This window comes from Erythrolamprus reginae, chromosome 13 (genome assembly GCF_031021105.1).
Source record: "Erythrolamprus reginae isolate rEryReg1 chromosome 13, rEryReg1.hap1, whole genome shotgun sequence".
NCBI classification, from domain to species: domain Eukaryota; kingdom Metazoa; phylum Chordata; class Lepidosauria; order Squamata; family Dipsadidae; genus Erythrolamprus; species Erythrolamprus reginae.
In genome coordinates, this window is record NC_091962.1 from 15241358 (window position 1) to 15310292 (window position 68935).

At 45.3% G+C, this 68935-nt stretch overlaps 6 protein-coding genes and 1 pseudogene across 10 annotated transcripts in view; all 7 read left to right on the forward strand.

Annotated features, from left to right (window-relative positions):
* LOC139175557 (methanethiol oxidase-like) overlaps positions 1-52 on the forward strand; it is a 5027-nt gene extending 4975 nt beyond the window's left edge. For all 3 annotated transcript variants that reach the window (XM_070766712.1, XM_070766713.1, XM_070766714.1), the window contains one exon: positions 1-52. This exon is cut by the window's left edge and continues 108 nt beyond it. In XM_070766712.1, coding sequence (XP_070622813.1) covers positions 1-52 — 52 coding nt within the window.
* An 11637-nt stretch (positions 53-11689) lies between these two features.
* Positions 11690-17629, forward strand: LOC139175578 (methanethiol oxidase-like; annotated as a pseudogene).
* A 3339-nt stretch (positions 17630-20968) lies between these two features.
* On the forward strand, positions 20969-26552 carry LOC139175559 (methanethiol oxidase-like). 2 transcript variants are annotated; one of them, XM_070766715.1, is made up of 12 exons: positions 20969-21056; positions 21202-21261; positions 21567-21679; positions 22639-22824; positions 23394-23514; positions 23748-23930; positions 24275-24450; positions 24708-24786; positions 25128-25249; positions 25490-25582; positions 26045-26163; positions 26420-26552. In XM_070766715.1, the coding sequence occupies exons 1-12, from the start codon at positions 20969-20971 to the stop codon at positions 26550-26552; spliced, it is 1473 nt and encodes a 490-aa protein (XP_070622816.1). The 2 variants fall into 2 exon arrangements, with proteins under 2 accessions (XP_070622816.1, XP_070622817.1); XM_070766716.1 differs by lacking the exons at positions 20969-21056; positions 21202-21261; positions 22639-22824 and having other exon boundaries at positions 21584-21679.
* Positions 26553-30327: 3775 nt separating this feature from the next.
* Positions 30328-36414, forward strand: LOC139175567 (methanethiol oxidase-like). The gene is made up of 12 exons (XM_070766727.1): positions 30328-30400; positions 30544-30588; positions 30894-31006; positions 31399-31581; positions 31914-32034; positions 32280-32462; positions 33984-34162; positions 34477-34555; positions 34949-35070; positions 35339-35431; positions 35894-36012; positions 36252-36414. The coding sequence occupies exons 1-12, from the start codon at positions 30343-30345 to the stop codon at positions 36412-36414; spliced, it is 1458 nt and encodes a 485-aa protein (XP_070622828.1). The 5' UTR covers positions 30328-30342.
* Positions 36415-39288: 2874 nt separating this feature from the next.
* Positions 39289-44429, forward strand: LOC139175556 (methanethiol oxidase-like). Of its 2 annotated transcripts, XM_070766710.1 has the most exons (11): positions 39289-39310; positions 39588-39700; positions 40609-40794; positions 41352-41472; positions 41707-41889; positions 42224-42402; positions 42648-42726; positions 43097-43218; positions 43459-43551; positions 43984-44102; positions 44270-44429. In XM_070766710.1, the coding sequence occupies exons 1-11, from the start codon at positions 39304-39306 to the stop codon at positions 44427-44429; spliced, it is 1362 nt and encodes a 453-aa protein (XP_070622811.1). In that variant the 5' UTR covers positions 39289-39303. The 2 variants fall into 2 exon arrangements, with proteins under 2 accessions (XP_070622811.1, XP_070622812.1); XM_070766711.1 differs by lacking the exon at positions 40609-40794 and having other exon boundaries at positions 39295-39310.
* A 6962-nt stretch (positions 44430-51391) lies between these two features.
* LOC139175554 (methanethiol oxidase-like) lies at positions 51392-60115 on the forward strand. The gene is made up of 12 exons (XM_070766708.1): positions 51392-51456; positions 51588-51647; positions 52722-52834; positions 55129-55314; positions 56101-56221; positions 56337-56519; positions 57889-58067; positions 58421-58499; positions 58744-58865; positions 59357-59449; positions 59674-59792; positions 59953-60115. Exons 1-12 carry the CDS (start codon positions 51399-51401, stop codon positions 60113-60115), a joined length of 1476 nt encoding a protein of 491 aa, XP_070622809.1. The 5' UTR covers positions 51392-51398.
* Positions 60116-63759: 3644 nt separating this feature from the next.
* The window catches only part of LOC139175225 (DNA-binding protein RFX7-like), a 10752-nt gene continuing 5576 nt past the window's right edge, over positions 63760-68935 (forward strand). The window contains exons 1-3 of the mRNA XM_070766204.1: positions 63760-64018; positions 67586-67725; positions 68864-68897. Of these exons, the coding sequence (XP_070622305.1) occupies positions 67598-67725; positions 68864-68897 (162 nt within the window). The 5' untranslated portion in view covers positions 63760-64018; positions 67586-67597. The remainder of the gene's footprint in view (positions 64019-67585; positions 67726-68863; positions 68898-68935) is intronic.

Genomic DNA, 68935 nt, shown 5'->3' on the forward strand with positions numbered 1-68935 from the left:
TGCTCAGGACATGTGTTACCCAGGAGACTGTACTGCGGACATCTGGGTCTGAGACATTCCTCTAAGCCTACCCCATTGCTACGCTGGAATTTAGTGGGCAAGCGGAGAACAAGTGTTAGTTTATGGCTGTTAGATCCGTGCAACTGTCTTTCTTCAGGGGAAGGCGGAACCCTTGTCTGCATTATTTACTCTATTGCTTTCTTCCTCAGGTACCCTATATCCTGCGTGCCCCTGATTTATAATTTTGTCCGTGGCATCGCGGCGTCCTGTGATTTTCTGGCCTTTTGCGGAGGGGGAGGGAGGGTCATGTGGGTTGCATTATTTGAAAGCTGGCAGAAGATGACCCTGAGAAACCTCCCTTATCCCATTCTCAGAGTAGCGACACAATGACATCTTCATGCCTGCGGAATGGCTCAATTCACATCTGACTGTTGGAAACAGTTCCAATTAATTTTATTCTACATACATTGCCAGAGATCATCAGAGTCTGCTTTTATTTCATCCTGCTTTCACCCCTGTTCAATAAAAGGTTCCTTTTGAAATGTTTCAAGAGTCTTTACTTTCTTGAATAAGGGGGAGAGGCCAGATTTTACAGTAGTTTAATCCTGCTGGACAGATTTCCATCTTTGAGGAGGATGTGAACAGGGAAATTGTCATTGCAATAAAAAAATTTCTCGATAATACAAACCCTCAAGGATAAATTTTATTTAAAGACGAGATTGGTAACCGTTGACCAACTCTATGTATTTTTCTCAAAATTCATTTTAAAAGCCCCTTAATGACCAACACCTTTTTCCTGAGGTTTAGAGAGGAGTAGCTCAAAATCACCCAGCTTGGCTTCCGTGCCTAAAACAGGAATAAAATTTATGGTCTCCAGCATCTAATCCAACACATTTAACCATTACACCACAGTGGCACTTCATCAAAATTGGAAGGACACAACTTTGGCATGGGGCTGAGTTTGAAAGACACGGTAGGCACTGACGTTCCGATGATGTGAGCTGTCAGAATACAGTGATCCCCCGCTCGTTGCGAGGGTTCCGTTCCAGGAGCCCCCGCAACGAGCGGGTTTTCGCGAAGTAGCGATGCGGAAGTAAAAACACCTTCTGCGCATGTGCAGATTGTGTTTTTATTCCCACAGCGCTAGCGAGGAGCCGAAGATTGGGGGCGGCGCGGCTGTTTGCCGCCGGCATGGAGGGCTTCCTAGCAGCCCCCCAAACCCGGGTTGGGGGTCCGGGGGGCGCTGGCTCTCGCCGCTTTCGAGCTGAATCCGGGAGCGAGTTCGCTCCCGGATTCAGCTCGAAAGCGGCGAGAACGAACGGCAAGGAACGCCTTTTCCACGCCGTTCATTCTCGCCGCTTTCGAGCTGAATCCGGGAGCGAATTCGCTCCTGGATTCAGCTCGAAAGCGGCGAGAATGAACGGCGTGGAAAAGGCGTTCCTTGCCGTTCGTTCTCGCCGCTTTCGAGCTGAATCCGGGAGCGAATTTGCTCCCGGATTCAGCTCGAAAGCGGCGAGAATGAACGGCGTGGGCGGGCGAAGGGCGGGCGGCAGCGAGGAGTTTGCGTGGGCGGTGGGGAAACTCCTCGCTGACGCCAGCAAGAGGGGGAAGACCCAGGGAAGCCGCTGCCATCTACGCATGCGTGCCCGGCACGCATGCGTAGATGGTATTTTTGACTTCCGGGTTGAAAAATAGCGAAGTACCCTGTTCGCAATGGTTGGGGACGCAATAAACGGGGGATCACTGTAATACATTCAACTCCACTGGATGCAAGTTTCACAGCAGTCAGGTGAAGCTATGATAGGATACACATCTCAACTACAGAAGCTTAAGCAGAACATGAAAGGCCTTTGCTCCAACAGAAGCCAGTAAGGGAAGGAACCAATTTGTCACAGCAAAGTCCCAAGCAAGGACTTTCTGCCAAATCCACCAGGGCCCAGCCCAGAAGCTGAGGTTCCTCAGATGCAGCTTTGTGGTGAGGTCTCTCCACTCCTGTCAGACTTGTGAAGTGGGCGTGGAACACACAAGAAATGTGACACCAGAGTTACAAACTGGAGACTGATAAGATACCATGAACCCGACAGGTCTCACTTGTGTTTTTTTCCTTTCCACAGAGAGGGAAATTTTGAGTGTGGGGTTTTTTGACTCTTCCCAGGTAGAGAAGAGATAATCTCAGAGAATTGTGAAGAGGTCTGTAAAGCCGAACATAACAGCAATAGGACAGACGGTGCCTGACTTGTCTTAATGTAGGGATGAAAGATGCGAAATTCTATTAAACTTATGGCTCTATGAAGTTGTACTTTGTCTGGGGTTTTTCTTCTTCCATGAGATAATCTGACTGAGCAAAAGAGCAACACTTAATGTGGTAGGGCCTTTCCTGTCTTTGTATTCACTTGGCATTGATTAAATGATCTATTAGATAATTATAATGTACAGTGGTACCTCGAGATACGAGTTTAATTTGTTCCGGACCTGGGCTCTTAAGTCGAGCAGCTCTTATCTCGAACGACTTTTCCCCATAGGAATTAATGTAAATAATTTTAATTGGTTCCAGCCCTAAAAAAACTCACAAAGTTAGTCTAAATTATGCAGAAAGACATGTTTTTAATGAAGAAATGTACATGTACATATAAATGAATAATGAAGTTTCTTTCACAACTTGAAAACTTTCTTAAACTTTTAAATTTACATATGTTCAACTTCTCTGCCACCCAATCCTGTAGGACAGAGGTCCCCAACCCTTTTTGCACCAGGGACCGGCTTTAAGCGATCAAGAGAGGAATGGGTGAATGAATGGACGGAGGGTGGGAAGGAAGGAAGGAAAGAGGGAAGGGACAGGAACAGAGGAAGGAAGGAAGGAAACTTATGAAAGGGGAGAGTAAGAGAGGAATGAGTGAAGGGAGGGAGGGAAGAAGGTGGGAAGGAGAAAGAAAAGAAGAAATAGAGGAATGGAAGGTAAAAGTGAGAAAGAAAAAGAGCAAGAAAGAAAGAAAGAAAGAAAGAAAGAAAGAAAGAAAGAAAGAAAGAAAGGGGGAAGGGACAGGAACAGAGGAAGGAAGCAAGGAAACTTATGAAAGGGGAGAGTAAGAGAGGAATGAGTGAAGGGAGGGAGGGAAGAAGGTGGGAAGGAGAAAGAAAAGAAGAAATAGAGGAAGGGAAGGTAAAAGAGAGAAAGAAAAAGAGCAAGAAAGAAAGAAAGAAAGCAAGCAAGAAAGAAAGAAAGAAAGAAAGAAAGGGGGAAGGGACAGGAACAGAGGAAGGAAGCAAGGAAACTTATGAAAGGGGAGAGTAAGAGAGGAATGAGTGAAGGGAGGGAGGGAGGGAAGAAGGTGGGAAGGAGAAAGAAAAGAAGAAATAGAGGAAGGGAAGGTAAAAGAGAGAAAGAAAAAGAGCAAGAAAGAAAGCTGCAAGCACCCCCCCGAGCCCCCCAGGCCGGCTGCAACCTTTTAAAACATGCGCGCCGCTTCGCAGCTGTCTCCTGAAGCCGAACGCGGAAGTTAGCGTTTGGCTTCAGGAGACAGCTCCTTGGCGCTTGTATCTCGAATTTGGGCTTGTAAGTAGAACAAAAATATCTCTCCCCTCCCAGCTCTTATCTCGAGTTGCTCTTAAGTAGAGCAGCTCTTATGTCGGGGTTCCACTGTAGTGAGATAGGATGATACCTTTGAAATACACAGTCATGAGAAAGATTATGCCATTGAAAATTGAAATGGATCAATGTGAACACCAAAAAAGGCATCTTAAAAGAATGAAAGTTTGAAAACTCTTCTCCCGGCAGTGACACTATCTCTGATATCTGCATCTAACAAATTCCCCAGCATTGACTGCATCAGGTCACTGCAAATATTAATTTTAATTCCAACCATTTAACCTGATGTTAGGGAAGCCCTGAATCACACTGAACCTTTGACTCCTTCTACATCTTGTCACCTGATATTATACTCCCACCGAAGGCTTACTTACTAAGGAATAGTGAGAATCATGTTTTATTTTAAAAAAAATCAATGTCTACAGATAGAAGTCTTTCAGGGAAACAAAAAGAATGTGTAGAAGGACCGTTGAACTTACCTGAACGGTCTTCTCGATGCACTGCAAGGAGAGTCCAAGATGGGTTATTCTTCAGTCTGATTGGTAGGTACTGAGTTTAATTTAAATATTAGGCAGGCACCGCCCCCCTTAGCCCTCCAGTCTAAATTAAAATGAAGGCGCAGTAAAGCCAAAGAAACCATTTATTGAACTATGTAAAACAATCACCCTAATAGGTTTATGAAAACTGCAAGCCAACAGTGGCCCTGGTCCCATAGCCGGGAGGGTTTGGACTCTCCTTGCAGTGCATCGAGAAGACCCTTCAGGTAAGTTCAACGGTCCTTCTCCAATGCACTTGCAAGGAGAGTCCAAGATGGGATATACCCAAGTTATAGTCAAGGGGAGGGAGAAGGCTGGACCAGGGGCTCTGAGAAGGAACAAACCCCTTGCAAACCCCTCCTCCCAAACGCTGCTTCTGCTGAAGCAAAGGAGTCAATGCGATAATACTTTATAAAGGTTGAGGGAGCAGCCCAAGTGGCTGCCCTACAAATATCCTCCAAAGATGCCTGTGTCCTCCAGGCCGTCGAGGTGGCCGCACTGCGAGTAGAGTGTCCCGTTATCCCCTGTGGAATAGGGGAACCCTTGGTTCTGTATGCCTCCGAAATACACTCGCGCAACCAACGGCTGATAGTTTGAGAAGAGACCTTAGAACCCCTAGCCATGGTTGAAAAGGAGACAAACAAGGCCTCTGAAGCTCTAAAGGACTGAGTCCTGCGGATATAGATCTTAAGGGCTCATCTCATGTCAAGTTTATGCCACCTGAATTCAGAGGGGTGAGTTCCATGAACACAGAAGTCCGGCAGCACAATGTCCTGTGCCCTGTGAAAGGTGGTGTTTACCTTGGGAATAAACGCCAGATCAAGCCTAAGGACTACTCTATCTGGATGAAAACGGCACAGGTCCGGTCTCATTGACAAGGCTGATATCTCGGAAACCCTTCTGGCTGAGGTGATAGCCACCAGAACGGCAGTCTTGAGAGTCAATATTCGTAAAGGAATCTGATGTATAGGTTCAAAAGGAGGACCTGTTAGTGCGTGTAACACCAAAGATAGGTCCCATGAGGGAAATCGATGTAGAGTTGGTGGTTTGATGTTGGCAGCCCCTTTTAGAAAGTCTCGTATCCATGGATGTTTGTTTAGGGGGCGATAGCTGTCCATTGTAATGATGGTGGACAAAGCGGCAACATGATGACGAAGCGTATTGGGGGCAAGGCCCTTCTCCAGGCCTGCCTGTAAGAACGTTAGGACAATAGGTGGTGATGCCCTCTGAGGATCTACCTTCCGCTGTTCACAGAATCTGCAGAAGACCGCCCAAGTGGCCTGGTAAATCCTCCTGGTAGAAGGCCTACGGGTTGCTTGTATAGTGTCAATGACCGTGTCTGGCAGAGTGTGTCCTTTTAGATGTTCCCGCTCAAGTGCCACATGGTCAGCTGCCACCACTGTGGCTCCGGGTGTGACATTGTCCCTTGGTTGAGGGAGATCCTGTGGTCCGGAATTCTCCAGTAGGGCGAAATCGAGAGCTGCATCAGATCTGCAAACCAGATGCGACGAGGCCAGTAGGGAGCCAGCAACAGCACCTCTGCTTTTTCCTCCAAGATCTTCCGAATCACCCTGGGGGTGATGGAGATTGGTGGAAATGCATATAGAAGACCTTGAGGCCACCTGAGACGTAACGCATTCACTCCTTCCGCTCCTGGGGAAGGAAAGCGGGAGATGAAACGAGGGAGCTGAGAGTTGAGACAAGTTGCGAACAAGTCCATAACTGGCTCTCCGAACCTCCGTATGATTTCCTGGAAGATCCTGGGTTCCAGTTGCCATTCCCCAGGATCTAGGGTCTCTCGGCTGAGCCAATCTGCCCAGACATTCTCCACTCCCGAGATGTGTTCCGCTGACAGGGAGGCTAGATTGGCCTCCGCCCACCTGAGTAAAGACTCCGCCTCTGCCATCAGTCTCCGTGACCTTGTTCCCCCTTGCCTGTTGATATGGGAACGCGTAGAGACGTTGTCGATCAGAATCAGAACGTGTTGACCCCTCACCAGGTGAGCAAAGCTGCGGAGGGCCAGTGAGACCGCTTTCAGTTCCAGGAAATTTATATTGACCTCCCGTAAGTCTTGAGGTGTCCACAGACCTTGGGCCATCTGCGAGGAGAGATGTGCTCCCCACCCTGTCAGGCTGGCATCGGTTGTCACCGTGAGAGAGTCCTTTTCCAGGAATAGGGAACCCTTGCTCAACACGGGGGACACCCACCATTGTAGAGATCTGCGTATCCTGGCGCTGATGAGAACTCTCCTGTGAGAATGGCTGGACTTCCTCCTCTGAAAGGGCAACAGGAACCACTGTAAAGGACGCAGGTGATATCTTGCCCATGGAAGGATGTTGATGCAGGAGACTAGAGTTCCCAAAACTTTCGATAGAAAGGAGAGACTGGGGTATTGCTGAAGACCTAGCTCTCCCACCAGCTTCCTGATTGTAGACTGCCTCTCCTGGGATAGAAAGACCATGCCCAAGTTGGAATCTATGGTCGTTCCCAGGTGGGCAAGTCGGGTTGTGGGTGTTAGGTGGCTTTTGTCCCAATTGACGGTAAAGCCATGGTCCTGAAGTGTCTGAATTGTCAGATGCAAGTCTCTGTAAGCCTGTTCTTTTGTCCTTGATAATATGACGATGTCGTCTAGGTACGCCATCAGGCGTACCGACTGATGCCTAAGACTGGCCGTAAGGACATCCAGTAGCTTTGTGAACGTGCTTGGGGCGGAGGAGAGTCCAAAGGGCATCGCTTTGTACTGGAAATGGGCCCCATCGAGACTGAATCTCAGGAATTGTCTGTGCGGTGGAAAGATGGGGACATGGAGATAGGCCTCCCTCAGATCTATAGAGGTTAGGAAATCTTTGTCTTATGGCTGCGAGTATGGATTTGAGCGAGTGCATTTTGAACCTCCTGTACTTGACATAGAGGTTCAATTGCCTTAAATTTAGGATCAGTCGAACTCCTCCCAAAGACTTTCTGGATGAGAAAGATCACCGAGTAGAAGCCCCTGCCTTGTTGATCTAGGGACACCTCCTCTATGGCCCCTATCTCCAGTAGGTGAGACACCTCCTTGTATAGGAGCCTTCTCTTTTGCCGGTCTGAGGGAATGCGACATGGTAGAAATCGTTGAGGTGGAGGGCGAAAGAATTTGATCCTCAGGCCCTGAGCAACCGTGGATGCCGCCCAAGTGTCCAAGGACGTTGCCTCCCAGATGTCCTGGAAGTGCATTAGTCTGCCACCCAATGGGGCATTGTCCGGGGAGTCACTTGGTCTTCCTAAAACCCCTGTTGGTTCCTCTGAAGGGGCGGCGGCCTTGGTAAGATCTATTCTGGTCGGCCTGTGAGGATCTGTCTGACCTGAAGGATCCCTGGTTAAAGGAGCCCTGGAAGTACGGCCTCGACATCTGGGTGTTGGTCGAGGAGGGCTCCACTCGAAAGGGCTGTCGTCGCTGATAGGGGGCAAACCGCATATCCTGCTTTTTGTTCGCTCTGGGCATAACTTTTTTCTTGTCCTTGTCTTCTATCAGGACATCATCTAGGACCTCCCCAAATAGCTTCTTGCCTTTGAAAGGTGAAGAGGCTAAACTCCATTTGGATTTGACATCCGCTTGCCAATTTTGGAGCCAAATGAGTCTACGGGAGGCCACCGAAGAGGCCATTGCTTGGGACGCAAACTTGGCGGCATTGACGGTGGCGTCTGCTGAGAACTCCGTGGCTGCCAGAAGTTTATTGAGATCCTGGCGGAGTCGTCCATCCTCTGGGTTGACTCTGGACTGGAGCTCCTGAATCCAGAGAATCGTGGCTCTATTGAAAAACGAGGCCGCTGAAGCGGCTCGTAGGGCCCAGGCTGCCATCTGGTGGGTCCTGCGAACCACATTCTCTGCCCTCTTGTCCTCAGCTCTTAATCCTTCCTGGGATTCGGATGGAACTAGGGCATTTGAAACCAAACTTGTCACGGGCTTATCCACAGATGGGAATTCTAGCAGATCCTCCATCTGCTGATCGAAGGTATAAAACCTACGGTCAAGATTGGATGGGCCCTGGGCTGCTGCAGGGTTCTCCCATGGGCATTGAATCGTCTCCAGGAATAGCTGTGACGATGGGATGTTCACCGTTTCCTGTTTGGGAAAGACAAACAGGCCTCCCACAGGCGGAGTTGCCTCAGAAGTCGCCGCCTGACCTCCTTCTCCTGCCTGATCAATGGTCAGCTTCGCTTTATTCAGAAGGACCCTAAAGAGGGAAGTCTTAAAAAGACCTGTGAAGCTAGGCTGTTCTGGTGGTCGGTCATCGCCAGACAAATCATCCTCTGCTCCGCTGAAGTTGTCCCTGGAAGAGCCCTCCTCATCCATAGAGCCTGCCAGGGAGTAAGTGGCTGGAGCCATCCAGGGATCTCTAAACCTCGTTTGAGGGAGTCCCGCTGGAACCTGCTGCTGTTGTTGAGCCCCAGTGGCCAGACCTTGAGTATATGCGTTAGCAATTAAGTCCTGCAAGGCCTGGGGCATGCTGTGCCAGGTGTCCTGTGAGCTGCGTAGGACCGCAACAGTTGGGGTGAAGGTGGCTGACTGTGCCTGTCCATACTGCGATGTCTGAGAAGGTGGATAATTGGAAGACCACCCAGCAGATTGCCTCCCTAGGTTGTAGGCCTCAGCCCTGGGTGTGGGCGTTGGGTGCACCACCCTCTATGGAGACCAATCCCTCTCTGTGGCCGAGCCTGCTATCCCTGAAGTGAACATGGGGGAGGCTATTGGAGGGTTGGCTACCAAGGGCTGATTGGGAGGAAGAACAGGCCCCATTGCTTTTTGAGAAACCTCTAGTTGCTTTTCCAGCGCTCTGATGCGTTTCTCCGCTTCTCTAAGTGAGGCCCCTTGAGAACTCTTCGCCTTCTGGGCCTTTTCCTTGGGGGTGCTAGGCCTAATGGTGGCCTCTTCCACCGCCTGAGCTGCCTGTTCTGCCATGACGAGGGTTATAAAAACTCACGATCAGGCTATAAGGTCAGTACAACTGCTGCAGTCCAGTCCAATTGTTCCGTTTGTGACGCTTGAAGAAAAACGGCTGAGAGGACTTAACTGACTGCTCCGTTGAGCCCTTTCTGCGCCTGCGTGTCTCCAGGGCAGATTAGGGCTTCGTTGGTGGTATGTGTATTAGGGGCTGTACTTAAAAATGCCTTCCGGCTGGGTGACCTCACCGAGATGGCCGCCGGCCGGTTTCCATAGTAACGCCCAAAGTTTGGGCGCGAAAACAGTATGCCGGCCGATTTGGGGCCTCCCAAAATGGCCACCAAACGTTGCCCAGGCGCCGGGCGGGAAAGTCTCTCCACTTCCCGCCCTCCGAAGTAGGCACTTTAATTGTTAAATTTTAAAACCGGCCACTCCCTTGCCGTTCCGATCTGAGGTAAAGGTAGATTTGTTTGAAGCGGCTCCTCATCAGGGGGTCGGGATGGCACCAGACGGCGCCCCCCCCACTTTGGGCCAGTCGACGTCTCCTGGCTTCTCGGCCCCCTGGTATAACCGCCACGGGGGAGCGGACCCCCCCGAGGCGTCAACCGCTTCCTCTCCCACCGGGTTCTACCTCGGAGGTAGGTTACCCGGGTGCTCTCTCCAGAACCCACCAGACAGCCCTGTGTGTGGGTTCTCAAAAGGGAGGAGCTGCAGCCTACTGGGTTAAACCCACTGGAGGTTTGAACCCAGAGCTGTCTGAGGAACCTAACCCCCAGCTGCACCTAGGAAAGAAAGAGAGAGAAAGTAGATTAATAAAAACCCTAGAAATTACACAATAAACTAAAGTTTATATAAGAGTACAGACTCAAAGTCCCTTTACTGCGACTGAGTTTTTTAGACTGGAGGGCTAAGGGGGGCGGTGCCTGCCTAATATTTAAATTAAACTCAGTCCCTACCAATCAGACTGAAGAATAACCCATCTTCGACTCTCCTTGCAAGTGCATTGGAGAATCACTTTTTCCTTGAGATACAACTTCTTTCTTGCTTGTTTGTGGTTCCCTCTAGCTGGGGCATGTCTTGTTTGACCACAAAAAAATCACATGAAGATTGCGTCTAAGCAATCACCATCTTGCTGTATGGCAGCCCTATCCGAGGATTTTAAGAATCCCTGCAAAGAGGAGAAAGGACCCTTTCTCATACAATGTGCATGTCTGACAGGTCTGAAACCTGAATGTTGCTAGCAGTGTTCACACTTTCATTTTAAACTCTGAAATCTCTTAGCACTAATTTGCTGAGACAAAAGAAAGCAACATAAGCAGTAATTTCCCTCTGATCCCTTAATATGAAGCTCGTTTGTTTTCATCTTCAGTAGCTTAACGAGCCTTTATCTGATAAAGCGATGGGACTTTGAAACGTGTGACACTGCCTCTTGTATGTATTGCAGCCAACAACCATTGACCGTTGGGCTTTCCTCCACAGAACCTGAATCAAACTTTGAACAGTCCAAGTCCATAGAATGTGAGTGTTGAAAGGGCCAATGGAGACCAGGGGTGTCAAACTCAATTTCATAGAGGGCCACGTAGGCATTCTGATTGACATTGGGGGGACGGGGTGGATGTGCCAAGATGGGCATGGCCAGTTCAACATCATTCATGTTGGGGGCACCTGTGGCGGTCTAAGCGCTCTGCCAGCAAAACGGGCTCCGAAGCTCCATTTTTATAAGTGACGGCCTCCTGCAACCCTCTGCCAGTGAAAACGTAGCTAGAGAAGATCACACGTGGTCCTCCCAAATTGTATTTTGACAGTCAGTAGCACAACAGGCCGGTACTTCACTGTTTCCAGGGTGACCTTGCGGGACAGATCTAAGCATCCCAAGGTCTGGATGTGGCCTTGATGTAGGCTAACTCCCTTGTCTGGTGTGGGAATGCATATGGATCAGACTGGAAGTCCTTGGTCTCTTATTTGGGAAGGTGCTACCTTGAGGTCCCATGAATGTAGGTGGTCAGAGCTCCATTTTCTATCAAAACCCAATAAAGGTGATGGATGGCCACAGCTGATGTTGGTGATACCGCAGTTGGGAGGCACAGAGTTTGCTTGGAAGTTGGAGAAGGGGCGATGGTTGCAATTCCAATTTCAATTCATGAAGCGCCTTTAAAAACTAAAAGATGTTCACTTTTGCTGGTCTTTTGAATCAGTAACTTTGCTGAAAACCAATTCAAAAACCTTTCACTGAACTTGAGGGGCAGCTGACGTGCAGGCAGGCTCCCATTCCTTTTGCAAAGCCCTCAAATCATGAAACCACCCCAAAATTATGTAGTTTCTGATATTTATGGCCTTCCATCTCCAACAGGTGATTCTCAATGCGCACTGAACTGCATTTTCCTTGTAAATCTTAGTATTCAGATCTGACTCATCAAACCTATACAACTGAAAAATGTGATGGGTGTTCGGATAACCTGTTCTGAAGATAAGATCAAAAGTGCGACAAGAAAAAGCTGAAATAAGATATTAGGGCCTCTATTCTTTAACAGCCCCAAAGGACATGAAGCGAAACTCAGTCAACTCCCATGGGGTATATAAGGCGTCTGTAAGAAAACAGGGGAACCTCAGATATGCAAGCACAGGCACAGCAAAACAGCAAGAGAGACAGAAATGCTCAAACAACGAACAAGGGATACCGAGAAGCAGCCTCCGAAGAAGACGAGCGAAGGTAGGAAATCAATCAATTTCTTGGATGTGAAGGATCTGACTTTTTCGCCAATGCTGCCTATCAGCAACTTTAAAGAAAACACCCGTGTCTCCCTTCTATCTCCTGATGCACAGAAGCTAAATCTCTCTCTTATTTTTTAAAGAGGGGGAAGAATGTTGCTGTCCAACGCCTTGGATGCCATGAAAGGTAAGAAGGTGTCATATCCTCCCATTCTGGAGAGCAGGGCTGGGAAGAGGATGTTGAGTCCAGCTGCAGAGATGAGGGGTGGGCTCACATCTCATATTAATCCACTTCGTTGTGATGTGTGAAGCAAATCAGTTGAGCCATTTGGTTTGGGACCATGGATCTGGTATTGGAATACCTTGACCAATGACTCAGTCCACACCATGGCTTATTCCAATACCTTAACAGAATGGGGTAACACCTGTTGTTGCTTATACAGAATTGATTTAAGGTTCAGGCCTAGGAGCCTAAAACGTGGATCTTTCCCCTAGGACCTCAAGAGAAGTTGATGTACGTGGTTTGCATCTTAACCAAAACGGGAAGCCAAATGCCTGATTATCTCGCCACGGTGGATGTGGATCCAGAATCTCCCACTTATTGCCAAGTACGAGGATATTCATTTCTTTGGGGCAATGTTGCAAACGCTTCCTTGGTTTCCCTTTCCTTAGGCCTCTCTTTAATATCTTCCATTCCCATTGGGGTCGTAAGTCGAGGAGAATTTACACCCACATGTTCAGACATATTCTTACTTTCCACACCCATGCTTTTAGGGTATTCAAAAATTTACTATAATCAAATGAGGTGAATATTTTTCTAAGCCCCACAAAGCTCAATAGCTTCCGGTGTGTTTCTAGTCATTCTGTTCCTCCTTATCTAATGGGAATCCTCACCCAGATTTGCCACCTATGCCAAGACACCTTAACTAGGTGCATCCGAGGAAGGAACCATCATGTGAGAGCAAACTCCTATGCTATAATGCACTGGGCCTTCTATCAATCCAAAAAGTAAGCGGGCGATGCTCAAATTAGTGCTCTTGTATTCACACATGTGAGGACTTCAGCTCCAGGGTTGGAATGGTGGAGCGCTATTGAGCAGAGGGCGCATCAAAGAGTAGGAAGGGAAGAAAAAGCCTGTGAGTTTTAGGCACATTGGTCTTTTCGCTGTCCCGCTTGCTTGTTGGGAGAGAGACCTGTATTCTGTCACTAACAATCCACAGCCAACACAAGCAGAAGTAGTCCTTTCATCATCATCTTTGAATGATAAAAATATTGCGAAGTGGACTCTGGGCAACCGAAAGAGGCTGAGTGCCAGGTGCCCTTCCTGTCGCCTATGTGGAGTTCAGCAGCTAGATTCTCATTGTTCCCAGACAGAGAAATGTCAAGCAGAAGTAGACCTCTCTACTAACAAAATTCTCTTCTGCAAACCGTGTTCTTCATCCAAAGATACGCAAGTCACGAACTCTTGGAAAATAGATGGAGAAATCCAACGAGAGCCGACGACGTAAAGCAATGCACATTTAATCTCTGCCTATCCAATCTTTCACAACCAGGTTATTCACCGGCTGCAAATGCCGTACATTAACGATGAGCTTCACTTCATGGGCTGGAACACTTGCTGCAACGCCTTCGGAGACACCACCAAGAAACGCAACAAGCTGGTCCTTCCAGCTTTTGATTCTTCACGGATTTATGTTGTGGACACCGAGACTGACCCCCAAGCTCCCTCCCTGTTCATGGTAGGCCCGTCCATCTTGGCTTGCATAGGTCTCTGTGAGGAAGTGCAAGGGACTTTAAACCTCTGATTATAACCACTGTTGATCCCATGACCTTACCTTAGTTTTGCTCTCGACCTTTTTATAAGTAATCCAAGCCAAAATCCATTTCCATAGAAAGTGGGTTAAAAAAATGCATACACCCGATTTTTGGGATTCTCAGGTCTCTCTGCAAAACCGTTGAGCAGAATTATATATAGATTGAAAGGAATAAAATCAACAAATTCTGTTGATTTTAAACGAAAAGGAAAATAAGTTAACACAAAGAACCCCACACCAATTTTCAAATCTTTTATTTCACCCTGTCACAGCCTCATGTTTCAATGACTGCAGGTAGGTTCTGGATGTTTTAGATCAAAACTATTGGAAGAGTTTCTAAGAAAAACAAAACAAAGTGCAAGAGTTTTTATTTTCTCTTCCTCTCCACAATCTTGACAGGTGATTGAGCCCAGAGAGGTCTTCTGTAAAACCAAAGCAGCTTCACTACTTGCCCCACGCTGTCTGGGCAATGGAGAAGTCATGATCAGCTCTATAGGGGACCTATTTGGTAATGGAAAAGGTACTGCTGGGCAGATGTTTTCCAAAAGGGGGTTCAGATTGAGGTGCTGTGATGTGGCTCAGAAGATGTTGGGAGAGAAACTTTCTCCACAAACTCCAAAAACCTGAAATTTAGGATTCAACTTCTGGTACAAACCAAGGCATAATGTCCTATTCAGCACTGAAATGGGGATCCCCAAATTTATTGTCGAAAGGTTCAACCCCGAATTTCGGAGGAAAGGTGAGAAGACAGAACATTACCTGAGCTTAAGGTCCATCAGTGAGGGGGGTTGGACTCTTACCTAAAGTGGGACCCAAGACTCCTGGTGAAAGGATGGCATTGGGGGAGTGGGGGTTGGTAGCCTCTTCTATATCTAGAGTTGCCCTTCCCCAAGAGGTGGGACCTCCAACATGAGAAAGCCCACCACCCTTCTCAGGAACTGCTTAGTGAAACCTCCACACCCTACCGAAGACCCTGTGGCAGAAGGCATTCCTACTCACCAGAGGTGGTTGAGATGATTCTTCTCTTTTCTTCTCCAGACATCTATGGCCGTTGGCTGAACGTGTGGGACTGGTCCACCCACTGCCTCGTTGAGTCCATTGACATGGGGGAGGAGTCAGTCCCTTACACTGTCCGCTTCCTGCACAACCCAGATTCGTCACATGGCTTTGTGAGCTGTGTCTTAGATGGCTCCATGCATCATATTTACAAGGCGGAGGTGAAAAGAAGTAGAATTTCTTTCTCCTTTGCCCCCATGACCCCACACCTTTTTCATCAGAAAGAATTGGCATCTGAGGCTTTAGTAAAAAATAAAGGAAATTGATAAAATGCGGTATTAAAGAGGGTGCATAATACCAATAGTCCTCCACCATGGTCATTAAGTGAATTATATGGTTATTAAGCTAAACCAGACTTCCCCGCTAAAACCTCTGCATGTCCGAACCGACCTTGTGTGTTTTGCAGGATGGGACATGGATCACCGAGAAGGTAATACAGATTCCAGACAAGACGGTGACTGGGTGGAACTTACCTGAAATGCCAGGTAACTAAATACAATGATACCTCGTCTTACGAACTTAATTAGTTCCGGGATGAGGTTCGTAAGGTGAAAAGTTCATAAGATGAAACAATGTTTCCCATAGGAATCAATAGAAAAGTGAATAATGCGTGCAAGCCCAAAACTCACCCCTTTTGCCCATTACTGCCGGCATTCGGATCCTTGTTCGGGGGGGCGGGGGCGGTGAGAGGTGGGTGGATGTGAAATTCCCGGCGCTGCTGCTGCTTCTGAAAGGGAAACCGCCGCCACCGCCATTATCCTCTTGTCCTGGCAAGAGGGATGGAATCCGCCAAGACGTGGCAGCCCCACCCTTTGGGAGGGCGGGGCTGGAACAGAGGGGCAGCTGTGAAGGGGTTGGCTCAGCAAAAGCGCTCCCAGCGAAGGGGCTGTGAGAGGGTTTTCTCCAAGCACTTTCGTAACACCTGCCCCACCCCTATCGCAGCTCGTTCACTGGGAGCGCTTTCGTCCAGGGCTGTCAGCCAAGGGGCTGCAGGAGAGGCGGGGCGGGCGTTCTGGAAGCGCTTGGAGAAAGCACTCCCAGTGAAGCAGCTGCGAGAGCGCTTTTTCTGAGAGCCGAATCCCGGCGGGAGATGTAATCAGATGGGAAATCCCGGCGGTGACAGTCACAAGGCAGGGAAATCCCTGTGGCAGTCAGAAAGTGTACGCGCAGTACGAGAGCCTACACACCCGGGCTCAGGTTCGTAAAACAAAAATGTTTCTTAAGACAAGGCAAACAAATCGTAAACCCTGGGTTCATATCACAAAAAGTTCGTATGAAGGGTCGTTCATAAGACGAGGTATCACTGTATAGTACAGGAGGGCTTTTGTATTTATACTTACCTCTCAACCCTCTACCTCCTTCCTCTATATGAAGAGAGGGGTGGCATACAAATCCAATTAATTAAATAAATAAATATGCTGCCCATTTTGCTCTCATGAGACTCTGGAGGGCTTTTGCCGAGAGAAAACAATACTATAAAATATTAAGGTTTTCACCCTCTACCTTCAAGTTAAGGATGTTTAGCAGAGAATGGGCTGCAAACAAGCTGAGTGTCATCATAACTGAAAGTCATCTGCAGCTTTTGGGGTGATGAAAATTATTGCAAATGTTGCATGCCAAAGAATTAAGCCATCGAACTTTCTTCCTGATCTTATTTCTGGGTACTTTCTATTCTCCAGCGTACAACGCTGATTTCATTATTTCACTGGATGACCGTTTCCTGTATATGAGCAACTGGTTTCATGGCGACGTTCGACAGTAGGACATCACTGATCCCCACTGCCCTCGGCTATTGGGCCAGGTGAGCTCTCTCACACTTAAAGGCCCTGGAAGGCTTGGAGTCCCTTCTTTCCACCACTGGAACCAGGATGACGTGTTAAGAAAAGCACTAAAGCTGTTCAGATGGGGTGAACTTCCAAATACTACAATCTGGGCTGAAGAAGATTGCCGTTTGGGGAAGGGAAAACTGTCGTTTGGCTTGAACTGACCCTTCCTTTGGGTCCTGCAGGTGTTCGTAGGAGGCAGCATCTCCAAAGGTGGAGTGGTGACTGTGATTAAGGATGAAGAACTCGACTGCCAACCAGATCTCCTCGTGATCCAGGTAAGCCTCTGTTTTCTGGACATCAGCCCTCCCTGGAAAACCAGGCAGGTTACACAATTAGATGAACCTGTTCTACTTTAATATAAGGCTACATCTTGGAAGTCTGAGAATATAACATTCCCGCTGCCACTTTTAATTGTTTGATCCATTGCATATGTCCCTCCTAAGTATCTTTCTCTGTTTCCTAGGCAGCATCTCTTCTCCTGCTGCCCCAAGGTCATGCGCTACACCGAGAAAATATCCTGCTTTGAGACACTTGCAGGGAACCATTCTCAACAGAGAGCATGGTTTCTTTTCTAGGGGACCTCTTGAAAGTCCACAAATAAATCTCGTGCAGCAGATTAGGCTAAGGAACTACTGTATATATAAGCCTCCTTGGATCCCCTAAATTTCTTGACCACTCCTTGCATTTTTTCACCTTAGGGAAGGAGAGTCTACGGGGGACCCCAAATGCTCAAGCTCAGCTCGGATGGAAAAAGGCTTTATGTTACCAACAGTCTCTACACACAGTGGGATGAGCAATTTTATCCACAACTATTGAGGTATGAAATCTCTCAACAGACGAAGAACATTCAGACCAAATTTGCAAGGTAGTAGGCTCCCCTCCTTTCTTGTATTGCAAGCCAAATGAATCTTGTCTTTACATTCTTGTATTACATGCCAAATGAATCTCATTTTTTCTTTCTACTACTTTCTCTCTGAATACTTCCTTACTCAGATAACTTTCCTTTCTCCTCCCTTTGCAGTGAAGGCTCAGTCATGCTCCAGATTGACGTAGACACGGAGAACGGGGGTCTCTGTGTGAATCCAGATTGTCTGGTGGATTTCGGAAAGGAGCCGTGGGGTCCCACTCGTGCGCATGAAATGAGTTACCCAGGAGACTGTACTTCGGACATTTGCGTCTGAGACATTCCTCTGAGCCTACTCCTTTGCTATGCTGGAATTTAGTGAGCAGGGAATTGAAGCAGAGAGGTGTTGATTTGTATTTGTCAGATCCGTGGAACTGCCATTTTTCAGGGGAAGGGGGAAACCTTGTCTGTATTATTTACTCTACTGCTTTCTTTCTCAGGTACCCTATATCCTGCATGGTACTGATTTATAACCTTTTTGCCTGGTGCCGAGGCACCTTGGGATTTTTCCTGCCTTTTGGGGAATATAAGGGGAGGGAGGGTCATGTGGGTTGCATCATTTGAAAGCTGGCAGAAGATGACCCGGAGAAACGTCCATTATCCCATTCTCAGAACGGCAGGTACAATAACATTTTCACACCTCTCAATTGGTTCAATCCACATCTGACTGTTGGGAGCAGTTCTAATTCCATTTATTTTACTTACGTTGCTTGAGATCCTCAGAGTCTGCTTTTATTTCATCCTACTATCACCCCTGTTCAATAAAAGGTTCCTTTTGAAATGTTTCAAGAGTCTTTACTTTCTTGAATAAGGGGGAGAGCTGGACCTTACAGTAGTTTAATCCTGCTGGACAGATTTCCATCTTTGAGGAGGATGTGAACAGAGAAATTGTCATTGCAATAAAGTTTTCTCAATAATACAAACTCTTGAGGTTAACTTTTATTTGAAGATGAGGGCGGCAACCATTGACCAAGTCTATGAATTTTTCTCACGATACATTTTAAAAGCCCCTTAATGACCAACACCTTCTCCCAAGTGTTTAGAGATGAATGGCTCAAAGTCACCCAGCTTGGCTTCCGTGCCAAAAAGAGGATTAAAATTTATGGTCCCCAGCATCTAATCCACTACCTTTAACCATTATACTACACTGGCATTCTCTTCGACTGTAGCTGAACCACTAAGCATAATTTTAAAAAAATCCTATAGTACCAGCACACTTCCTAAACTATGGTCGAAAGCAATGGTCATCCCCATCTTCAAAAAAGAAGACCTTCCTCTTGTCAATAACTACAGACCAATATCAGTATGCTGTGTCCCATGCAAAGACATGGAATCAATTATAAACCAATCAATTACTAATAAACTGCTCTCTAACAAACAATTTGGATTCCGAAAAAAACTATCCTGCAACCTGCAGCTCCTCCACTGCAAAAACATATGGACTACTCATCTTGACCAAGGAAAATCAAAAGATGCAATTTATATTGACTTCTCCAAAGCCTTTGATTCAGTGGTCCATGACAAACTACTCCTAAAACTCAAATCCTATGGCATCTCAGGAGCGCTCCAAAGCTGGATTACAGCATTTCTGTCAAACAAGCAACAAGTGGTTAAAACAGGAAGCCCCATATCTATCCCTGTCCCTGTTAAAAGCGGTGTCCCCCAAGGTAGCGTACTGGGACCAACGATCTTCATTCTCTACATCCCTGTGTATTATTGCTTTATTGGACAAAATAAATAAAATAAAATAAAATAACATGAAAGGTATTGTTCCAACAGAAGCTCAGCCAACAAGGCAAGGAACCAGTTTCTCACAGCAAAGTCCCAAGCGAGGACTTTCCGCCAAATCCAACAGTATCCAGCCCAGAAGCTGAACTACCTCAGATGCAGCTTTCTGGTGAGGTCTCACCACTCCTCTCAGCCTTGTGAAGGAAGACACAAAAAATGTAACACACTTCAGAGTTACCAACTGGAGACTGATAAGACACCATGTAGTATAAAATAATTAGTAACACCACCACATTGTGAGGCGTGGCTGTCTACCTACTATGCATTTAATACAGAGAGACCGCTTACTTCAACAACCCCAAGTTCTCTCCTGGCTCCACCTCCCTCTGGATAGCTGCCAGAGTGTCTCGCCCCGCACACATGGCATTTTCCTCCACCAAGCACCACGCAGATTTGCTGGTAGGGGAGATCATGCTGGGGGGGGGGGTGTCTTCCTGGTTGACACACCCTGAAGCAGGGAGTTTTCTGTTTTGGAGCGAAAGTGTTGCCTCCTTCTTCAATCATCTTTTGCTTTGTCCTCCGCTTCCTCAATCATCTTTTCATTTTCTTCCTCCTCCATTATCTTCTCTTCTTTTTCCTTCTCCTCCTCCTCCATCACCTTCTCCTTTTCTTTTGCCTCCCCCTCCTCCTTCTCCCAGCGAAGATGGATCATCGCCTTGTCTCCTTGAGGAGGTCTCAGGGCTGTGACAGCCACCACTTCACCAACTGTCATACAGGAAAGATCTTCTGAGTCCAACATGTCTCACTTCCCTTCCCCTTTTTCCCTTCCACAGACGAGGAGATTCAATCTGAACATGGGGTTTGATTCTTCCCAGGTAGAGACAGAAAATCTCAGAGAATTGTGAAGACGTCTGTCAAGGCAAACAAAAAAGAAGCAGGGGAGAAGTTGCCCAACTTGTCTTAATGTTGTGATGAAAGATACGAAATTGCTTAATTGTATTAAACTCATGGCTCTATCAGGTTGTACTTTTTCTGGGCTTCTTCATCTTCCGTGAGATATTTGACTGAGCAAGAGAGCAACATTTGATGTAGTAGGGCCTTTCCTGTCTTTGTATTCGCTTGCCGTTGAGTAAATGATCTAATATAATTATAATGTAGTGAGATAGGATGACATCTATGAAAAACATTGTCACAAGAAAGATTATGCAAATTAAAACTGATTTCCAAACACACTGCCAAGGAATGAACCCAACAAATTCTCAAAACGAAAAATTATTGATTCCATGGATCCATTATTTGGGAAGGTGTTACCTTGAGGTCCCATGAATGTTTGTGGGCAGAGCTCCATTTTCTATCAGAACCCAATAGACGTGATGGGTGGGAGGAAGCACCTTGTGAGGCACACAACTTTCTTGGAATTTGGAGAAGGGGCAATGGTTGCAATTCTAATTTCAATTCGAGATTGCAAAAGAGCAGAGAAGGCCCTCAAAGCCCTCAAATCATGAAACCACTCCCAAATTAGCCAACCCGAGTCTTCGGAGAGGGGCGGCATACAAATCTAAGTAATAAAATAAATAAATAAATAAATTATGTAGTTTCTGATTTTTACAGCATTCCGTCTCCAACAGGTGATTCTCAATGTGCACAGAAGTACTTTTCCCTGAAAGTCTTGTTATTCAGTTCTGAGTCAGCAAACCTATAAAACTAGCAAATGTGATGGGAATTCAGATAACCTGTTCTGAAGATAAAATCAAAAGTGTGATGAGAAAAAGATGAAACAAAGATATTAAGTCTGCTATTTTTTTTCACAGCCCCAAAGGACATGAGTGAAACTCAGTCAGCTCCCATGGGGTATATAAGCCAGCTGTAAGAAAGCAGAACTTCAGGTATGCAAACACAGGCAGAGCAAGAGAGGGAAATGTTCAAACAACGAACAAGGGATGCCGAGAAGCAGCCTCCGAAGAAGACGAGCGAAGGTAGGAAGTCAACACATTTCTTGGGTGGGAGGCACCTGACTTTTTCACCAATGCTACCTATCAGCCACTTTCCTTAAAACACCCGTGTCTCTCTTCTATCTGCTGATGCTCAGAAGCTAAATATCCCTCTTCTTCTTTTTTAAAGAGGGGGAAGAATGTTGCTATTCAGAACGTTGCTATCCAACGCCCTTGGATGCCATAAAAGGTAAGAAAGGGTCATATCTTCCCATTCTGGAGAGCAGGGCTGGGAAGAGGACATTCAGTCCAGCCACAGAAACGAGGGGTGGGCTCACATCTCATATTAATCCACCTCATTGTGTGTGGAGCAAATCAATTGTGCCATTTGGCATGAGACCACTGATCTGGTATCGGAATCCCTTGACCAATGACTCAGTTCACACCATGGCTTAATCCAACACCCTAAGAGCATGGGTGAACATCAGATATTGCTCAGGCAGAATAGATTTAAGGTTCAGGCCCAGGAGCCTAAAATTTGGACCTTTTCCCTAGGACCTCAAGAGACGTTGATGTACGTGCTTTGCATCTTAAGCAGAACGGGAACCCAAATGCCTGATTATCTCGCCACGGTGGATGTGGATCCAGAATCTCCCACTTATTGCCAAGTACGAGGATATTCTGGTATTTGGGGCGATGTTGCAAATGCTTCCTTGGTTTCCCTTTCCTTAGGCCTCTCTTTAATATCTTGCATTCCCATTGTAGTCATAAATCATGGAGAATTTATACCAACATGTTCAGACACATTCTCAGTTTACAAAACACTTGGAAACCTGGGAGCAATTTACTACAATCAAACGACGTGAATCTTTTTCTAAGCCCAACAAAGCTCAGCAGCTTCCAGTGTGTTTCTAGCCATTCTGTTCCTCCGTATCTAATGGGTATCCTCACCCAGGTTTGCCAGTTATGCAAAGACACCTTAACTAGGTGTAGCTGAGGAAGGAACCGTCATGTGAGAACTGAAGGGGGCTTAAAGGATCTTAGCTGGTACTGCAGTCTCCTATCTATAATGCAATGGGCCTACTCACAGTCCATAAAGGTAGCGGGTGATGCTTAGATGAATGCTCTTGCATTCACAAATGTGGGGACTTCAGCTCCAGGGTTGGAATGGCTTCTGCGCTTTTGCGCAGAGGGCGCATGAGACTGGGAAGAAAAAGGCTGTGAGTTTTAGGCACGTCTGTCTTATCGCTGTCCCGCTTGCCCGTTGGGAGAGGAACCTGTATTCTGTCAGTAACAACCCACAGCCAACATGATCTTCCACCAAATAGAAGTATTCCTTCCATTATCTTCTTTTAATGATAATAATAAACCCTTGCGAGGTAGAATCTGGGCAATTGAAAGGAGCTGAGTGTTTACTGGCCAGATGCCCTTCCTGTCACCAATGTGGACTTCAACAGATAGATTCTGTTCCCAGAGAAATACCACTTTCTACTAACAAAGTTCTATTCTGGAAACAGTGTTCTTCATCCAGATATGCAAATCACAAACTCTTAGGAACAGATGGAGGAATCTAACCTGAACTGATGATGTAAACAATGCAGATTTCATCTCTGCCTTTCACAACCAGGTTATTCACCGGCTACAAATGCCGTACATTAATGATGAGCTTCACTTCATGGGCTGGAACACTTCCTGCAACACCTTCGGAGACACCAGCAAGAAAGGCAACAGGCTGGTCCTTCCATGTTACAGCTCTTCGCGGATTTATGTTGTGGACACCGAGACTGACCCCCAAGCTCCCTGCCTGTTCAAGGTAGCCCGTCCATCTTCTTAGGGTGCAAGACAGGGAGGAAGTGCAAGGGATTTTAAACCTCTGATTATAACCACTTGACCTTTTTATAACTGACCCAAGCCAAAATATATATCCACAGACATTGGATTAAAAAAAAATGCATACACCCGGTTTTTGTGGTTCTCAAGTCTATCTACAAAACCGTTGTGTATAGAACAAAAGGAATAAAATCAAAAATTTTTGTTGATTTTAAATGAAAAGGAAATAAAGTTAAGAAAAGGGACCCCACTTTTACAAGATGAATATCTACAGCATAGGATAGTAACCAGTTTACCATTCCCACATCAGCAATTTATTTCAGTAAAGAAAGAAATCCTGACGAACGACCTGATTATACAACAGATGTCACACTAATTTTTAAATCTTTTATTTCACCCTGTCACATTCGTATCAACAACCCCCATGTTTCAATGTCTGGAGGTCGGCTCTGGAGGTTTTAGATCAAAGCTATTTGAAGAGTTACAAAGGAAAAACAAACAAACTACAGTGCAAGAGTTTTTATTTTCTCTTCGTTTCCACAAACTTGACAGGTGATTGAGCCCAGAGAGGTCTTCTGTAAAACCAAAGGAGCTTCACTACTTGCCCCACACTATCTGGGCAATGGAGAAGTCATGATCAGCTCCCTAGGGGACCTATTTGGCAATGGAAAAGGTACCGCTGGGCAGATGTTTTCCAAAAATGGGGTTCAGATTGAGGTGCTGTGATGTGGCTCGGAGGATGTTGGGAGAGAAACTTTCTCCACAAACTCCAAAACCTGAAATTTGGATTATCTTCCAAGCTAGTGCCACCTCCTGGACAATTCTGAATGGGGCCAACTACTTTCAGCCTACTCTTCCTGGCCATTACCTACATCTGTTTAAATTCATTTGAACCCCAAACTACAGGCGCATTTATTCTGGTGGATACGGAAACATGGGAAGTGAAGGGTACCTGGAACCGCCCGGGGGAACAGGCTCCACTAGGATTTGACTTCTCCTACAAACCAAGGCATAACGTCCTATTCAGCACTGAACTGGCGATCCCCAAATTTCTTGAAGACGGGTTCAACCCTGAATTTCGGGGGAAAGGTGAGAAGGTGGAATATTACCCAAGCATAAGGTCCAACGGTCCTTAAGTCCAGGGGGATTGGACTCTTACCTAAAGTGGGACCCAAAACTCCTTGTGCAAGGATGGCACTGTGGGAGTGGGGGTTGGTGGCTATTTAATCCAACCCTTTCGTCTATCTAGAGCTAGCCCTTCCCCAAGAGGTGGGACCTCAGCTGCTGCTTGGGGGTCTCCAACATGAGGAAAGCCCACCACCCTTCTCAGGAACTGCTTAGTGAAACCTCTACAACCTCCCGAAGACCCTCTGGCAGGAGGCATTCCTATTCACCAGAGGTTCTTGAGATGATTCTTCTCCTTTCCTCTGTAGGCATCTTTGGCCGTCGCCTAAACGTGTGGGACTGGTCCACCCACTGCCTCGTTGAGTCCATTGACATGGGGGAGGATTCAGTCCCTGCAACAGTCCGCTTCCTGCACAACCCAGATTCGTCACACGGCTTTGTGAGCTGTGTCTTAGATGGCTCCATACATCATATTTACAAGAAGGTGATAAGAAGTAGAATTTCTTTCTCTTTTGCCCCAGCCCCCCTGTCACCTTGTCCATCAGAAAGAATTGGCATCTGAGGCTTCAGTTCAGAAAAAAAGGAACGGGTAAAATGCTGTATTAAAAAGAGTGAATATTACCAATAGTTTTCCACATCACTATGTTCATTAGGTGAATTATGTAGTTATTAAGCAAAACCGGATTTACCCCCTCACTTTAAAAGCGCTGCATGTCCCAACCAACCCTGCGTGTTTTGCAGGATGGGACATGGATCATGGAGAATGTAATAAAGATTCCAGGCAAGAAGGTCACCGGGTGGTATTTACCTGAGATGCCAGGTACGTAAATATAGTACAGGAGGGCTTTTGTTTTTTATTGATATCTCAACCCTCTACATTCTTCATATGTATGAAAGAATGTATATGCTGCCCATTTTTCATGATATTCTGGAGGGCTTACAACATAAAACAATAATATAAAATATTACTATTTGTAACCTACATCTTCAAATTAAGGATTTTTAACAGAGAATAGGCTGCGAACAAGCTGAGTCTCATCATAACTGAAAGATATCTGCAGCTTTTGGGGAGATGAAAATTATTGCAAATGTTGCATGCCAGAGAATGAAGCCATCCAACTTTCTTCCTGATCTTATTTCTGAGCACTTTCTTTTCTCCAGGATACAACACGGCTTTCATTATCTCATTGGATGACCGTTTCCTGTATATGAGCAACTGGTTACATGGCGACGTTCGACAGTACAACATTACTGATCCCCACTGCCCTCGGCTATTGGGCCAGGTGAGCTCTCTCCCACTTAAAGGCCCTGGAAGGCTTGGAGTCCCTTCTTTCCACCACTGGAACCAGGATGACGTGTTATGCAGAGATCTAATTAAGCCCTCAGTTATTGGCAAAGCATCTCTAAAGGTGTTCAGATGGGGTGAACTTCCAAATACCACAGTCTGAACTGAGGACGATTGCCATTTGGGGAAGGGAAAACTGACCTTCGGCCTGAACTGACCCTTCCTTTGGGTGCTGCAGGTGTTCGTAGGAGGCAGCATCTCCAAAGGTGGGGTGGTGACTGTGATTAAGGATGAAGAGCTTGACTGCCAACCAGATCCCCTCATGATCCAGGTGAGCCTCTGTTTTCTGGGCATCAGCCCTCCCTGGAAATACAGGCAGGTTACACAATTAGATGAACCTATTCTACTTTAATATAAGGCTACATTAAGAGAATGTTGCAGGTCTGACATTCCTGCTGACACTTTTAATAGCTTGATCCATTGTGTATGTCCTTCCTAAGTTTCTTCCTATGACTGTTAAGCCACCAGCGGCTCCTTCCTTTCGTCAGATTGTTTCCTAGGCAGCATCTCTTCAACCGCTTCCCCTAGGTCATGCATTACACCGAAAAAAGATCCCGGTTTGAGATACTTGCAGGGAATCTGACAAGGAATGATTCTCAACACAGAGCATGGCTTCTTTTCTATGGGACCTCTTGAAAGCCCAAATTAATATACTGCAGCAGATCTGCTGTATATATAAGCCTCCTTGGACCCAATATTTTTCTTGACCACTCCTTGCTTTTTTTCACCTTAGGGAAGGAAAGTATACGGGGGACCCCAAATGCTCCAGCTCAGCCCGGATGGAAAAAGGCTTTATGTTACCAGTGGTCTCTATACACCGTGGGATGAGCAATTTTATCCACAACTGTTCAGGTATGAAATCTCTCAACCGACGAAGAACATTCAGACCAAATTTGCAGGGAGGTGGGCTCCTCTCCTACTCTTTCTTCTAATTCATGCCAAATAAATCTTGTTCCAACTTTCTACTACGTTGTTATTGTCTCTATTAATACTGGAATTGCACACAAAGTTTTCCCATCTCTAGAATTCCCTAATTGGTTTTTTCCAGCATTATGATAGGCAAGCAAAGAACCCTCCTTCCTAACCTTGAATTCATCTTATTTTGCAGGGAAGGCTCAGTCATGCTCCAGATTGACGTGGACACGGAGAACGGGGGTCTCTGTGTGAATCCGGACTTCCTGGTGGATTTCGGAAAGGAGCCGTGGGGTCCCGCTCGTGCGAAAGAAATGACTTACCCGTGAAACTGTACTGCGGACATCTGGGTCTGAGACATTCCTCTGAGTCTACCCCATCGCTACGCTGGAATTTAGTGGGCAAGGAACTGAAGCAGAGAGCAGGTGTTGGTTTATGGCTGTCACATCCATGGAACTGCCATTCTTCGAGGGAAGGGGGAACCCTTGTCTGCATTATTGACTTTATTACTTTCTTCCTCAGGTACCCTATATCCTGCGTGCCATTGATTTATAATTTTTTCCCTGGCATCGCGTCGTCCTGTGATGTTCTGTCCTTTTGCGGAGGGGGAGGGAGGGTCATGTGGGTTGCATCATTTGAAAGCTGGCAGAAGATGACCCTGAGAAACCTCCCTTATCCCATTCTCAAAGTGGCAGCACAATGACATCTTCACGCCTGCGGAATGGCTCAATCCACATCTGACTGTTGGAAACAGTTCCAATTAATTTTATTCTACTTTCATTACCTGTGATCATCAGAGTCTGCTTTTATTTCATCCTGCTATCACCCCTGTTCAATAAAAGGTTCCTTTTGAAATGTTTCAAGAGTCTTTACTTTCTTGAATAAGGGAGAGAGCTGGACCTTACAGTAGTTTAATCCTGCTGGACAGATTTCCATCTTTGAGGCGGATGTGTATAGGGAAATTGTCATTGCAATAAAAAACTTTCTCGATAATACAAACCCTGGAGGGTAAATTTTATTTAAAGAAGAGAGTGGCAACCGTTGACCAACTCTATGTATTTTTCTCAAAATTCATTTTAAAAGCCCCTTAATGACCAACACCTTTTTCCTGAGGTTTAGAGAGGAGTAGCTCAAAATCACCCAGCTTGGCTTCCGTGCCTAAAACAGCATTAAAATTTATGGTCTCCAGCATCTAATCCAACACATTTAACCATTACACCACAGTGGCACTTCATCAAAATTGGAAGGACACAACTTTGGCATGGGGCTGAGTTTGAAAGACACGATAGGCACTGACGTTCCGATGATGTCAGCTGTCAGAATAATACATTCAACTTCACTGGATGCAAGTTTCACAGCAGTCAGGTGAAGCTATGATAGGATACACATCCCAACTGTAGAATTTAAGCAGAACATGAAAGGCCTTTGCTCCAACAGAAGCCAGCAAGACAAGGAACCAATTTGTCACAACAAAGTTCCAAGCAAGGACTTTCCGCCAAATCCACCAGGGCCCAGCCCAGAAGCTGAGGTTCCTCAGATGCAGCTTTGTGGTGAGGTCTCTCCAATCCTGTCAGACTTGTGAAGTGGGCATGGAACACACAAGAAATGTGACACACTTCAGAGTTACAAACTGGAGACTGATAAGACACCATGAATCTGACAGGTCTCACTTGTGTTTTTTTCCTTTCCACAGAGAGGGAAATTTTGAATGTTGGGTTTTTTTACTCTTCCCAGGTAGAGAAGAGATAATCTCAGAGAATTGTGAAGAAGTCTGTAAAGGAGAACACAACAGAAAAAGACAGAAGGTGCCTGACTTGTCTTAACGTAGGGATGAAAGATGCGCAATTGCCTAATTGTATTAAACTTATGGCTCTATGAAGTTGTACTTTGGGGGTTTTCTTCTTCCATGAGATAATTTGACTGAGCAAAAGAGCAACACTTAATGTGGTTCGGCCTTTCTTACCGGTGCATTCACTTGGCGTTGACTAAATGGTCTATAATTATAATGTAGTGAGATAGGATGACACCTATGAAAAACACTGTCACGAGAAAAATTATACCAATTAAAACTGAATTCCAAGCATACTTCCAAGAATAAATCTTCCAAATTCCTGGAAAGAAAAATTATTGGAATCCATTGAACTCAAGTTTCATAACAGTCATGAGAAAGATTATGACATTTAAAATTGAAATGAATCAATGTGGACACACAAAAAAAGGCATCTTAAAAGAATGAAAATTTGAAAACTCTTCTCCCGGCAGTGACACTACCTCTGATATCTGCATCTAAGAAACTCCCCAACTTTAGACATTGCAAATATTAATTTTAATTCCAACCATTTAACCTGATGCTAGGGAAGCCCTGAATCGACACTGAACCTTTGATTCCTTTTACATCTTGGCGCCTGATATTATACTCCTACTGAAGGCTTACTTACTAAGGAATAGTGAGAATCATAATGTTTTTCTTTTAAAAAAATCAATGTCTACAGATAGAAGTCTTTCAGGGAAACAAAAAGAATGTGTAGAATCACTTTTTCCTTGAGATACAACTTCTTTCTTGCCTAGGTTTGTGGTTCCCTCTAGCTGGGGCATTTCTTGTTTGACCAGAAAAAATCACATGAAGCAATCACAATCTTGCTGTATGGCAGCCCTATCTGAGGATTTTAAGAATCCCTGCAAAGAGGAGAAAGGACCATTTCTCATACAATGTGCATGTCTGACAGGTCTGAAACCTGAATGTTGCTAGCAGTGTTCACACTTTCATTTTAAACTCTGAAATCTCTTAGCACTAATTTGCTGAGACAAAAGAAAGCAAAATAAGCAGTAATTTCCCTCTGATCCCTTAATATGAAGCTCGTTTGTTTTCGTCTTCAGTAGCTTAACAAGCCTTTATCTGATAAAGCGATGGGACTTTGAAACGTGTGATGCTGCCTCTTGTATTAAAAAGTATTGCACCCAACAACCATTGCCCGGTTTGTTTTCCTCCACAGAACCTGAATCAAACTTTGAACAGTCCAAGTCCATAGATTGTGAGTGTTGGAAGGGCCACTGGAGATCACCTAGACCAGGGGTGTCAAACTCGATCTCATAGTGGGCCACGTCGGCATTGTGACTGGCATCGGGAGGACGGATTAGATGTGCCAAGGTGGGCATCGCAAGTTCAACATTATTCATTTCGGTGGCGCCTGTGGCGGTCCAAGCACTCTGCCAGCAAAACGGGCTCCGAAGCTCCATTTTTATCTGTGACGGCCTTCTGCAACCCTCTGCCAGTGAAAACTTAGCTAGACAAGATCGTACGTGGTCCTCCCAAATTGTATTTTGATTGGCAGTAGCACAACGGGCCAGTACTTCGTTGTTTCCAGGGTGACCCTGCAGGCCAGATCTAAGCATCCCAAGGGATGGATGTGGCCTTGATGTAGGCTAACTCCCTTTTCTAGTATGTGAATGCAGATGGATCAGGCTGGAAGTCCTTGGTCCCTTATTTGGGAAGGTGCTACCTTGAGGTCCCATGAATGTAGGTGGTCAGAGCTCCATTTTCTATTGAAACTTAATAAATGGGATGGATGGCCACAGCTGGAACCGCAGTTGGGAGGCACAGAGCTTGCTTGGAAGTTGGAGAAGGGGCGATGGTTGCAATTCCAATTTCAATTCATGAAGCTCCTTTAAAAACTAAAAGATGTTCACTTTTGCTAGTCTTTTGAAACTGTAACTTTGGTGCAAACCAATTCAAAAACCTTTCACTGAACTTGAGGGGCAGCTGACGTGCAGGCTTCCATTCCTTTTGCAAAGCCCTCAAATCATGATACCACCCCAAAATTATGTTGTTTTTGATTTTTACGGCCTTCCATCTCCAACAGCTGATTCTCAATGCGCACTGAACTGAGTCAGCAAACCTATAAAATTGAAAAATGTGATGAGTGTTTGGATAACCTGTTCTGAAGATAAGATCAAAAGTGCGATGAGAAAAAGCTGAAATAAGATATTAGGGCCTCTGTTCTTTAACAGCCTCAAAGGACATGAAGTGAAACTCAGTCAACTCCCATGGCGTATATAAGGCGTCTGTAGGAAAGCAGGAGAACCTCAGATATGCAAGCACAGGCACAGCAAAAGAAAGAAATGTTGAAACAACGAATAAGAGATGCCAAGAAGCAGCCGCCAAAGAAGATGAGCGAAGGTAGGAAGTCAATCCATTTCTTGGGTGTGAAGGATCTGACTTTTTCGTCAATGCTGCCTGTCAGCAACTTTCCTTAAAACACCCGCGTCTCCCTTCTATCTCCTGATGCACAGAAGCTAAATCTCTCTCTTCTTTTTTTAAAGAGGGGGAAGAAGGTTGCTGTCCAACGCCCTTGGATGCCATGAAAGGTAAGAAGCGGTCATATTCTCCCATTCTGCAGAGCAGGGCTGGGAAGAGGATGTTGAGTCCAGCTGCAGAGATGAGGGGTGGGCTCACTCCTCATATTAATCCGCTTTGTTGTGATGTGTGGAGCAAATCAGTTGAGCCATTTGGCTTGGGACCACTGATCTGGTACTTGAATCCCTTGAGCAATGATTCAGTCTACAGCATGGCTTAATCCAATACCCTGAGCATGGGGGAACACCTGTTGATTCTTAGACAGAATTTATTTAAGACTCACGCCCGGAGCCTTAAATTTGGACCTTTCCCCTAGGACCTCAAGAGAAGTTGATGTACGTGGTTTGCATCTTAACCAAGACTGGGTCCCAAATGCCTGATTATCTTGCCACGGTGGATGTGGATCCAGAATCTCCCACTTATTGCAACGTATGAGGATATTCATTTATTTGGGGCGATGTTGCGAACGTTTGATAGGTTTCCCTTTCCTTAGGCCTTTCTTTAATATCTTGCGTTCCCATTGGGGTCGTAAGTCGAGGAAAATTTACACCCACATGTTCAGACACATTCTCAATTTCCAAAACACTTGGAAACCTGGGAATAATATACTTTAATCCTATTACGGGAATCCTTGTTTTAAGGCCAACAAAGCCCCTCAGCTTCCAGTGTGTTTCTAGGTGTTTTGTTCCTTGGTGTCTAATGGGTATTCTCAGGCAAATCCAAAGTTATGCAAGTCACAAACTCTTAGGAACAGATGGAGGAATCTAACCTGAACTGATGATGTAAACAATGCAGATTTCATCTCTGCCTTTCACAACCAGGTTATTCACCGGCTGCAAATGCCGTACATTAACGATGAGCTTCACTTCATGAGCTGGAACACTTGCTGCAGCACCAGAGACACCACCAAGAAACGCAACAGGCTGGTCCTTCCAGGTTACAACTCTTCGCGGATTTATGTTGTAGACACCGAGACTGACCCCCAAGCTCCCTGCCTGTTCAAGGTAAGCTCGTCTATCTTCTGATGTTGCAAGTCATGGAAATGGCTTGCAAAGGACACTGTGTGGAAGTGCAAGGGACTTTAAAAGGATTATAACCACTATTGATCTCTTGACCTTAGCTTAGTTTTGCCTGTCCTTTTTATAAGTGATCCAAGCCAAAATCCATTTCAACAGACACTGGACTAAAAAAAAATGCAACCACCCCAATATTTCACTGACCGCAGGTAGGCTCTGGGGTTTTTAGATCAAAGCTATTTGAAGAGTTACAAAGAAAAAAAACAGAACTGCAGTGCAAGAGTCTTTATTTATTCTCTTCCTCTTTCCAACCTTGACAGGTGATTGAGCCCAGAGAGGTCTTCTGTAAAACCAAAGTAGCTTCACTACTTGCCCCACACTGTCTGGGCAATGGAGAAGTCATGATCAGCTCCCTAGGGGATCTATTTGGCAATGGAAAAGGTACCGCTGGGCAGATGTTTTCCAAAAGGGGGTTCAGATTGAACTACTGTAAGAGCAGGTGTGACTTGAAAAATGCTGGGAAGGAAACCTTTCACACAAATCCCTTCCGGGTCTCTTCCACGTGTTCGTCACCTCTTGGACATCTGCAGTGCAGCAAATGTCTTTCAACCAACCCTTCCAAAGAGTCACTCACATCTGCTATTTGACTTAATTTACGTTTGCCCTATTCCACCCTGAAACTGCAGGCGCATTTATTCTGGTGGATACGGAAACATGGGAAGTGAAGGGTACCTGGAACCGCCCTGGGGATGAGGCTCCACTAGGATTTGACTTCTCGTACAAACCAAGGCATAACGTCCTTTTCAGCACTGAAGTGGCGATCCCCAAATTTGTTGCAGATGTATACAACCCTGAACTTCTGGGGAAAGGTGAGAAGATGGAACATTACCTGAGCTTAAGGTCCATCGGTCAGGGGGGTTGGACTCTTACCTAAAGTGGGACCCAAGGCTCCTTGTGGAAGGATGGCACTGAAGGGGGGGGGGATTGTTGGTGGGAATTTAGTCCAACCCTCTTGTCTATCACAAGCACACAACAGATTCAAACTTAATATTAACCGCTTCAAACTTGACTGTAAAAAATACGACTTTAGTAATCAAGTTGTTGAAGCGTGGAACTCTTACCAGACTCCCTAGTGTCATCCCCTGACCCCTAAATTTTTACCCTTAGACTATCCACGGTCAACCTCTCCAGATTCCTCAGAGGTCTGTAAGGGGCATGCATAAGTACACCAGCGTGCCTTCCGTCCCGTCCTAATGTCTCTCTTATGTTTATGTTCATGTTTATGAATCCTATTATTCCCGATGATTATTTCTTCCATATCATTCCTAATGTCCTATCTTCCATTCTTCTATTACTGTATTTTACTATGATTTTATCCTCTGAACCTTACATTATGTATTTGACAAAATTACATATATATATATATAATTTTATATATATATATATGTTTTCGTAGATTTTCACGGGTACAGGTATGACGGTCTTGGTATATTCGGGTTTCTTCCCGTGTAGGATTCCTACACGGGAAGAAACCCGAATCCTACACGGGAAGAAACCCGAATATACCAAGACCGTCATATATATATATATATATATATATGTTAAATGTTTTTAGCTGGAATTTTAAAATTAAGGAGACTAGGATGGTCCCATTTCGGCCTTGTTCTGGCCTCATCAGCTAGCCACACCCTTTCCTTTACTGGGATTTAACACATACAGAATATAGTTGTCGGCTATAAAATATATTAACTGCCTTGTAGTGGTCCTGGGTTGGGCCTAGAGGCAAAAAAGGAGCTGTGACGTTCCTTAAAATATACCAGGGTGATCCGACATAAAAAAAACATATATATATATATAAACATTTAACATATATATATATTATATATATTTAAAAACATGTGACATATATATATATATATATATATATATATATATGTCACATGTTTTTGCTGAATTTGAAAATTAAGGGAGACTAGGATAGATCTATTTCGGCCTTATTTTGGCCTCATTGGCTAGCCATACCCTCACTGGGACTTGAACCTGCAACCTTTGCATTGTAAGGCAGAGAATTAACCTCTAGGCTACAGTATCCAATCCTTTCAGCTCTGTACCAGGGAAGGGTTACATTTTGTGTTGAATCACCCTGGTATATTGAAGGAACATCACAGCTCCTTTTTTGCCTCTCGGCAAAATATATATCTAGAACTAGCCCTTCCTCAAGAGGTGGCACCTCAGCTGCTGATTGGGAGTCTCCAACATGAAAAAGCCAACCACTCACCATCCTAAAGAACTGTTTAGTGAAACTTCCACACCTTACTGAAGACCCTCTGGCAGGAGGCATTCCTACTCACCAGAGGTTGTTGAGATGATTCTTCTCTTTTCTTCTCCAGACATCTATGGCCGTCGACTGAATGTGTGGGACTGGTCCACCCACTGCCTCGTTGAGTCCATTGACATGGGCGAGGATTCAGTCCCTTTCAGGGTCTGCTTCCTGCACAACCCAGATTCGTCACATGGCTTTGTGAACTGTTTCTTTGATGGCTCTATACATCATATTTCCAAGGAGGAGGTGAACATAAGTAGAATGTCTTTCTCCTTCCTCCTATCTTTCTATCTGGAACAACTGGCAACCGAGGCTTCGGCTGAGAATAAAAAGAATAAAAGGGGTAAAATGCACTGCCAATAGTCCTCAACATATGCCCAACATTGGGAGCGGAATTTCTGTCGCTAAGCAATGCCGTTATTGATTGAGTCCTGCCTTGATTCATGACCTTTTTGCTATGGTCGTTGTGAGCTAGATGGTCATTAAGCAAATTCAGCTTTCCCCACTGACTTTATTGTCAAAAGAGTTGCATGTCCCAACAAACACCGTGTCTCTTGCAGGATGGGAGATGGACCACGGAGAAGGTGATAGAGATTCCAAACAAGACAGTTACCGGGTGGTACTTCCCTGAAATGCCAGGTGAACAAATAAAGTACAGAGGGCCTTTGTCCTCATGCTTATATCTCAAGCCCTGTCCAGGGGTTCTTATTTGACTTTTATTTGTTTATTAAATCTTCTGGGCAGCTTTACAACATGATAAAATACTGGTGTAAAAACATTTAAAATATCCTTGAAATTGGCAGAAACTTAGCTATATTGGAGTGGAACATAAAAAGGGGGCTCAACCCCCATCCGCACTCTCATGTTGAGGATTTTTAGCGTCTTTGGAGAATAGGCCAAGTCTTTTCATGGCTGAAAGTCTTCTCATCTGCAGCTTTGTGGGAGACGCCAATTCTTGAAAAAGTTGCATGCCAGGGAATCAAGCAATCCTCCCTTCTTCCTGACCTTATTTCTGGGCACTTTCTCCTCCAGCATTCAACGCTTACATAGTTATTTCACTGGACGACCGTTTTCTGTACCTCAGCAACTGGCTTCATGGCGATGTCCGACAGTATGACATCAGTGACCCCCATTGCCCTCGGCTATTGGGCCAGGTGAGCTCCCCCACCACCACCTAAAGGCCCTGGAAATCATAGTTCCTTACTTAGGATCCTTCCAGAAGTTCTTTCCACCATCAGAACCAGGATGTCGGGTTAAGCAGAAAGCTAATTCAGGCCTCAGTTACTGGCATGTGCTGGTAGAACCTCCATATCCAGAGAGGATCCACCTCCAAATACTGTAGTCTGGGCTGAAGAAGATTCCAGCTTGGGGAAGGGGAGACTGTCCTTCAGCCTGAACTGACCCTTCCTTTGGGTCCTGCAGGTGTTCGTAGGAGGCAGCATCTGCAAAGGTGGGGTGGTGACTGTGATTAAGGATGAAGAGCTTGACTGCCAACCAGATACCCTCGTGATCCAGGTGAGCCTCCGTTTTCTAAGCATCAGCCCTCCCTGGAAAACCAGGCAGGTTACACAACTTGATGAATCTACATTAAGAGAATCTTGCAAATCAGAGAATATAACATTCCTGCTGCCACTCTTAACTGCTTGATCCACTACATATGACTCTTCCCAAGTTTCTTCCTCTGATTGTTAAGCTAGAAATCCCTCCTTCCCATCTGATTGCCGTTTCCTATGCAGCATCTTTCCTTCTTCTTTCCCCAAGCTGCACTTTCCATTACACCAAGAACATATCCCAGTTTCGAGACACCTGTAGGAAACCTTTTGAGGAATCAGACTCAACAGGCACTATGGCTTTTGTATAGGACCTCTTGAAATGCCACAAAGGAATCTCCTGCAGCAGATTAGATTACGGAGCTATATATAAGCCTTCTTGGACTGCCTATATTTCTTGACCACTCCTCGCTTTTTTTCACCTTAGGGAAGGAGAGTCTACGGGGGACCCCAAACGCTCAATCTCAGCCCAGATGGGAAAAGGCTTTATGTTACCAGTGCTCTCTATACACCGTGGGATGAGCAATTTTATCCAGAACTGTTCAGGTATGAAGTCTCTCAACTGATGACGAACCTTCAGAACAGATTTGCATCCACATCACCCTCCTTCTTCAAATCAACCATATGCCTGTTTTCTATTACTTTGCCATTGTTTCTGCAACTTACACTGGAATTGCATGTACTTCCTCATCTTTAGAGTTTCCTAATCAGCTTTTCCAGTGTTAGAGGCCAAGCAAGCAAGCAAAAGACCCTCCTTCTAACCTTTAATTCATCTTCTTTTGCAGGGAAGGGTCAGTCATGCTCAAGATCGATGTGGACACAGAGAACGGGGGTCTCTGTGTGAATCCAGACTTCCTGGTGGATTTCGGGAAGGAGTCGTGGGGTCCTGCTCGTGTGTGCGAAATGCGTTACCCAGGAAGAGATTGTACTTCAGACATCTGGACCTGAGATGTCCCTCTGAGCTCACCCTCTTGCTAACTAGCATTTAGGGGGCAGGAAGTGGGCTGTGGAGCAACTCAACACCAGAATGTTGGTTTGCAGTTTAATCTCACTGCACAGATTTCCATGTTCGAAGAGCATGCAAACAGAGAAATTAAAGTTGTCATTGTAATAAAATATTTCCTTATTCATATACGCTCTTGGTAATATGTTTCATTTGAAGATTAGAGCAGCAAACATTGACCAAAGTCAATGTATTTTTCTCACAATGTATTTTAAAATTTCCCCCATTCCTTATCCTACCTTCTGAAACCAACAGAAAGTTCACCTGTCCCCCCCCCCCGCCCCCATTCTTGATTCCGTAAGGGGTACGCATCTCAATTATTGAACAATTACCACATGACCACTATAGTAGGAGAAATATTGTGGGAGCTGAAGTTGTCCAAATACACACGGATGCTTGAAAGACCATCGTCTATAACAGTGTTTTTCAACCAGTGTGCCGTGGCACACTAGTGTGCCGCGAGACATGGTCAGGTGTGCCGCGAAACTCAGAGAGAAAGAAAGCAAGAGAGAGAAAGCAAGAGAGAGAGAAAGCAAGAGAGAGAGAAAGCAAGAGAGAGAGAAAGCAAGAGAGAGAGGAAGAAAGCAAGAGAGAGAGAAAGAGAGAAAGAGAACAAGAGAGAGAGAAAACAAGAGAAAGAGAGAGAGAGAGAGCAAGAGAGAGAAAGCAGGAGAGAGAGAGAAAGAGAGGGAGGGAAGGAGAGAAAAAGACATAGAGGGAGGTAGGGAGGGAGAGAGAAAGAGCAAAAAAGAGAGGAAGGAAGGAAGAGAAAGAAAGAAGGATGGAGAGGGAGAAAGAAAGAGGAAGGAATGGAGAGAAAGAGGGAGGGAGAAAGAAATAGAGTGAAGGGGAGGAAGAGAGAGAGAGAGAATTTTTTTGTGCAAACTTTTTTTAGCCCCCCCCCCCCCCCCGCTCAATGTGCCCCAGGGTTTCGTAAATGTAAAAAATGTGCCGCGGCTCAAAAAAGGTTGAAAATCACTGGTCTATAACACCATGATGTTGGAGGAGTAATACCTCATTAAAAAACCTTGGCCCAGCTGGCAGGACCTCGTAAGAGCCCCTTTCCAGGGTTGCAGGAGAAGACAGTTAACAAGGCAGAACAGGGCTCTACACCCTAATGGCAGATAAAGCGGCAAAACCATCTTCTACAAGGGAAACTCTGATTCCAAACCTCCACCGCCTTGTGGCTATATCCATTATTGGAAAAGGCTTCAGGAGTAAACCTTGAGGCAAAATTCAAAGCCGGAGTCCTGGAAGCAGTTAGTGACTCTGTGCAGCCACATTCTGATAACTCCTGCGACACAATTGGAACCAGTTTGCGGAGAGGGGCGGCATATAAATCCAATAAATCTAATCTAATCAATCGTATCGGCTGTGCTGTTCCATTGGATTATTTCAGCGATGTGGAGAGAGGGGATCTGCTGCTTGGGTAACAGTCTATCCTCTATACTTACCTACCCAGCCCCCATGCTCTGGAGAGGACATTCCAACTTTGTATACAACACTAAAATTACATGGAAAGCAGCAGTCACAGGTTATAAGTCTTTGCTTGATTGGCATAGAGCCTGACGCCAGGGCCGCCTTCGATGGTGGGAGAGGTTAATATACCTCATTGGCATTAGGGCAAACAGACTGACAACTTTCCACTGTGCAATAACCATAAAAAACTTTAGCCCTAAAGTTGGGCACTTTTAATGTTCGGACAATGACCCCTGGCTTCTCTGATGATCTGCAAGAAATAGATGACGTATGCAAGACTGCTGTTGAATCCAGAGAATTATGAAGATGTCTGTCAAAGCAAACCAACAGAAGAAGGACAGAAGCTGCCTGACATGTTAATGTTGTGATGAAAGATGCGGAACTGGCTTAATTATATTAAACTTATGACTCTATGAGTTTGCACTTTGTCTGGGGGTTTTCTTCTTCCATGAGATAATTTGACTGAGCAAAAGAGCAACACGTAATGTGGTTGAGGCTTTCCTGCCTTTGCATTCACTTGGCGTTGACTAAATGATCTATAATTATAATTATAATGTAGTGAGATAGGATGACACCTATGAAAAACACTGTCACGAGAAAAATTATACTAATTAAAACTGAATTCCAAGCACACTTCCAAGGAATAAATCTTCCAAATTCTTGGGGGAAAAGATTATTGGAATCCATTGAACTCAAGTTTCATAACAGTAATTGCCACAGACAAAATGTAAAAACAACTCTTTCATCCTCTCCACTTTTTTGGCCCCAGAGATTGCGCCACAAATCATGAAACAATCCCCAAATTATCTAGTTTCTGCCTCTTACAGCCTTCCGTCCCCAACAGCTGGCTCTCAATGTTCACCAAATGGCTTTTTCCCAGTAAATCTTGTTACTCAATTCTGATTCAGCAAAGCAATAAAACTGTTCTAAAGATAAAATCAAAAGTGTGACAAGAAAAAGATGAAACAAAGATATTAAGGCGTCAGTTTTTTTAATAGCCCTAAAGAACCTGAAGTGAAACCCATTCAGCCGCCACGGGATATATAAGCCGGCTGTAAGAAAGCAGGTAACATCAGGTATACAAGCACGGGAACAGCAAAACAGCAACGGAGACAGAAATGCTCAAACAGCGAACAAGAGATGCTGAAAAGAAGCCTGCGAAGAAGCCAAGCAAAGGTAGGAAGTCAATCCATTTCTTGTGTGGGAAGCACATGACTTTTTGCCAAGGCTGCCTGTCAACAACCTTCCTTAAAACACCCGTGTCTCCCTTCTATCTCCTGATGCACAGAAGCTAAATCTCTCTCTTCTTTTTTAAAGAGGGGGAAGAATGTTGCTGTCCAACGCCCTTGGATGCCATGAAAGGTAAGAACACAGTTGGGAAGAGGTTGTTGAGTCCAACCGCAGAGATGAGGGGTGGGCTCACATCTCATATTAATCTGCCTCATTGTGTGTGAAGCAAATCAGTTGAGCCATTTGGCGTGGGACCACTGATCTGGTATTGGAATCCCTTGACCAATGACTCAGTCCACACCATGGCTTATTCAAATACCTTAACAGCATGGGGGAACACCTGTTGTTGCTTATACAGAATTGATTTAAGGTTCAGGCCTAGGAGCCTAAAACGTGGACCTTTCCCTAGGACCTCAAGAGAAGTTGATGTACGTGGTTTGCATCTTAACCGGGACGGGGACCCAAATGCCTGATTATCTCGCCACGGTGGATGTGGATCCAGAATCTCCCACTTATTGCCAAGTACGAGGATATTCATTTATTCCTTAGTCCTCTTTTTAATATCTTCCATTCCCATTGGGGTCGTAAGTCGAGGAGAATTTATACCAACATGTTCCGACATATTCTTACTTTCCACACCCATGCACTTAGGGTATTGAACAATTTACTATAATCAAATGAGGTGAATCTTTTTCTAAGCCCAACAAAGCTCAGCACCTTCCGGTGTGTTTCTAGTCGTTCTGTTCCTCCTTATCTAATGGGAATCCTCAGCCAGGTTTGCCACCTATGCAAAGACACCTTAACTAGGTGCATCCGAGGAAGGAACCATCATGTGAGAGCAGACTCCTATGCTATAATGCACTGGGCCTGCTATCAATCCAAAAAGTAAGCAGGCGATGCTCAAATGAGTGCTCTTGTATTCACACATGTGAGGACTTCAGCTCCAGGGTTGGAATGGTGGAGCGCTGTTGCACAGAGGGCGCATCAAAGAGTAGGAAGGGAAGAAAAAGCCTGTGAGTTTTAGGCACACGGGTCTTTTCGCTGTCCCGCTTGCTTGTTGGGAGAGAGACCTGTATTCTGTCACTAACAATTCACAGCCAACACAAGCAGAAGTAGTCCTTTCATCATCATCTTTGAATGATAAAAATATTGCGAAGTGGACTCTGGGCAACTGAAAGAGGCTGAGTGTCAGATGCCCTTCCTGTCGCCTATGTGGAGTTCAGCAGCTAGATTCTCATTGTTCCCAGATAGAGAAATGTCAAGCAGAAGTAGACCTCTCTACTAACAAAATTCTCTTCTGCAAACCGTGTTCTTCATCCAAAGATACGCAAGTCACGAACTCTTGGAAAATAGATGGAGAAATCCACCGAGAGCCGACGACGTAAAGCAATGCACATTTAATCTCTGCCTATCCAATCTTTCACAACCAGGTTATTCACCGGCTGCAAATGCCATACATTAACGATGAGCTTCACTTCATGGGCTGGAACACTTGCTGCAACACCTTCGGAGACACCACCAAGAGACGCAACAAGCTGGTCCTTCCAGGTTTTGACTCTTCACGGATTTATGTTGTGGACACCGAGACTGACCCCCAAGCTCCCTGCCTGTTCAAGGTAGGCCCGACCATCTTGGCTTGCATAGGTCTCTGTGAGGAGGTGCAAGGGACTTTAAACCTCTGATTATAACCACTGTTGGTCCCCTGACCTTGCCTTAGTTTTGCTCTTGACCTTTTTATAAGTAATCCAAGCCAAAATCCATTTCCATAGAAAGTGGGTTAAAAAAATGCATACACCTGATTTTTGGGATTCTCACGTCTCTCTGCAAAATGGTTGAGCAGAATTATGTATAGATTGAAAGGAATAAAATCAACAAATCCTGTAGATTTTAAACAAAAAGAACCCCACATTTGCAAGATGAGTATCTATAGCATAGGATAGTAACCATTCCCACATCTTCAATTTATTCCAGTACGCAAAGAAACCCTGACAAAAAACCTGATTATACAACAGATGTCACCCTCACATTCCTATCAACAACCCCCATGCTTCAATGTCTGCAGGTCGGCTGTGAAGGTTTTAGATCAAAGCTATTTGAAGAGTTACAAAGAAAAAGAAAACAAAACTACAGTGCAAGAGTTTTTATTTTCTCTTCCTCTCCCCAACCTTGACAGGTGATTGAGCCCAGAGAGGTCTTCTGTAAAACCAAAGGAGCTTCACTAGTCGCCCCACGCTGTCTGGGCAATGGAGAAGTCATGATCAGCTCCATGGGGGACCTATTTGGCAATGGAAAAGGTACCGCTGGGCAAATGTTTTCCAAAAGGGGGTTCAGATTAAGGTGCTGTGATGTTGCTCAGAAGATGTTGGGAGAGAAACTTTCTCCACAAACTCCAAAACCCTGAAATTTGAGTCCTGGATTCTCTTCCAGGCTAGTGCCACCTCTTGGACAATTCTGAATGGGGCAAACTACTTTCACCCTACCCTTCCTGGGAATCACCTGTTTCAATTCATTTGAACCCCAAACCACAGGCGCATTTATTCTGGTGGATACGGAAAGATGGGAAGTGAAGGGTACCTGGAACCGCCCTGGGGATGAGGCTCCACTAGGATTTGACTTCTGGTACAAACCAAGGCATAACGTCCTATTCAGCACTGAACTGGGGATCCCCAAATTTACTTTCGAAAGATTCAACCCTGAATTTCTGAGGAAAGGTGAGAAGGCGGAACATTACCTAAGCTTAATGTCCATTGGTGAGGGGGATTGGACTCTGACCTAAAGTGGGACCCAAGGCTCCTTGTGAAAGGATGGCATTGGGGGAGTGGGGGTTGGTGGCTATTTAGTCCAACCCTCTTCTATATTTAGAGCTAGCCCTTCCCCAAGAGTTGAAACCTCAGCTGCTGCTTGGGGGTCTCCAACATGAGAAAGCCCACCACCCTTCTCAGGAACTGCTTAGTGAAACCTCCACACCCTCCCGAAGATCCTCTGGCAGGAGGCATTCCTACTCACCAGAGATTGTTGAGATGATTCTTCTCTTTTCTTCTCCAGATATCTATGGCCGTCACCTGAACGTGTGGGATGGGTCCACCCACTGCCTCGTTGAGTCCATTGACATGGGGGAGGATTCAGTCCCTTACAGTGTCCGCTTCCTGCACAACCCAGATTCGTCACACGGCTTTGTGAGCTGTGTCTTAGATGGCTCCATGCATCATATTTACAAGGCGGAGGTGAAAAGAAGTAGAATTTCTTTCTCCTTTGCCCCCGTGACCCCACACCTTTTTCATCAGAAAGAATTGGCATCTGAGGCTTTAGCTCAGAATAAAAGTAATTGATAAAATGCGGTATTAAAGAGGGTGCATAATACCAATAGTCCTCCACCATGGTCATTAAGTGAATTATATGGTTATTAAGCTAAATCAGACTTCCCCACTAAAAGCTCTGCATGTCCCAACCAACCTTGTGTGTTTTGCAGGATGGGACATGGATCACCGAGAAGGTAATACAGATTCCAGACAAGACGGTGACTGGGTGGAACTTACCTGAAATGCCAGGTAAGTAAATATGGTATAGGAGGGCTTTTGTTTTTATACTTACCTGTCTACCTTCTACCTTCTTCCTATATATGAAGAGAGGGGTGGCATACAAATCCAATTAAATAAATAAATATGCTGCCCATTTTGCTCTTGTGAGACTCTGGAGGGCTTTTGCCGAGAGAAAACAATAGTATAAAATATTAAGGTTTTCACCCTCTACATTCAAATTAAGGATTTTTAGCAGAGAATGGGCTGCAAACAAGCTGAGTGTCATCATAACTGAAAGTCATCTGCAGCTTTGGGGTGATGAAAATTATTGCAAATGTTGCATGCCAAAGAATTAAGCCATCCAACTTTTTTCTTGATCTTATTTCTTTCTATTCTCCAGCGTACAACGCTGATTTCATTATTTCACTGGATGATCGTTTCCTGTATATGAGCAACTGGTTTCATGGCGATGTTCGACAGTATGACATCACTGATCCCCACTGCCCTCGGCTATTGGGCCAGGTGAGCTCTTTCCCACTTAAAGGCCCTGGAAGGCTTGGAGTCCCTTCTTTCCACCACTGGAACCAGGATGACATGTTAAGCAGAGATCTAATCCAGCCCTTAGTTACTGGCAAAGCATCTCTAAAGGTGTTCCAATGGGGTGAACTTCCAAGTACCACAGTCCGGGCTGAAGAAGATTGCTGTTTGGGGAAGGGAAAACTGACCTTCAGCCTGAACTGACCCTTCCTTTGGGTGCTGCAGGTGTTCGTAGGAGGCAGCATCTCCAAAGGTGGGGTGGTGACTGTGATTAAGGATGAAGAGCTTGACTGCCAACCAGATCCCCTCATGATCCAGGTGAGCCTCCGTTTTCTGGACATCAGCCCTCCCTGGAAAACCAGGCAGCTTACACAATTAGATGAACCTGTTCTACTTTAATATAAGGCTACATTAAGAGAGTCTTGGAAGTCTGAGAATATAACATTCCCGCTGTCACTTTTAATTGTTTGATCCATTGCATATGTCCCTCCTAAGTTTCTTTCTCTGTTTCCTAGGCAGCATCTCTTCTCCTGCTGCCTTAAGGTCATGCGCTACACCGAGAAAATATCCTGCTTTGAGACACTTGCAGGGAACCATTCTCAACAGAGAGCATGGCTTCTTTTCTATGGGACCTCTTGAAAGTCCACAAATAAATCTCGTGCAGCAGATTAGGCTAAGGAACTAATGTATATATAAGCCTCCTTGGATCCCCTAAATTTCTTGACCACTCCTTGCATTTTTTCACCTTAGGGAAGGAGAGTCTACGGGGGACCCCAAATGCTCAAGCTCAGCTTGGATGGAAAAAGGCTTTATGTTACCAGTGGTCTCTACACACAGTGGGATGAGCAATTTTATCCACAACTATTGAGGTATGAAATCTCTCAACAGACGAAGAACATTCAGACCAAATTTGCAAGGTAGTAGGCTTCCCTCCTTTCTTGTATTGCAAGCCAAATGACTCTTGTTCCAACTTTCTACTACTTTCTCTCTGAATACTTCCTTACTCAGATAACCTTCTTTTCTTCTTCTTTTGCAGCGAAGGCTCAGTCATGCTCCAGATTGACGTAGACACGGAGAACGGGGGTCTCTGTGTGAATCCAGATTTTCTGGTGGATTTCGGAAAGGGGCCATGGGGTCCCGCTCGTGCGCATGAAATGACTTACCCAGGAGACTGTACTTCTGACATTTGTGTCTGAGACATTCCTCTGAGCCTACCCCTTTGCTACGCTAGAATTTAGTGGGCAGGGTACTGAAACAGAGCACAAGTGTTGGTTTATGGCTGTTAGATCCGTGGAACTGTCTTTCTTCAGGGGAAGGGGGAACCCTTGTCTGCATTATTTACTCTACTGCTTTCTTTCTCAGTACCCTATATTCTGCATGCAACTGATTTATATAACCTTTTTGCCTGGTGCCTTGGAAGTTTCCGTGCCTTTTTGGGGAATCCACAGCGAGCAAGGGTCATTTGGTTTGCATCATTTGAAAGCTGGCAGAAGATGATCCTGAGAAACTTCCCTTATCCCATTCTCAGAGTGGTGGCACAATGACATCTTCACACCTGCGGATTGGTTCAATCCACATCTGACTGTTGGAAACAGTTCCAATTAATTTTATTCTACATACATTGCCTGAGATCCTCAAAGTCTGCTTTTATTTCATCCTACTATACTGTTACATTACAGTACAGCCTACTGTTCAATAAAAGGTTCCTTTTGAAATGTTTCAAGCATCTTTACTTTCTTGAATAAGGGGGAGAGCCGGACTTTGCAGTAGTTTAATCCTGTTGGACAGATTTCCATGTTTGAGGAGGATGTGAACAGAGAAATTGTCATTGCAATAAAATATTTTCTGGATAATACAAACTCTTGAGGGTAAATTTTATTTGAAGAGAGCGGCAACCGTTGATCAAGTCTGTATTATGTACTGTACTGTTTTTTATTATTGTTGTGAGCCGCCCCGAGTTTGCGGAGAGGGGCGGCATATAAATCCAATAAACCTAAACCTAAACCTGTATATTTTCCTAACAATGCATTTTAAAAGCCCCTTAATGACCAACACTTTGTTCCTGGGATTTAGATAGGAGTGGCTCAAAGTCACCCAGCTTGGTTTCTGTGCCTAACAGAGGATTAACATTTATGGTCCCCAGCATCTAATCCAGCACCTTTAACCATTACACCACAGTGGCATTCCATCCATAACTTAAGCTATTATTAATGCTAGTCAGCTGCAGGAGGATTTTCGCTTAAATATCCTCAAGCACTACTAGATAAGTACAGCCAACCGATCAGAGATGACACTGGCTCTTTTAATTCATGCATCTTCTGGACAAGGGAAAAGAGGGAATTCAGCAAATGAAGGAAAAATCCATTAAAATTGGGAGGACACAACTTTGGCATGGAGCTTCATTTGAAAGACACGATAGGCCCTGATGTTCCGATGTCAGCTCTCAGAGAAATACATTCAGCTCCACTGGATGTAAGTTACACAGCAGTCAGGGCATGATGGCATGATAGACATCTGAACCACAGAAGTTTAGGCAGAACATGAGAGGTCTTTGATCTGTCCCCTGTCCTACTGTTTTTCTTTTATTGCTCAAAAAAATAAATAAAGGGAACACTCAAAGAACACACCCTAGATCTAAAGGAATGAAATATTCTCCTAGAATGCTTAGTTCTGTGCAAAGTTGAATGTGCACAACAGCAGGTGAAAAGGATTGTCAGTCCATGTTGCTTCCTAAGTGGACAGTTTGATTTCACAGTAGTTTGATTTACTTGGAGTTATATTGTGTTGTTTAAGCATTCCCTTTATTTTTTTTTGAGCAGTATACCGTATATTCTATATTCCTCAAAATAATAAAGGGAACACATCCTAGATCTAAAGGAATGAAATATTCTCCTAGAATGCTTAGTTCTGTGCAAAGTTGAATGTGCACAACAGCAGGTGAAATTGATTGTCAATTAGAGTTGCTTCCTAAGTGGACAGTTTGATTTCACAGAAGTTTGATTTACTTGGAGTTCTATTACGTTGTTTAAGCGTTGCCTTTATTTATTTATTTTTTTGAGCAGTGTATGTAAACTATTATTTATTTATTTATTTATTTATTTATTGGATTTGTATGCCGCCCCTTTCCAGAGACTCGGGGCGGCTAACAGCGACAATAAAACAGTGTACAATAGTAATTTGGTATTGATGATTAAAAATCAATTAATATAAAAACCAAACATACATACCATGCATAGAATTGTAAAGGCCTAGGGGGAAAGAGGATCTCAATTCCCCCATGCCTGGCGGCAAAGGTGGGTTTTAAGTTGTTTACGAAAGGCAAGGAGGGTGGGGGCAGTTCTAATCTCTGGGGGGAGTTGGTTCCAGAGGGCCGGGGCCGCCACAGAGAAGGCTCTTCCCCTGGGTCCCGCCAGGCGACATTGCTTAGTTGACGGGACCCGGAGAAGATCCACTCTGTGGGACCTAACTGGTCGCTGGGATTCGTGCAGCAGAAGGCGGTCCCTGAGGTACCACCAATCGGTACTTAAGATAGAAACCCAGAAGATTGACGGCAGAAAAAGACCTTCTGGTCCATCTAGTCTGCCCTTATACTATTTCGGGTATTTTATCTTAAGATGGATGGCTGTTTATCCCAGGCATGTTTAAAATTCAGTTACTGCGGGTTTACTAACCACGTCTGCTGGAAACGTGTTTGACAAAGCAAACAAACAAATAAAAATAAATATACAGAAGCTCAGCCAACGAGGCAAAGAACCGGTTTCTCACAGTAAAGTCCCAAGCGAGGGCTTTCCGCCAAATCCACCCGCGTCCGGCCCAGAAGCTGCGATACCTCAGAGGCGGCTTTGTGGCGAGGTCTCCCCACTCCTGTCAGACTTGGGTGTGGAAAACACGGGAAATGTGACACGCTTCAGAGTTATCAACTGGAGACCATACTGTGCAAGAAAAATAGTAACACCGCAACATTGTCAGGCGTGGCTGTCTACCCACTACGCAATTACTAGAGAGCATTTACCTCAGGAACTCCGAGCCCGCCCCCCCAGACTGAACAGAGCCGCTCCCTCCTGGTTCCGCCTCCCTCTGGATCGCCCGCCAAAACGTCTCGCCCCGCCCACACGGCATTTTCCTCCGCCGGGCGGCACGCGAGATCACGCTGGCGGAGGGAGGGGCGTGGGGGCGTGGCTTCCTGCTTCCTTCTATATCAGTGTTTCCCTGGCTGGGGAATTCTGGGAATTGAAGTCCAAATATCTTCAAGTTGCAAGGGTTGGGAAACACTGTTCTACATTATGTTCCTACTGAAGGCTTGCTGAGAAGTAGTGAGAATCACAGGCTGTTGTTTGAATAAAAATCACTCTGCAGATAGAAGTCTCTCATGCAAACAGCAAAAAAGTGTAGAATCCCTTTTTCCTTGAGATACAACTTCTTTCTTGCCTGACTGTGTGCTTCCTTCCAGATGGGGCAAGATCACATGGAGACTGAGTCTAAGCATCTTTCTTTCTTTCTTTCTTTCTTTCTTTCTTTATCTCTTCTTTTTTTCTCTTTTTCTTTTTCTTTCTTTATCTCTTTTTCTTTTCTCTTTTTCTTTCTTTTTCTCTTTTTCTTTCTTTCTCTTTCTCTTTCATTCTCTCTCTCTCTCTCTTCCTTCCTTCCTTTCTTTCTTTGATTTTTATGCCACCCTTCTGCTTAGACTCAGGGCGGCTTACAACTTGTTAGCAATAGCATTTGGCAGCCCTCTCCCCGGATTTTAAGAATCCCTGCATCCAAAACAAATATCCCTACCTTATTTTCTTCTCACTTCATGTATATGTACTCTATTATTCCCAATGGATTATTTCTTCCTTACTATTCCTAATATCTTTCCTTCCATTCTTCTATTGATATAAGTTACATACATTGTGTATTGGACAGAATGAATGAATGAATGAATGAATGAATATCAGTCTACAGTGATCACTAATGGAAAAAGAGGAGAGAGGACCCTTTCTCATGCAATGTGTGGGTCTGACAGCTCTGAAACCTGAATGTTGCTAGCAGTGTTCACACTTTCATTTTAAACTCTTAGCACTAATTTGCTCAGACAAAAGAAAGCAAAATAAGCCGTAATTTCCCTCTGATCCCTTAATATGAAGCTCGTTTGTTTTCATCTTCAGTAGCTTAACAAGCCTTTATCTGCTAAAGCGATGGGACTTTGAAACGTGTGATGCTGCCCGGTTGGCTTTCCTCCACAGAACCTGAATCAAACTTTGAACAGTCCAAGTCCATAGAATGTGAGTGTTGGAAAGGCCACTGGAGATCACCTAGACTAGGAGTGTCAAACTTGATCTCATAGTGGGCCATGTCGGCATTGTGATTGACTTCTGGGGGACGGGGTGGATGTGTCCAAGATGGGCATGGCCAGTTCAACATCACTTGTGTTGGGGTCGCCTGGGACGGTCCCAGCCCTCTCCAGCAAAAACAGACGCCAAAGCTCCATTTTTCAGCTGCAACGGCTTCCTATAATCCACTACTAGTGAAAATGGAGCTTGAGAAGATTTTAAGGTTTAATTGGATTTGTATGCCGCCCCTCTCACAGCATATACAGAAAAAAGAAAACAGTAATAATCCAATTAATAATACATTAAAAAACAATCTTTAAAATTCTGATTTAAAAAACCCCCTATCATTTACAATTCATTCAACAATCATACTAAATCTACGAGACCGCCTTCTGCCGCACAAATCCAAGTGACCGGTTAGGTCCCACAGAGTTGGTCTCCTCCGGGTCCCGTCAACTAAACAATGTCGTTTGACGGGACCCAGAGGAAGAGCCTTCTCTGTGGTGGCTCCGACCCTTTGGAATCAGCTCCCTCCAGAGATTAGAACTGTCCCCACCCTCTTTGCCTTTCGTAAACTCCTTAAAACCCACCTCTGTCGTCAGGCGTGGGGGAACTGAAACATCTCCCCCTGCCTATGTAGTTTTCTGTGTATGATATGACTGTATGTATGTTTTTTTATATTGGGGTTTCTTGTTTTTTAGACTTTTTAAATGTATTATTGTTATTTTAGATTCTAACTATTAGATTTGTCATTGTATATTGTTTTTACCATTGCTGTGAGCCGCCCCGAGTCTACGGAGAGGGGCGGCATACAAATCTAATAAATAAAATAAAATAAAATAAATAAAATAAAAAGCATTCATTGGTCAGGGGGAAAGATCTAAAAACCTCAGGCCTGGTGGCAAAGATGAGTTTTGAAACTCTTTCGGAAGGTGAGGAGGGTGGAGGCAGTACGAATGTCCGGGGGAAGCTGATTCTAGAGGGCCGGGGCCCCCACAGAGAAGGCTCTTCCCCTAGGTCCCGCCAGCCGGCATTGTTTGGTTGACAGGACCCTAAGGAGACCAACTCTGTGGGACCTCGCTGGACGCTGGGATTCATGCAGCAGAAGGCGGTCTCGGAGGTAGTCTGGTCCCATGCTATGCAGGGCTTTATAGGTCATAACCAACACTTTGAATTGTGTCCGGAAACATATCGACAGCCAATGAAATCCGCGGAGTGATGACGAGATATGGGCATGTCTTGGAAGGCCCATAACCAGTCGTGCAGATGCATTTTGGACAATCTGAAGTTTTCGAACACTCTTCAAAGGTAGCCCCATGTAGAGAGCATTGCAGTAGTAGAACCTCAAGGTGATAAGGGCATGAGTGACCGTGATCAAAGATTCCCTGTCCAAAATGGGGCCACAACTGGTGCACCAGACGGACCTGGGAAAACGCCCCCCTCGCCACAGTCGAAAGATGGTGCTCTAAAATTAGCTGTGGATTGAGGAGGACGCCCAAGTTGCAAACCCTCTCTGAGGGGGTCAATAATTTCCCCCCCCCAGGGTAATGGACGGACAGATGGACATGTCCTTGGGAGGCAGTATCCACATCCACTCTGTCTTGTCTGGATTGAGTTTGAGTCTGTTGGCACCCATCCAGACCCTGATAGCCTCCAGACACCGGCACATCACTTCCACTGCTTCGCTGAGTGGACATGGGGTGAACGTGGTCCTCCCAAGCTCTATTTTGACTGGCAGAGGCACTGCGGATCAACACTGTTTCCATGGCAACCCTGTGGGCCAGATCTAAGCACCCCACCGGATGGATCTAGCACCTGGGCCTTGACATACACTAACTCCCTTGTCTGGTGTGGGAACGCCGACGGATCAAACTGGAAGTCCTCGATCCCTTATTCGGGAAGGTGCTACCTCGAGGTCCCTTGAATGTTGGTGAGCCGAGCTCCATTTTCTATCAAAGCCCAATAAAGGTGACGGATGAGAGGGTAGCAGGGTAAAACCTCTATAAAGAGAACGAGGAGGCAAGGAAGTTTTAAAAGTTGTAAAACTCTAGCAAAGAAAGACAAGCTGGCAGACACTTTGTGAGGGAGAGGCAAGACCCTAGAGTCATCAAAGAGCCTTAAGTGTCTGGCAGTCGGCATCAGAAAGAGCTTGGATACATAATTCAGACAAACTCTAAATGCAGCAGTAAGATTAATGTTACTACTTATGAAAGTAAAAATCCCCTGGGGGAGGGCACGCCCTCTAATGCTTGCTAGGACCCACTTTATGAGGCACAGAGATTGCTTGGAATTTGGGAGAGACCTTTTCTTGGTATTTGGAGCGTTGATTCTAATTTCTTGAAAACTGCAAACTCACCGAGAAACTTTGCTTTCCCCTACGGAGCCGCTAACACGCAGGCGGGCCGCCATTCCCTTTGCAAAGCCCTCGAACGTGAAACCCTCTCCAAATTTTGTGGCTTCTGTTCCTTACAGTATTGCCTCTCTAATAGCTCACGGCTGGTTATTCCGATCGGAGTCAGCAAAACTACAAACAGCACAAGATGTGATCGGGGTTCAGATAAACCGTCCCGAGGACGCAATGAAAAGTGTGTGAGGAGAGCGAGATGAAACAGACACATTAGGCCCTTTGCTTCTGAAACAGGGCGTGGAATTAGCTGGCTGGGCTTCCTCTGATATGAGATGAAGGGAGAGAACCACTAGACTTCAGGGATCGGCCCTTTTTCTTAATTAATTCCTTCGGCGTGCACCCTCCGGGGATGGAACGGGATTTGGTCAGCTTTCAGGGGTTATATAAGCAAGCTGGAGACTCTCAGGTGTACAAACCGAGCCAGAGCCAACGAGAGAGAGAGAAAAATGTTCAAACCACGTTCAAGAGATGCGGAGAAGAAATGTCCGAAGATACCATGCAAAGGTTGGACATCGATCCATCTCCAAGACACCCGACTATTCCCCCAAATGCCACAACCTTCCTTAAAACACCCGATCCCCACCCCAGATGCCAAGAAGCTAAATCTCTTTCTTTCTTTCTTTCTTTTTTTAAAGAGGGAGAAGAATGTTGCTACCCAGGCCCTGGATATCCAACACCTTTGGATGCCATGAGAGGTAAGAAGCGGCGATCCTCGCAGAGCTGCAGAGAGGAGGTGTGAGCTCACTGTCGTATTAAGCCGCCTCATTTAATATAGCGTTCCGTGTTTCCCCGAAAATAAGACAGCGTCTTATATTCATTTTTGCTCCCAAAGATGTGCTACGTCTTATTTTCAGGGGATGTCTTATTTTCCCCCCCAATGAATTGTACCTTGTGTCCTGCTGCAGCAAAAACGCATCCAAACACGCATGTTGGATACGTGTTGGATGTGTTTTAAATCTGATTGATGCAGCGTTTGGGGATGCAATTTATAGACAGCCGTGTTATCTATGTTCTGTTCGGGAATGCTGTTTGTTGTTGTGAGCCGCCCCGAGTCTACGGAGAGGGGCGGCATACAAATCTAATAAATAATAATAATAATATTAATATTAATAATAATAATAATGCTGCAAAACGAAACGTCTCCTACATCTTACATTCGGGGATGCCTTATATTCCCTCAACACTGTCAGACTTTCTACTAGATCTGCACTTCTATTCTACTAGTTTTTCTCATCATTCCTATCACCCATTTCCTCCCATGTGGACTGTATGACTGTAACTTGTTGCTTATATCCTAAGATTTTTATTAATATTGCTTCTTCATTGCTTATTTGACCCCTATGACAATCATTAAGTGTCGTATTGCATGATTCTTGACAAATGTATATTTTATTTTATGTACACTGAGAGCATATGCACCAAGACAAATTCCTTGGGTGTCCAATCACACTTAGCCAATAAATTCTATTCTATTCTATTCTATATTAGGCAATTCTACAAAACCTCTCCTAATGTCCTACTTTTGGGGGCGACTTATTTTCAGGGAAACAGGGTAGTATGTGGAACAGGTTTAACGAAGTAGTCCCAAACGGCGTAGGACTTCCACCCTGGTAGCAAGATCCTTGAATTGATCCATTGTCAAGTTACGTCACCACAACTTGAACAGGATGGACAAACGTTAACTCTAGCAAGGTGCAGCTCGACAAAGCCATTTGACAGTTCAGGCCCAGGATCCTAAAATTTGGATGTATTTATTTTTTTCTCTCCAGGACCTCGGGGGAAGCTGATGTACGTGGCTTGCATCTTAAATGGCACCGGGACCCAGATGCCAGACTATCTCGCCACTGTGGATGTCGATCCTGAATCTCCCACTTTTTGCCAAGTAAGAGGTTGCTTAGTTCATTGGGAAGATGCAAACGCTTGTTGGGTTTCCTTTTCCTTAGGCCTCTGTTTAAGATCTCGTGTTCCGACTCAGGGCCAGAGGATGGGGTGGAAAGAAGAGAAAAGGTGGCTTTGTAACGCTCCGAATAGATATAAAACCTGAAAGGAATTTCAGAATTTCCATTTTAGCATGATGGGCCTTGGTGGCACAGTGGCTAGGCTGCAGTACTACAAGCTGGTTCTGCTGACTGCCACCCGTAGTTCACCAGTTCAAATCTCACCAAGCTCAATGTTGACTCAGCCTTCCTTCCTTCCTTCCTTCCTTCCTTCCTTCCTTCCTTCCTTCCTTCCTTCCGAGGTGGGTCAAATGAGGACCCAGATTGTTGGGGGCAAATATGCTGACTCAGTAAACAGCTTAGAGAGGGCTGTCAAAGCACTGTGAAGCAATATATAAGTCTAAATGCTATTGTTATTCCTTCCTTCCTTCTCCTTCCTTCCTTCCTTCCTTCCGAGGTGGGTCAAATGAGGACCCAGATTGTTGGGGGCAAATGTGCTGACTCAGTAAACAGCTTAGAGAGGGCTGTCAAAGCATTGTGAAGCAGTATATAAGTCTAAATGCTCTTCCTTCCTTCCTTCCTTCCTTCCTTCCTTCCTTCCTTCCTTCCTTTCCTTCCTTTCTTGATTTTTGGGGGCAAATATGCTGACTCTGTAAACCGCTTAGAGAAGACTGTCAAAGTTTACTTAATGACCGCTTGACTCACCGACTGGGTTTCCAGTCCCAATTGTTGTTGCAGTTGGAGGACAATTTGCATTATTTACAACTTGCTCGGATTTATTTTCAGTTTCTAAGATGACTAGATGTAATGAAACCAAGCTGGGAACAATTTACTTTCATCCCATCAAGGGAACCCTTTGTTCTAAGCCCAAGAAAGCTCAGCGTCTTTCTAGTCACACTATTCCTCGGTGTCTAATGAGTCTCCTCAGGCACATCTGCCTCTTTTCAGGTTTATGTGTCAGCGGAGTCATGGTCAGTTACACCTATACACAGGCACCTTAAGTGGGTGCAGCTGACGCTGGAACGCCGAGAGCTGTGGGAAGCCTAGAGGATCATTAGCGGGTGCCACAGACTCCTATGCTACATTGCACTGGGCTTGCTCCCAATCCACAAAGTAAGCAGGCGATGCTCAGGCGCCACGTCTTGTATTCACACATGCAAGGAAATTGGTCCTTTGCCTCAACGTGTCTGCAGCTCTCGGTGCCAAGGGTTAGCATGGGGGAGCACTGTTGCGCCGAGGGTGCGTAAAAACATAGAAACATAGAAGACTGACGGCAGAAAAAGACCTCCTGGCCCATCTGGTCTGCCCTTATACTATTTCCTGTATTTTATCTTACGATGGATATGTTTATCCCAGGCAGGTTTAGATTCAGTTCCTGGGGATTGACCAACCACGTCTGCTGGGAGTTTGTTCCAAGGATCTATGACTCTTTCAGTGGAATAATATTTTCTCACGTTGCTTTTGATCTTTCCCCCAACTAACTTCAGATTGTGGTCCCTTGTTCTTGTGTTCACTTTCCTATTAAAAACACTTCCCGCCTGAACCTTATTTAACCCTTTAACATATTTAAATGCTTCGATCGTGTCCCCCCTTTTCCTTCTGTCCTCCAGACTCTACAGATGGAGTCCATGAAGTCTTTCCTGATACGTTTTATGCTTCAGACCTTCCACCCTTCTTGTAGCCCGTCTTTGGACCCGTTCAATTTTGTCAATATCTTTTTGTAGGTGAGGTCTCCAGAACTGAACACAGTATTATTCCAAATGTGGTCTCACCAGCACTCTATATAGCGGGATCATAATCTCCCTCTTCCTGCTTGTTATACCTCTAGCTATGCAGCCAAGCATCCTACTTCCTTTTCATACCACCCAACCACTCTGCTCACCCATTTTGAGACTGTCAGAAATCACCACCCCTAAATCCTTCTCTTCTGAAGTTTTTGCTAACACAGAACTGCCAATGCAATACTCCGATTGAGGATTCCTTTTCCCCAAGTGCATTATTTTACATTTGGAAACATTAAACTGCAGTTTCCATTGCTTTGACCACCAGCGACAATCCGTAACCAAAGCCTTCTTCTGCCAACCAGAACAGACTTTTCTAAGAAAGTCCCATTGCACGAGTGGTGTTCCGCATCCAAAGACACATGAGAATCGCAAACTCTTGGGAATCACAGGGAGGAACCTAACGAGAATAATAACGTGCTTGTTTAATCTCTGCCACCGGAATCTTTCCCCACCAGGTTATTCACCGGCTGCAAATGCCGTACATTAACGACGAACTTCACTGCCTGGGCTGGAATACTGGCAGCAGCTGCTTTGGAGACGCCACCAAGAAGCGCAACCGGCTGGTTCTTCCATGTTTCGATTCTTCGCGGATTTATGTCGTGGATACTGGCACTGACCCACACGCTCCCTGCATGTTCAAGGTAGGCCACCCAACCAGAGAGGTTGGGAATTGGAAAGGGTCCCCCACAGGATCCCTGTGCTGTGGGGCTAAGCCCAAGGGACTTCAGAGCGGTTAGCAGAAGACCACCCCGACCTTGGTTTGCCTCAACCTCTTTCTAAGTGACTGAAGGCAGCGGCGCAGTGCAATAACGGGTGTACCCAGCTATGCCCGTGTTACTCCATTTTTACGCGAGCTGCACTGGCTGCCAGTCGGTCTCTGAACCCAATTCAAGGCATTGGTTATTACCTTTAAAGCCCTAAACGGCACAGGGCCAGACTATTTATGGGTGCGCCTCCAACTTCATATCTCATGAAGGGCCCACACAGTTGGCCTTCTCCAGGTCCTGTCCGCCAAACAATGTCGGTTGGTGGGACCTTCTCCGTGGTGGCTCCGACCCCATGGAATCCACTGCCCCCAGAGATTCGCACTATCTCCTCCCTACCGGTTTTCCAGCTGGTTTTTCCGGTAGGCCTGGAATTAGATTGACCGCGGTGTGCGTATGGTTCTTTTATATGTTATTATTTATCGTTATTACCGATTTTATCATGTATTTGTGATTGTATTTTAATATTATTGTATTTATCGCATTTGTTAGCTGCTCTGAATCTGCATTGGAATGACCACCGTATCAATATAATAAATAAAGGCGAAGTCCATTTTCACAGGGGCTTTGGAGTTTTTAGACCAAAAGGCATTTTTGCAGAAGTGCAAAGAAGAAACACAACGTTTTCAATGTTTTTTCCTCTCCTACCCCATCCCTGACCAGGTTATCGAACCCAAGGAGGTCTTCTGCAAAACCAACATGGCTTCTTTACGCACCCCACACTTCCTGCCCACCGGAGATGTTGTGATCAGCTCCTTGGGGGACCTCTATGGCAATGGGAAAGGTATCCACAGGCGGCCTTCTATTCCTTTCAGCCAACACTTCCTGGGGAGTCACCTCCGCCCACCGTTTGAATCAATTTGCATTCTCTCCCCCCCTCCCGCACACCCCAATCGCAGGAGGATTTGTCGTGGTGGATGTGGAATCGTGGGAAGTGAAAGGCACCTGGAACCCCCCTGGGCAGGCGGCTCCACAAGGCTACGATTTCTGGTTCCAACCGAGGCACAACGTCTTAGTCAGCACCGAAGCCGGAGCCCCTAAGTTCTTTATGAACGGCTTCAACCAGGGAGATCTGAAGAAAGGTGAGACGCCGGAGGACTAAGCAAACTTATGGCGCGTTGGAATTCAAAGGTCTGCCCTCCAACTTAGGGTTGACGTTGAGTTGGGGTTGGTGGCAGTGAAGGATTGCAAAATTTTTACTACCACACTGTGGGCATGGCTTATATTGTGGGTGTGGCTTGCCTGCCATGTGACTAGGTGGGAGTGGTTTGATGATCATGTGGCCGGGAGGGGTGGCTTAAAGGTCATGTGACTGGCTTAAAGATGGCCAACTTGATGTCACTCACGTCGAGGGTTTGGGTTAGGGTGCCTGGCCTCTCCTCGCCTCCAAGAGAGACAATTTCCCTCTCTATTTACTATGACTGACCATCCAAAATATACTATTTAATTCTATGTATATATGCCATATGTGTACATACATATTACACAATGGCACACAAAAATATACATTATCTACTATATAAACTGCATGTGTAGGTACACACAAACACACACACATAGAAACATAGAAGACTGACGGCAAAAAAAGACCTCCTGGTCCATCTAGTCTGCCCTTATACTATTTCCTGTATTTTATCTTACAATGGATATATGTTTATCCCAGGCATGTTTAAATTCAGTTCCTGTGGATTTACCAACCACGTCTGCTGGAAGTTTGTTCCAAGGATCTACTACTCTTTCAGCGAAATAATATTTTCTCATGTTGCTTTTGATCTTTCCCCCAACTAACTTCAGGTTGTGTCCCCACAATCTCTTCTAAAATTATACACATTCAACCTCCTTTACTGCGATAGGAAAAACAGACCCAGAGCCCAAAAAAGGGGGGGGGAAGGAAAAAAAATCAAAACTTTTCTACCGGTTCTGCGTAGCTGACCAACATTTTTATACCAGTTCTGCGTACTTGACCGTACCCATAGGAACCCATCACTGGTTGGTGTCCATCTCGCCAATCCTCTGGTTCATTCAAAGCTAGCCCTTCCCCAAGAGGTGGCATCTCAGCTTCTGCTTGGAGGCTTCCAACATGAGGAAGGCCACCAGTCTTTCAAGGAAGTACTTAGGGGAACTTTTATTTATTCAATTTTTTAATGCCGCCCATTTCCTTAGACTCAGGGCGGCTTACAACACGTTAGCAATAGCACTGTTTTAAACAGAGCCAGCCTCTTGCCCCCAAAATCCAGGTCTTTATTTTACCCACCTCGGAAGAATGGAAGGCTGAGTCCACCTTGAGCCGGTGGTGAGATTTGAACCGCTGACCTGCAGATCTAGCAGTCAGCTTTAGTGGCCTGCAGTACTGCACTCTACCTGCTGCGCCACCTCGGCTTTCACGTTCTAGCGGGAAGCCTTCCTAGGCACCCGAAGAAACTGAGCCGCCTGTTCTCTTCTCCTCTTTAGGCCGCTACGGACGCCGCCTGAACGTGTGGGACTGGACCACCCACTGCCTTGTCCAGTCTATTGACCTGGGGGAGGATTCTGCCCCCTTGGCGGTCCGCTTCCTGCACAACCCAGACGCCCCCCATGGCTTTGTGGGCTGCGCCTTAACGGGGGCTTTGCATCATATTTTCAGGAGGGAGGTAAGAACACGTCAAATTCCTTTCTCCCACCTGTGTAACTCATCAACTATTATTGCAATGGAAATCGTTACGAACAGGGACCTGAATGTAGAATTGCAAAATCGGACAACTACCCTGGGAGATTTTGGGGCAGAGGAGGTCACTCTAAGGGAGTCCATTGGTTCATTTTAGGGCAGAGAAAGTAGGAGAATCTCTACTGCGGAGCTGAAAGAGTCAAATGCTGGCAGTAATGGGAATTCGACAGCGACAGGAATATTTCAAATCTCTTAGATTAGCAGGCAGACACAGTAGGGAGCGACGGGCGTTTGTTTGGTTGTTTCCACATCCCAACCAGCCTCGTGTGTCTCTTGCAGGATGGGTCGTGGGCCACCGAGAAGGTAGTCCAGATTCCGAAGAAGTGTGTCACGGGGTGGTTCCAACCTGAAATGACATGTGAGTACATGAAGTTCAGGGGGGGCTTTTGTCCTCGCACTTACGTGTCCGTCCTCTGCTTTTGTACGCGGTGGAGTTTGCACCCTCTCTAAAGGGTTTTTAGCGCCTTAGGAGAACCGGCCCAGTGCGCTCAAGGCTGAGAGGTCTCCACATTTTGGGGGAGACACCGATTTGTGAAAATGTCATGGAATCAGGCTGTCCTCCCTCCTTCCTGACCTTATTTCTGGGCACTTCTCTTCTCCAGCGTTCATCTCAGACATGGTCATTTCCCTGGATGACCGTTTCCTGTACCTGAGCAACTGGTTTCACGGTGACATTCGGCAATACGACATCTCTGATCCCCACTGTCCTCGGCTGATGGGCCAGGTGAGCTCCCTCCCATCCAGAGGCCCTGCAACCATGAGGAAGGTTTGGGGTCTTTCCAGAAGTTCCTTCTTCCTCTATCACAATCAGGATGTTGGGTTAAGCAGAAAGCTAATCCAGGCCTTAATTTCTGGCATGTGGTCGAAAGACACCCACGTTCAATGGGGTCCACCTCCAAATCATCATCATTTAACGACCCCATAAACACTTGCAGGGTGGATTCTGGGCAACTGAATGGAGCTAGCAGAGTGTTTGCTGGCCCACTGCCGTCCCTGTTGCCAATGCGGAGTTTTGTTCAGCAGATATAGTCTCATTGTGCCCAGAGAAAGAAATATTTGGCTCTACCTAGGATTGAACTCACAGCCTCCTCCTTGTGAGGCGAGAGGCTCCACCTCTATTGGGGTCCACTTCCAAATACGGCGGAGAAAAACGGCAGCTTGGGGAAGGGGAGATTGTCCTTCATCTTGAACTTACCTTGCCTTTGGGTCTCGCAGGTGTTCGTAGGAGGCAGCATCTACAAAGGCGGAGTGGTGACTGTGATTAAGGATGAAGAGCTGGACTGCCAGCCAGAACCCTTCATGCTCCAGGTGAGCCTCTCTTTCCTCAGATGGATTCAGGATTTGAGACACTTACGGGAAACATGTGGGACGTAATGGTCAATGGGCAGTGTGGCTTCTTCCTCCTTGGTGGGACACCTTGAAATGCCGCGACTGACTTTCCTGAGGCAGACTAAAACCAAGGAGCCACAACTGTCTCTTTATGGACCTCCGACATTTCTTGACCACTCCTCGCTTTTTCCCCCCCACCTTAGGGAAGGAGAGTCTACGGAGGACCCAATATGCTCCAGCTGAGCTTGGACGGGAAAAGACTTTATGTCACCAACTGTCTCTGCACACCATGGGACAAGCAATATTATCCAGAAATGGTCAGGTACGAAGCTTTCTTGATAGATGGAGAAAACTCTGAGCAAATTGGGGCGAGCGAGTTGCCCTCCTTCTACTTCCTTCTCGCGTTACCCTCCAGATCAATCCTGCACCTATTTTTCGAGCCTTCCTTGTTCCAATAACCTTCCTTTCTCCTCCCTTTGCAGAGAAGGCTCAGTCATGCTCCAGATTGACGTAGACACAGAGAACGGGGGTCTGTGTGTGAATCCGGACTTCCTGGTGGATTTCGGGAAGGAGCCGTGGGGTCCCGCTCGTGCACACCAAATGCGTTACCCGGGAGGAGACTCTACTTCGGACATCTGGGTCTGAGATCCTCCACCGAGCCCATCCTCTGACTAAGCTAGCCTTTAGGGGGGGTAGGGCAGCAACTCCGAAAAGATTGTTGGTTCGTAGTTTAGCCAATTTTCGTGTTTGAGACTCGTGCAAACAGAAAAATTCAAGTTGTTATAATAAACTATTTTCTCGGCAATACAGATTCTTGAGGATAATCTTCATTTTAAGCAAAATCATCAATTCACCAAGTCTCCATGTCTCTGGTGTAATTCATTTTGGCCGACCCCTTTTCCCCCCAGGGGTTGAGAGAGAATGGACGGCTCAACGTCGTTCACCTAAAACTGGATTAAAACTCGCGGTCTCCCAGGATCTAATCCAGCACCTTTAACCATTACACCAAACTGCCTCTCTGTCTATAAGTTAGGCTCAGATTCACCCTCACCATGATGAAGGCAGAATAGTTGAATAACTCTAAGAGCGGCCAAATTCTTTTCTTCCTGTTTCCCACGAAACTGAATGGTTTTTTTTCGTTTTGGGGGGGGGGGAGGGTTGCACATGAATTTTCCTGGTTACTGTAAACATGCTTTTCATAATGACATGGCACATACACAACACACATAGAACACATACATACCAAACACACAAATGGCGTCTTCACCTTCTGCATCTCGCCATCCTGCCCCTCATTCTGGGCTTCCTGGGAAGGGGCTGCAGGAGACCCCAAATCTCAGGGAAATCTACCAGAAAATGCTGCACGAATCACAGCGACCAATTAGGTCCCACAGAGTTGGCCTTCTCCGGGTCACGTCGACTAAACAATGTCGTCTGGCGGGACCCAGGGGAAGAGCCTTCTGTGTGGTGGCTCCGACCCTCTGGAACCAGCTCCCCCCCAGAGACTAGGATTGCCCCCACCCTCCTTGCCTTTCGTAAACTCCTTAAAACCCACCTCTGCCGTCAGGCATGGGGGAATTGAGACATCTCCCCCTTGCCCATGTTGTTTTGGTGTATGGTTGATTGTGTTCTTGTTTTTATATATACTGGGGTTGTTTTTATGAATTTTTTAACCTAAAACTGTAATTAGATTGGTAAATATTAGATTTGTCACTATGTACTGTTTTTGCCATTGTTGTGAGCCGCCCCAAGTCTGCGGAGAGGGGCGGCATATAAATCCAATAAATCTAACCTAACCTAACCTAATCTAATCTAATCTAACCTAATCTAATCTAACCTAACCTAACCTAATCTAATCTAATCTAAAATGGTCAGAAGGAGAAGAGGAACAACAAAATAAAACACCGAGAATATGTAACAACTGGAAGATGACTGTTTGCTGCTCCTGTTGAAGGAAGAAAAAGATCCTAAAACTGGACCCAGGGAAAATTCTCCAAAAGGAGAGAAAGGCACCACATTTTAAGTTTGGGCAATGAAAATTTGGGTCCTTCTGATTCTTTGGGTGCTAAAACTGCTTTTTGGAGGGAAACGGAGCGCAAATCTTCCAACTTCGGGAAGCAGTGAAAATCCCATGAAATCCTTCATCCTTTGACTGTGACTAGCTGCAGTGCCCAACAGCCCTGGAGGATGGGAGGTGTAACAGAATAGAACAGAATAGAATTCTTTATTGGCCAAGGAATTTGTCTTTGGTGCAGATGCTCTCAGTGTACGTAAAAGAAAACATAGATTTGCCAAGAATCATGAAGTACAACACTTAAGGATTGTCATAGGGGTTAAATAGGCAATGAAGAAACAATCAATATTAATAAAAATCTTAAGGATACAAGCAACAAGTTACAGTCATATCGTCCTAAGTGGGAGGAAATAGAAACATAGAAACATAGAAGACTGACGGCAGAAAAAGACCTCGTGGTCCATCTCGTCTGCCCTTATACTATTTTCTGTATTTTATCTTACAATGGATATATGTTTATCCCAGGCATGTTTACATTCAGTTCCTGTGGATTTATCTACCACGTCTGCTGGAAGTTTGTTCCAAGCCTCTACGACTCCTTCAGTCAAATATTTTCTCATGTTGCTTCTGATCTTTCCCGCAACTAACTTCAGATTGTGTCCCCTTGTTCTTGGGTTCACTTTCCTATTAAAAACACTTCCCTCCTGGACCTTATTTAACCCTTTAATATATTTAAATGTTTCGATCATGTCCCCCCTTTTCCTTCTGTCCTCCAGACTATACAGATGGAGTTCATTAAGTCTTTCTTGATACGTTTAATGCTTAAGACCTTCCACCATTCTTGTAGCCCGTCTTTGGACCCGTTCAATTTTGTCAATATCTTTTTGTAGGTGAGGTCTCCAGAACTGAACACAGTACTCCAAATGTGGTCTCACCAGCGCTCTATATAGCGGGATCATAATCTCCCTCTTCCTGCTTGTGTGATAAGATGGGGAAAAAACTATTAGTAATAGTAGTGCAGACTTAGTGAATAGTTTGACAGTGTGGAGAGAATTATTCGCTTAGCAGAGTGATGGCGTTCGGGGGGAATATGTTCTTGTGTCTAGTTGTCTTGGTGTGCAGTGCTCTATAGTGACGTTTTGAGGGTAGGAGATGAAACAGTTTATGACCAGGACGTGAGGGATCCTTAAATACTTTCACAACCCTCTTTTTGACTCGTGCAGTCTACAGGTCCTCAATGGAAGGCAGGTTGGCAGACATTGTTTATTCTGCAGTTCTGATTCTCCTCTGAAGTCTGTGTCAATCTTGTTCAGTTGTAGAACCGAACCAGGCAGTGATAGAGTTGCAGATGACGGACTCCATGATTCCTCTGTAGAACTGGGTCAGCAGCTCCTTGGGCAGTTTGACCTTCCCGAGTTGAAAGTGGAAAGTTGTGCTTTTTTGATGGTGTATTTGATGTTAGGTAGGTGACCATTTTAGGTCTTGAGATATGATGGAACTAAATAATAATAATAATAATCATCATCATCATCATCATCATCATTGTAGTACTAGTACAGTACTAGTAATAATAATAATAATAATCCCCTGTCCTATTACTCTCCTATATCTCCTATCCCTTTCCTCTATTCCTATATCTCTTCTTCTATTCTTTCTTAGATATATTTTGCTACGAGTATCTCCTCTATAACCTTCATCATGTATTTTACTATGGGCATATAGATATATTCCCACTAAAACCCTCATTGTGTATTGGACAAAATAAATAAATAAAAATAAATAAATAATGAATAATGATTTTAAAAAAGCAGTCCTACATCCAGACAAACCATGCATAAAGTAAGACAGCAAGGGACATATCAATTTCCCCAAGCCTGGCCATATTTTGATGCTATGCAAAAGCTTTTGACCAAGCCCGGAGGAGACCCACCACCACCACCACCACCACCTTTAATTCTCCCTGGATCAGTCCAGTCTATCTGAAGCGCGAGAGGCTCTCTCCCTCTCCCTCGCCTCCCTTCTTCCGACTTCGTTTCTAAACTGACAGAGCCCCCGCCAATCGGCGTCGTGTTGCCAGGCAGACTTCCTCCACCCTCCAACCAATCGGCGCCCGCGCCCGGCTTGTATCCGGGTGGAAAAGCGAGAGGCAGCCATTTGCATTATAGCACCGGCCAGTATCCAGGCAAAATTGAAACGGGCTGGCCAATCAGGGAAAAAGAAAAGGCGGCTCGGCCTCCCGCCGCCCGGGAACCACTTTCTTTTTCTCTTTTTATTTGGAGACCGAAAGGGGACGAGGGAGAAACGCGGCCCGGCATTTTCCTCTCGGGATTTTTCGCGGCCAAACGGGGGGATCGGTTGAATCTACGGGGGGCCCCAATCATCTCCACGGGATCCCACCCCTCCCCCCCACCCGCTTCCCGCCGTTTTTGGGGGGTTTTTTTAACCCCCGCGTGCAAAAATGTTCTTTTCCTTTTTTGCAATTTAATCGAGCAGCAGAGAAAATCCGGAAGAATTGCAACCCGGGGAGGAAATAGGTAAGTGGATGATTCCATGCGGGAAGAGACCTTAACTTGCAATTTAAAGAATAATAATAATTTGCAAAGCTTTGCATGGGCCAAACTACCCCCCCCCCCAAAAAAACCCCCATTATTCGTGGGAGAGACCAAAGGAAGAGGCGAGGAAGCTAAAAGCAATGAAATGAGTCCAATACTGGGCTGGGTTTTAAAGCAGCACCCAGAGAGGGAAAGCCTTGCCTTTTTTAAAAACAAATGGGAAAAATGCAGGATTGCAAAACAATGCAAAAATGGTGGAAGGTCTTCAGCCTAAAACGTATCAGGAAAGACTTCATGGACTCCATCTGTCGAGTCTGGAGGACAGAAGGGAAAGGGGGGGGGGGGACATGATGGAAACATTTAAATATGTTAAAGGGTTAAATAAGGTTCAGGAGGGAAGTGGTTTTAATAGGAAAGTGAACACAAGAACAAGGTTAGGTTAGTTGGGGGAAAGATCAGAAAATATTATTTGACTGAAAGAGTAGTAGATCCTTGGAACAAACTTCCAGCAGATGTGGTTGGTAAATCCACAGTAACTGAGTTTAAACCTGCCTGGGATAAACATAGATCCACCCTAAGATAAAATACAGGAAATAGTATAAGGGCAGACTAGATGGACCAGGAGGTCTTTTTCTGCCGTCAGACTTCTATATTTCTATGAATGAGGATGGAAGGAAGGAAGGAAAGAAGGAAGGAAGGAAGAGAAGGAAGGGAGGAAGAATCCACAGTCACTGATTGTAAACATGCCTGGGATAAACATAGATCCATCCTAAGATAAAATGCAGGAAACAGTATAAGGGCAGACTAGATGGACCAGGAGGTCTTTTCCTGCCGTCAATCTTCTATGTTTCTATGTTTCTATGAATGAGGATGGAAGGAAGGAAGGAAAGAAGAGAAGGAAGGGAAGGAAGAGAAGGAAGGGAAGGAAGGAAGGAAGAATCCACAGTCACTGAATGTAAACATGCCTGGGATAAACATAGATCCATCCTAAGATAAAATACAGGAAATAGTATAAGGGCAGACTAGATGGACCAGGAGGTCTTTTTCTGCCATCAATCTTCTATTTTTCTATGTTTCTATGAATGAGGATGGAAGGAAGAGAAGGAAGGAAGGAAGGAAGGAAGGAAGGAAGGAAGGAAGGAAGGAAGGAAGGAAGGAAGGAAGGAAGGAAGGAAGGAAGGAAGAATCCACAGTCACTGAATGTAAACATGCCTGGGATAAACATAGATCCATCCTGAAATATAATGCAGGAAATAGTAGAAGGGCAGATGAGATGGACCAAGAGGTCTTTTTCTGCTGTCAATCTTCTATGTTTCTATCAAAGGAAGCTAAAAGCAATAAAGTGCATCCAATATTGGGCTGGGTTTTAAAGCAGCACCAAGAGAAGGAAAGCCTTGCCTTTAAAAAAAGTAAATAAATTACAGGATTACAAGACAAAATCCAAAGCCAGGATTACAAAACCAGAATTGCTCCAAGTCTTCAGAGAGGGGTGGCATACAAGTCTAATAAATTATTATTATTACTATTATTACTATTATTATTATTATTGCTATTATTGTTATTATTATTATTATTATTGTTGTTGTTGTTGTTGTTGCAAGGAACAGCCATTCCCAGTTGCAAAAGGTTGCAACTGGATTCATCCTCCCCCTTCCCCCCCCCTCCGGCTGCTACAGTTTTTCTCTGCCTGGGAGAATTTAAAAAAATGCCTTTTGAATTTCCCGCTTCCTGTAAGCTAATTGCCACCCAAGCTGCCTTGGCCCACAATTTTTCTGATGTGTGTGTGTGTGTGTATGTGAGGGAGAGAGAGAAAGGTGCTGGAGGAAATGGCAGAGCTGGTGTTTGGCTGGCGCCGCGAGGGTTTCTCCAGGGCAGGAGGGCTCAAGGCGACCCAGCGATGCCCCCTCATTGGCCAGGCTCAGCGGAGCGTGGGAAACAAAACCCAGTGGGAAAAACGAAGGAGAAAAATCGAGTGAAAAATAGAGCCCCTTTTCCTGAAGTTCTGAGTTTGTTTCAATAGAGACCTTCACCTACAAAAAGAGATGGATCAAATGGAACGGGTCCAAACATGGGCTACAAAAATGGTGGAAGGTCTTCAGCATAAAACTTATCAGGAAAGACTTCATGGACTCCATCTGTATAGTCTGGAGGACAGAAGGAAAAGGGGGACACGATCGAAACATTTAAATAGGTTAAAGGGTTAAATAAGGTCCAGGAGGGAAGTGTTTTTAATAGGAAAGTGAACCCAAGAACAAGGGGGCAGAATCTGAGGTCAGTTGGGGGAAAGATCAGAAGCCAGTGAGAAAATATTATTTGACTGAAAGAGGAGTAGATCCTTGGAACAAACTTCCGGCAGACGTGGTTGGTAAATCCAGAGTAACTGAATGTAAACATGCCTGGGATAAACATAGATCCATCCTAAGATAAGATACAGGAAATAGTATCAGGGCAGACATATACACTGCTCAAAAAAACCAAAGGGAGCACTCAAATAACACATAGATCTGAACGAATGAAATATTCTCATTGAATCCTTTCTTTTGTACAAAGTGGAATGTGCACAACAGCAGGTGAAATGGATTGTCAGTGTTGCTTCCTGTGTGGGCAGTTTGATTTCCTTGGAGTTCCATTGTGTTTAAGTGTTCCCTTTATTTTTTTGGAGCAATATGTGTGTGTGTGTATGTATATATATATATGTATGTAACATATTTTTGCTGATAATGAAAAGGACAGGAGACTACTATAGATCTATTTCGGGCTTATTTGCCTTCATCAGGTAGCCACAGCCTTAGATATGTAGATGGTTGTGAGTTCGGGGTTTTTCCCCATGTAATATTTTGAGTGTCTTTGCGACGTTTCGGTGAAATCACATTCACCATCATCAGGCTGAAGTTGTAAGCTCCGTGCTCCTTTGAATATAGAATTATATATGTGTGTGTGTGTGTTTTCGTAGATTTTCACGGGTATATGTATATAGATTGTTCTGAGTTCGGGTTTTGCCCCGTGTAATATTTTGAGTGTCTATGCGACGTTTCGGTGAAATCACATTCACCATCATCAGGCTGAAGTTATAAACTATATTTACAGCAGCACGAAGCTTGAAACTTCAGCCTGATGATGGTGAATGTGATTTCACCGAAACGTCACATAGACACTCAAAATATTACACGGGGCAAAACCCGAACTCAGAACAATCTACATATATATGTATGTATGTATGCATGTATATGTATGTGTGTATATATATATATATGTACATTTTCGTAGATTTTCATGGGTACAGGTATGAAGGTGTTGGCATATTTGGGTTTCTTCCTGTGTAGGATTCAGAGATTTCTGGCAGAAATATCTGAATCCTACACAGGAAGAAACCCGAATAGGTCAAGACCTTTATATATAATATATTATACAGTATGCATGTATGTATGTAAATGGGGATGAAGCCGGACGTTTCCTATGAAAACCCGAGTAGAAATAAAACGCTGCCTGCCTGCCTGTCTGTTTGGGGTTGTGAGAAGGCCGGGGTCCTTTTCTCTCTTCCCGTTCAAGGGCCCCGATGCCATGGCGGACGACAGCAGCCTCTTGGCAAAGATCGTGGAAAACGGGAGCGAGATTTTGGAGTGCGACGTGCAGGGCGACTGCAGCGTGGAGCCCAACACCCTGTTGCAGAAGCTGAAGAGCATCATCTCGTAAGCCGGGCGCCGTTTATTGCTCTTGCGCCCCACGATTTGGGGATTTTTTTCCCCCCTTTGGTCTTGGGGAAACTCAGGGTCCGGTTAAGGAAGATGAGGAGGAAGTACATTGCAATAATGTTTTTAAAGGGGGGGGGGGGCGGTTAAATTCAGGCTTGTCCACAAAATGTTCTGCTTGATCTGTGGAACTCCCTGCCACGAGAAACGGCCATGGTTTTAGAAGGCTTTTGAAGGAAAGGAGAAACTGCGACACTGGCAGGGGTTAGTGGCGTCATTGCAGGGGGGGGGTATTTTTCGGGGTGGTGCAGTGGCCTAGAGGTGGGGTTCTCGCTTCACAATCAAGAGGCTGGGAGTTCGATTCTAGGTAGAGGCAGGTATTTCTCTCTCTGGGCACAAGGAGAATAAGGTCTGCTGAACAAAACTACGGTTGCAGGAACTGGGTTTATGTCTAGTTTAAAGAAAAGAAGGACCAGGGGAGACACGAGAGCAGCCTTCCAATATCTCAGGGGTTGCCACAAAGAAGAGGGAGTCAAGCTATTCCCCAAAGCCCCTGAGGGTAGAATGAGAAGCAATGGGTGGAAACTAAACAGGGAGAGAAGCAACTTAGAACTAAGGAGTAATTTCCTGACGGTCAGAACAATTGATCCATGGAACTACCCGCCACCAGAAGTTGTGAATGCCCCAACACTGGAAGTTTTTAAACAGATGTTGGATAACCATCTGTCTGAAGTAGTGTAGGGTTTCCTGCCTAAGCAGGGGGTTGGACAACAAGACCTCCAAGGCCCCTTCCAACTCTGTTGTTGTTGTTATTATTGTTATTATTATTATTATCCCTGAATTATACGGTCATTAAAAGAAGATGATGATTGCAGGGGGTATTTTTAGAGACCAGGAGCAGCTTTGTAGGATTAAATATAGGAGAGTTGTTCAGATCCCAAATGGTCCCCTTGGTTGATCGCTGGATGAATTGCATGTCCAGGTGTGCTCTTAACAAACCTGATCTGTCCTGGGATGGGAGACCACCAGTAGACGGGAACCTTCTCTCCATCCCAAACCATTTCCACACTGTGTAATGAGCTCCGTTTGAAGCATATTTTTGCCAAAATAAATATATTTTTCTTTGTTTTTCCAACAGAAAACCTATCCAGAGCAAAGTCGACTCGATCTTGGTAAGTAATCTGGTATCTCCTCCTTGCAGGTAAATCAT

Excerpts from the sequence above, each read along its gene's own strand:
- LOC139175559 (XM_070766715.1), top strand. The coding sequence starts at position 20,969 with ATGCAAACACAGGCAGAGCAAGAGAGGGAAATGTTCAAACAACGAACA. Across the intron at positions 21,262-21,566 it reads GCCCTTGGATGCCATAAAAG|GACCTCAAGAGACGTTGATG; the intron begins GTAAGAAAGGGT and ends CCTTTTCCCTAG. Across the intron at positions 25,250-25,489 it reads GCCCTCGGCTATTGGGCCAG|GTGTTCGTAGGAGGCAGCAT; the intron begins GTGAGCTCTCTC and ends TGGGTGCTGCAG.
- LOC139175567 (XM_070766727.1), top strand. The coding sequence starts at position 30,343 with ATGTTGAAACAACGAATAAGAGATGCCAAGAAGCAGCCGCCAAAGAAG. Across the intron at positions 30,401-30,543 it reads GCCAAAGAAGATGAGCGAAG|AGGGGGAAGAAGGTTGCTGT; the intron begins GTAGGAAGTCAA and ends CTTTTTTTAAAG. Across the intron at positions 34,163-34,476 it reads ATCATATTTCCAAGGAGGAG|GATGGGAGATGGACCACGGA; the intron begins GTGAACATAAGT and ends TGTCTCTTGCAG.
- LOC139175556 (XM_070766710.1), top strand. Across the intron at positions 41,473-41,706 it reads CCTATTTGGCAATGGAAAAG|GCGCATTTATTCTGGTGGAT; the intron begins GTACCGCTGGGC and ends CCCAAACCACAG. Across the intron at positions 41,890-42,223 it reads CCCTGAATTTCTGAGGAAAG|ATATCTATGGCCGTCACCTG; the intron begins GTGAGAAGGCGG and ends TTTCTTCTCCAG.
- LOC139175554 (XM_070766708.1), top strand. The coding sequence starts at position 51,399 with ATGTTCAAACCACGTTCAAGAGATGCGGAGAAGAAATGTCCGAAGATA. Across the intron at positions 52,835-55,128 it reads AATCTCCCACTTTTTGCCAA|GTTATTCACCGGCTGCAAAT; the intron begins GTAAGAGGTTGC and ends TTTCCCCACCAG. Across the intron at positions 59,793-59,952 it reads TATTATCCAGAAATGGTCAG|AGAAGGCTCAGTCATGCTCC; the intron begins GTACGAAGCTTT and ends CTCCCTTTGCAG.